Source organism: Miscanthus floridulus, chromosome 14, assembly GCF_019320115.1.
Source record: "Miscanthus floridulus cultivar M001 chromosome 14, ASM1932011v1, whole genome shotgun sequence".
NCBI classification, from domain to species: domain Eukaryota; kingdom Viridiplantae; phylum Streptophyta; class Magnoliopsida; order Poales; family Poaceae; genus Miscanthus; species Miscanthus floridulus.
The window spans coordinates 28,298,352-28,370,440 of NC_089593.1; the positions used below are offsets into that span (position 1 = coordinate 28,298,352).

Genomic DNA, 72,089 nt, shown 5'->3' on the forward strand with positions numbered 1-72,089 from the left:
GTACTCCACAGACTACCGGGTTTATATGGGCTCAAGTATGATAATGCGACCGCTTGCGGGCTGCCATTGTACTTGTGCTCTTATAAATTGGACAGTTCTGATACAGCATATTCATAACATGTTGCCTTCATCAAGCACACCCCTCGAGTGTGACTCGTTGGTTTGAGAGTGCTCATGGCATTGCATCTTGGTGTCGTTCGCCTAGGCAGGCATCACCAAGGACCTCTCATGTGCTTTTGGTCTCAGATGCGACTGATGCTAAAGTTCGATGGAGCATTGACCCCCTCTGCTTAAAACTAAGTTAGTTTGGAAACAATGATGGATAGCTTGGAGGACGCCTCATGCAGAAGCTGGTGCTGGCTTGTTGATGAGGACATGATACCTAGTTAATCCTTGTAGCAGTCATATGCTTGTCTCAATGATTAAATGACCACGCATGTGCAAGTATGAACTAATTCAAACCGTGAAAATGCGAATGGCTCATGAAATTAGTTATAGTTTGTTTAATGGTACATACTACATAGATAAACATAATAATTTTAAAGCTAACATGTGCAACAAAACCCGACTTCCGAGAGGAGCACATTTATTAGATAAATGGCTGACATGGGCTCTACTCGCTGATCCAATGATTCATGATAACTTGATGGAGCGCACGACCATCATGCCGGTGATGCATCATTCAAATTTATGCCCTATCATCTTTCGGTGGTAGGATAGGGGCCTACCATGGTGGTGTCGGGTGATGGAAAATTAGGGTTAGATTTCAGAGAGGGAGCCATGAAATGGCTAGCACATTCATGGAAGCCCATAGGCACGCAAATTACCCAATATTGACATGGGTAGGTAGTGACAATAATGAAAATACTGGGTGTTTTTGTGTGTCATAATTGGAATGAGTACACTCTAAATCCCTCAACACGGATCCATTGGAGGGAAAGTATGGTGCTAGCAACCAAGGTACTTTTAGCTGCAATAGCGTATATTTAAGTTGTTTCAGTTGAAAAGCTCATAGTTAGATGTTGGGCTAGGTCGGCTGGTCCATCTCACCACGTGAACCGACCTACTCAACCCTTCGATCTGCAATGCGCTCCTAGCCTTAATTGGTAGGGTTGTGCCTCTATTGTTGTTACATTGAAGAAGTTAGAGTGCTTAAAGCAAATCATCGCTCTGGATAGATTAGCATGTCGTACTATTTTATGAAAGAATTTGCCAAGGATGTTATCATTAATCAAGAATGAAAGCCGTTGGGGGCTCGAAGATGATTAGATATCGTCCTAGTATCAATCCAAAAAATGTTGACTAGGGATTGACAGATGTTGCTATAGGACTCCATCGACACCTTATGAGAAATCAAAGTATTTTTGTTCCTTGGGGAGTATGGATGCAAGGCTGAAACTTAAAGGAATTGATGGAAGGCCACGATAAGACATGTAACCTTTGGCTTAATTTGACTCAACATGGGGAAACTTATCACATCTAGACATAGCAAGGATTAAAGTGTTCTTTCTTGATACTATGGGTGGTGGTGCATGGTCGTTCTTATTTGGTGGAGCGATTTGATTGGTTAATTTCATTAACGAACGAGACCCTAGCCTGCTAACTAGCTATGTGGATCCATCCCTCCATAGTTAGCTTCTTAGAGGGACTATGACCATTTAGGCCATGGAAGTTTGAGGCTATAACAGGTCTGAGATGCCCATAGATGTTTTGGACCACATGCGTGCTACACTGATGTATTCAACAAGTATATAGTTTTGGCTGACATGCTCGATCAATCTTCAGAAACTTCATCATGATGGGGACAGATCACTATAATTATTGGTCGTTAATGAGGAATGCCTAGTAAGCATGAGGCATTAGCTCGTTGACTATGTCTCTACCCTATATACACATCGCCCGTCGCTCCTAATTGATGGTCTGGTGAAGTGTTCGGATCACGGCGATAGTGGTAGTTCGCCATCCCTGACATCGCGAAGTCCATTGAACCTTATTATTTAGAGGAATGAATTCGTAACAAGGTTTACATAGGTGAACCTGTGGAAGGATCGCAATTGCGATCCTTAACCAAATAGACCGCAAACACGTCCCCATGTCACTAGGCTGTGGCCCAACTAGCCCTGGATAACGAGCCGGCTCGGCTCGTTTGGGCTCGGCTCATTCTGGCTCGTTAAGATAACGAGCTAGCTCGGCTCGGCTCGTTATCCTAACGAGCCAGAAAGCCAGCTCGGCTCGGCTCGTTAAAAGCTCGAGCTGGCTCGTTAAGCTCGCGAGCCAGGTATAAAAAATACACAAAATATAATATTTGTATTTATCTAAAGTTTGAGAATAATAATAATACAAAAGAAATGCATCTAGACCAGTTACCAGTCAATTTATAGGGTCTAGACCAGTTACCACTCAATTGTAAAGTACAAGACATGAAGTAATACAAAAACTAATACAAGTTTTGATACTTTTTTTCCTGGAAGCTTGGCTCGTTTAGCTCGCGAGCGGCTCGCGAGCTGGCTCGAGTTGGCTCGTTATAGCTAACGAGCTAAAATCTTGGCTCGGCTCGGCTCGTTATCATAACGAGCCGAGCCGAGCCGAGTCGAGCCAGCCACGAGCCGAGCGAGCTAACGAGCTTCGAGTTTTTCATCCAGCCTTAGGCCCAACCAAGGCCCCTGAGCCCTATCTTAGGGTGGAGGGGCCACAACAGAACCGACGACACCTTGGGCATCAAGGAACACTTATATTGTCCTGCCATTGGAGCGGTTGACCTACCTTCTGCTCCCCACACAGAGATGCTATCCTAATCCACACGACTCTCGGGCAATAGATATCTTGGCTCTTACATCGATGAAGAACATAGAAAAATGTGATACCTTGTGTGAATTTAGAGTCCCATGAACTAGCGAGTAGTTGGATGCAAGTTGCACCTGAGGCTTCTAGCCGAGAGCATGTCTGCCTGGGCATCACGCCAAAAGACACTCCCAACCCACCCTTGGGGAGGGACATGGTGTCTGGCCACTCGCGCCGCATGGTGCGGTGGGCCAAAGTTGGGGTTGTGGCGAATCGTGTCGGGCACAACATGTGGTGGGCGACATTGGATTGTTCTTAGTGTAGCGTCCCAGCATGTGGTTGTTTCATCAGCCCTCGGCCCTAAGGACCCATCGAGCACCATAGTGCATCATGACACAAGAGCTAAATTGCAAGTATCTTGCAGTATGTGGAAACACTTTCATGTATTTTTAATGCAAAACCAAGTACTTATTTGTTACATGTAAATATAAATATAAATAAAACACAAGATATATTACTAACGTCATCAATCTGAAATATGTCTGGCTACTGATAAGATATAATGTACAACACTACTTGGAATCACCAATTAGACCTGGAAGATTAAACATTCAAAAATATAAGCAGCACACTCAATAAGACTATTTTTAAGTAGCGCAAATGATTTAAATGTTATCTTATTTTTTGACTGGCATGGTTACTACACCCCATGTCAACATATCAGTGCCTTTCTCAGAAAATAACCTGTGCATATTATCATTAGCTTTTGATGTCCATTTATATCCGCTGGGCATTGGCATTGGGTCCAAATAATCGATACATTGTCTATGATGGTTTACCATGACAAGGAAGAAATTGTTTTTGTGGTGTATGGGCACAAATATCCATCAAAAAATAATGTTACTATGTCATCCAAGAGGTCATCCTAGGATACAAATGAACATATGAAAATTATAAGATGAAAAAACACAAGCACATTGACGTCTTTTGCCTTCTCTTCAATAAGCTGAAGTGACCTATAATCATTTGTGCCTCTTTTCAAGTCATCATAGATACAAATTGGAAGAGAAAATTAACATGGAAAAAACTCATCATAACACTGTCGATGTTTCACCACCGATAGCCTGCCACGGGTTTACCCGGGGCAGTATGTTCGGGCTTCAGCATATGCAGAACTTGATGGTAAACGCAAGAGACAGTCGATTTATCTTGGTTCGGACCCTCGATCATTGATCGAGTAATAGCCCTACGTCCAGTTGGCCTTAGCCTTTGCGTTTGATTGATTGTAAAGTGTTGTTCTCTCAATTCTCTCTTCGCCTAAGGAGCCCTGCCCTCCTTTATATAGTCAGGAGGCCAGAGTCCTAGTCGGTTTACAATGAGGGTTCCTAGTAGGATTACTGAATAATACTACTACTAAGATTACATGGGAAGAATCCTAGTTAGACTAGATCTTCTCTCTTCCTTACGGGGTATCCTGTGGGTCCCGCATCGACAAGCCCCCGAGCACTTCATGGTTGAGCTCTGGAAGCCTTGTCTTGTTCCTTCAGGTCTTGTCGAGTAGGAACAAGCATCGTCTGAGTGCTTTCTTGAGTGAAACCATGTAGCGCTTCTTGGGATCTTTGAGTGGTGAGTGCTTTTTGAAGAAAAAGTACATCCATCTGGGTGTAGCCCCCGAGCCTCTTGCAATTTGGAACAAGGAGCTGTAGGGTCTTGTCTAGAAATTGCTCTGATTCTTCGTCGAAGCTTTATAAAAAAGAACTCGGATATGGCTCAGTCTGGGTTCTTTTTGTCGTAAGGTCTTGAAGTGGTCTGTCTTGAAGAAGTCTTTTGGGTGACGTGTGCTTTTTCGAAGAAAAAGTGCACTCACTGAGTGTAGCCCCCGAACCTCTTGCTTTTTGGTACAAAAAGTTGGAGGGTCTTGAATCTTTATGTTGTTTGAAAATCCCTGTTTGAGTGTAGCCCCCGAGCCTCTTGCTATTTGGAACAGAGAGTTGGAGGGTCTTGAATCTGAGTTGTGCAAAGAGATGAAAACTTTTTATGTTGCAGCCCCCGAGCATATATCCGTGTTCTTTTATTCGAAAAGAACTCGGATGTAGAGCCTTGGCATATTCTCCGGTAGTCTGCTGTTGTCAGATATAGTTGTATGGTGGTGGTTTGGTGTAAATGCTGTTTGTTCATGAGTTGTACAATTTTGGTATATTCTTCCGGATATGGTCGTACTTGAGTACTGTTTCTTCATGCCTGAGTCCTCCTTTATTGAGTTCTGTCTTTTTACTGTGTCCTTTGTTGGACTTGTTCCGTTGGTGCTCCTGGTCCATGTGCACCGCTTCTTTGGTCTATAAATACCCTCCTGGAGTGCTGTTTTGATTCATCGAGCATTTTGTTGCTTGTTCTGAAGTCTCTGTAGTCATGAATATGATAGTTTGTGAAGTAGAGCAGCCCCCGGGTGTATTTTGTAGTTCTTGTATATCTTGTCGTAGCTGGAGGAAGTCTTGTGATAGGGATTAGAGGTAGACTAATCCTGCAGCAGCATTGTACCAGGAAGTAGGTGGCGGTAGTTGGAGGAAGTCTTGTGATTTAGGATACGTTCCTTCATCCTGTAGCTCTGTGCTGATCTTCCTTGCCTGCCCTATGACTGTCCGGTGTAGATCAACACCTGATCCGACATCATATTGAACTTGGGTAGACAGATTCTTGCAGACCTTCCCTGGTCCATGTTGTCCCACCGTGCTGCTGATTTCCGTCTTGGATGCACTGCGTTCGTCCTTTGAAGAAAACAGTGTAGTCGAGTGCGGTTTGTTCTACCGAGTAGCAATTTGGAACACATAGTCATTCTAGAGCCTAGTTGTATCCGGGTTCCTTTTTGCTACCTTGCTCGCCATAGTACCGAGTTCGTTGGGTCTTGTAAGATGTGTAATCTTGTATTTTTTGATGCATTTATAATGGAAAGAATCTTGTCTTCTGAGCCATCACTCTTTTTTCTGTTGAATGAGATTCCCAAGTTCTTTTTATGAGAACTGAGTTCTTGGGTTCCTTGTGCGGTAACCCTTTGTTGCTTCATGGTTGTTGAGTTCTTTTTGTAGCAATAAGATAAATCTACCGTGGCGCTGGATGGATAAGTCCGAAATTTGCTCGTTGAACTATACCTTTGTGTAGAAGCGTGTCGTCCGTCATTTCAGCTGTGTCAGTTGTGTTGGGAAATGTATCATTGCATTCTGATGCAGTGTTTAAGCAGGCCTTGTGGGCTGCATTTTTACTACTGTAAAATCTATTTAAAGGCCTTTGTCCTTCTTTTTCTTTCCTGCCCTGCTTTTGCCTTGAAACCCTAGTCCTCAAAACTCCGCCGTCGCCTTTGTCGCCGTCATCTGAGCGCCGCCGTCTGAGCATCTTCGATTCTTAGTGCTTTATTGCTTTCACTAGTATATGGGTAGGAAGAAATCTGCAAGCAAGTCCTAGGCAACCTTTGTAGACGAGGAGTAGTCGCTCTCTATGATTGAAAATCAAGAATTCATGGCCATGAGGGCTACTTAGAAGATCTAGCCGGCTCCGACTACATTTGAGGATCAGTTGCGCGAGCTTGTCAGTGATGGTTTGCTCTAGAGCAAGGAGTTTTCTAATTAGAGAGCTCTAGGCCAGCATTAGGTCCCAACTCTAGGTTCTGATGAGATTGTCCTTTTTGTCTCCTTTATCCGTGCTAGGCTCTGCCTTCCTGCTTCTACTTTTCTTCATCGATTCCTCGATTATTTTGGGATTAGCTTGAATCATCTTACTCCCAATGCTGTCCTTCATCTTTCTGTTTTTGTTCATCTTTGTGAAACTTTTCTTGGAATTCCTCCTTCTCTTTCTCTCTTTCATTTCTTCTTCCGTTTGAAACCCCAACCCCGCCGCGATGACACCCATGTTCTTGGCGAGTGCGGGATTCAGTTTCGCCAGGGTCTTAAGAGTAAGTTCTTTGATTACGACTTGGTTGATTCTGTGAGGGATTGGTGTGCCGACTGGTTTTATGCTGCCAATTTGATTCCTCCTCTTGCTATTCATTCCAGATCTGGTCCCATGGTGAATGACCGATGGGAAAAGAACCCCCTGACAATGGATGAGGCCCAAGTGATCAAGCCACTTCTTGAGAGAATATGTACTCTGAAACAATAGGGCTTGACCGGCTTCGGTATCGTTTCTAGTTTTCTTCGCTGTCGTGTTCAGCCTCTGAAGGAGCGAGAAAATTATAGTTTTGAGTATTTAGGGGCGGTGGATCCTTCTCGTATGGTTCCTGCCCTCGAGTTGACTGATGAGGAGGTGCTCGAGTGCCTTAAGAAGATGTTGAAAGGAGTGAGCGTTGTCCCGCACACTGTCCTTGAGTATTGTGCTAACAACCCGCCTCCTGCTGTGAGTTGTTTTTTCTTATGCGTGTACTTTTTGTATTTACTTTGCTGTCTCCACTTTTGCTTATTCTTTCTTGTCTGGTTGTTTTACTCGTTCATAGGAATTGGGGCGTAACTTTGTTGACCCTATCTCCCTTGATGTTTGCTCTGCCATTACGGAGGCTGGGGAGAATCTTGCTGAGGCATCTCTAACCAGTAAGTTTGAAGCTACCACGGTGCTTCCTGGTGTTTCTTCCATAGTTTTTGACGTATATGAAGAGTATGTTCCTCATCCAGTTCCCCGAGCTCCTCATAGTGGCAGAAAGAGGGGATGGGCGGAATGATCTTCCTCTGGTTTGCCTGCTTCTAAGAAATCTCGCCAGTCGAGTACTCGTCCAGGTACTCCAGTTATAGGTAGCATGCTCTTAGGTGAGCATATTAATATGTTTTGTTTCTTTTGTTGTTTGTTTGTGCCTTTGACCGAGTACTTTTCTCCTTTTCAGATGGCGCTGTGGCTGCCTTGTTGGAGACTGAGGAAGGCGAGGCTGATGATGCGCCCCTTATCGTGCATCGGTGAGTTGTTTCCTTACTTTTCTGTTGTTGAATACCTGTTTTTGTTCTAACTTTGTACTTGTTGTCTTGCAGTAAGCGGTCATTGAGCTTAAGTTCTTCTAGGGCTCCAGTATCGACCACGCCACTCTCGTTGCAAGGTGGGGGTGATGTTTTTGCTGCTGTAGTTCCCCCTGCAAGGTCTTCTTTTGGTTTTATGAAGAAGATAGTTGAGTGAGTGAATTCTGGTTTTGTTTCTTTGCTTCTATTCTCCTTTTTTCTTGTTCTTATTGGCAAGTTTCGTTATCAACTTTCAGGCCTTCGTCTTCCCTGAACCCTCAGTCGACTCCTTGTCAGGCTTCTGGTGCGCCCTTGTGTACTGAGCCTCAGGACTCGAAGTGCACGGTTGGCGAGGTGGCTGTGAGGGGGATAGGGTACGCAGCCACAGATTTGCTGACTCCTGAGGTGACCGTGGCCATGGCGGCGGATCCATCTGAGGGGTTGGCCGGGGCTTCCCAGGAGATTGCCCTAGCCTTGCCTTCTTTGCATCGGCCAGCTTCTCCCTCTGCTCCTCAACTAGCGGTCCACATTTGGATGATGAAATGGTGCAGCAATTCGATGCCACTCATCGATTGTCGGAGCTGACCGCCGCCTGGGGGACCTTTGCGGCTTCTTTTGGCGAAAAACTCCAGGTAAGTTTTTCTGAAGTTCTTTCTCTGGATGTCCGTCTTTCTTCTATTCTTATGTCTTTTTTCTCTCTCTCTTTTTGTTCAGTCTTTCTCTCGGGATCATTTCGGCTTCTTTTTCTCGTCTAAAATTGAGAAAAAGTTGTCTTCCGAGGTTGTTGCCATAAAAACAGAGCTTGATCTCTGTCGGGCCGAGATGGAGACTGAGCGTCAAACGCATCAAAGGGAGGAGCAGGCTCTCCGTGTTAGGGTGGTTGAGGCAGAAAAGCAGAGGGATGCTGCCATCCAGGAGGCCTTGAAGGATGCGGAGGCCATGAAAAATTTGGAGGCCATGAAGAATGAGAATAAAGGTATTGCAGGTTCTTTTTTATTCCTTTTGTATTCAAGTTTCCCTTTCTGTTGACTTGTTTTTGTTTCCTTGTCTAGCTCTCCGAGTTAAAAAGCAAAAGCTTTCGGAGGGTATTGAGGAGATGAAGACACTTGTTCGCAGTAGTCAGAATAGGGCCGAAGAGGTAATTACTCATGCTGAAGAAGAACTCGTGATTGCCAAGTTGATTAGGCGTGGAGCTGATAGGGTTCTTGTGTAGGTCCAAAAAACTATTGAAGTCTTGACTAGCAAGTTGATGACGGCTACTGAGAACTAGAATGCTTTGTGGAAATCATTTCAGTCAGTAGCCGACCTTCTCTGGTCTCCAGCAGATGATGGCCAATCTTGTGCTCAGTTAATTCCTCAAATTCCAACTCGTTTCCAAGAGTTTGTGAAGAGGTGCGCCTAATTATGTACCAAGAATGTTCTTGCCCAGGTCCGGGTTCTTGCTCCGGAGGTGCCTTTGTCCAAGATTGCAGATGAGGCCGAGAGTCAAGAGTATATTGAAGTCATTGAAAAGGTGGAGCCTGAGGTCGAAGATTTAGCTAGGAGGATTGTAGATAATCTTAATATTGATATTTCTTCTCCTGATGATGATGCTTGATGTAATTGACCTTTATTCTCCCACCTTTGTAATATGACATTATACTTCTTTTTGAATGAAGATTCTTTATTTTTGTTGATGTCTTCTTTGTCTAGATGTCCTCGCCTTGTTTATTCTTCAAATGAGTTATCCAAGTGATAAGGATTTTTCCCAGGTAGTTGTGTCTTGGACGTGGTGTGCATCTAAAGCTTAGAGTGGTCGTGTTCTTTCATCTGTTGTAGGAGCTTTCTTGATGGGTCGCACGTTTGTATGGCTTTTATCTGAGCCTTGACTTGTCGAGTGCATGTTTGGCTTTTATCTGCGCCATGTAAACAACTCGGTGTATGTTGATTGTTGGCTTGACAAAGTTTCTTGATTTGTCGAGAGCTTGTCTGGCTTTCATCTGCGCCGTGTAAACAACTCGGTATATGTATATGATTGTGTTGAGAAGCTTTCTTGATCTTGTTATTACTAAAAAGACTTAGCACTGGCGGGTGTTAGCTTATTAGCTACCCTCATCGGTGGGCTCAAGCATCTTTTCAGCTCTTTTGCTCTCGGCCGGTATGCTCAGGTATATTATTAGCCATTTTGCCTTTTTGGTTCAGGTGTTAGCTTGTTAGGTACCCTCATCGGCGGGCTCAAGCATTTTTTCAGCTCTTTTGCTCTCGGCCGGTATGCTCAGGCATATTATTAGCCATTTTGCTTTTTGGTTCGGGTGTTAGCTTGTTAGCTACCCTCATCGGCGGGCTCAAGCATCTTTTTAGCTCTTTTGCTCTCGATCGGTATGCTCAGGCATATTACTAGCCATTTTGCTTTTTTGGTTCAGGTGTTAGCTTGTTCGCTACTCTCATTGGCGGGTTCAAGCATCTTTTTAGCTGTTTTACTCTCGGCCGGTATGCTCAGGCATATTATTAGTCATTTTGCTTTTTGGTTCGGGTGTTAGCTTGTTAGCTACCCTCATCGGCGGGCTCAAGCATATTTTCAGCTCTTTTGCTCTCGGCCGGTATGCTCAGGCATATTATTAGCCATTTTGCTTTTTATTGGAAACAACTCGAGGAAAGCCATAATAGGACATGTTGTCGAGGAACACCATCTTTATTGATCATGAATGAAAGTCATGATACATATATTGTCGAGGAACACCATCTTTGTTGATCATGGGCGTTGGTCCCTTGTGGCTTGTATATCTTCCTTGAGTTGATTTCACGCGTAGAATCTTCTTAGTTGGCTGATGTGCCATGTATTGTTGACTTCTTTTCCATCTTCAATTATCAACTTGTACATGCCTGGTCCAGTGACTTTTGTGATAATAAAAGGACCTTCCCAAGGACTGAGTAGTTTATGGTGTCCATCAGTTTTTTGTACTCTTCTGAGTACTAGGTCTCCGACTTGAAGTGATCAAGGCTAGGTGTTCTTGTTGTAGTGGCGTCTTAAACCTTGGAGGCATCTTGCTGATTGAAGTGTAACATTTACTCTGACTTCTTCTGTACTATCGAGTTCTAATCTTCGGGTATGTTCTGCTTCCCCTTCGTCATATTATTCTATCCTTGGTGACATCCAGATCAAGTCGGCAGGTAGTACGGCTCCTGATCCGTAAACTAGGAAGAAAGGTGAGTATCCGGTGGCTTTGCTTATCTAAGTTCGTAGCCCCCATACTACTTTGAGTAATTCTTCAATCCATTTGGATCCATAGTCCACTAGTTCTTCATACAATCTTGGTTTCAATCCGGCTAGTATGAGTCCATTAGCCCTTTCTACCTGTCCGTTGGCTTCTGGATGTGCGACTGATGCGTAATCTATGCTGAAGCCACAATCCTATGCCCAACTTTGGAATTCTGTAGATGTGAAGGGAGAACCCAAATCTGTGATGATTCGATTGGGCATGCCAAAACGGTGCATAATGTCTTGGATGAACTCGACTACTTTGGCCGCACTGTATTTTGTGAGTGGTTTGTATTCAATCCACTTGGTGAACTTGTCAATTGCTACAAAGATGTACTCAAAACCGCCCTTTGCTTTCTTGAGAGGTCCTACTTGATCCAGCCCCCAGCAGGAGAAAGGCCAAGCGGGTGGGATGCAGATGAGATTGTGAGCTGGTACATGAGCTTGTCTTGTGAACATTTGACAACCTTTGCATTTTTTGACTAGTTCTTTTGCGTCTTTCAAGGCGGTTGGCCAGTAGAATCCGGTGCGGAATGCTTTGCTGACTAGTGTTCTTGAGGCAGCACGATTTCCACATCAGCCTAAGTGTATTTCATCTAAGATCTCTTTGCCTTTTTCAAATGAGACATATTTTAGGAGTACTCCTAATGATGCGGCTCTTCTGTAGAGATTGTCCCCTACTAGGACGTAGTTCTTGCTTCTGCGAACAACTCGGGTAGCCTCCGCTTTATCTACGGGTTGCTTATTCTCTTTGATATATTCGATGAAAACCAGGGTCCATGATGTGGTGATCACCAAAATCTAGGTACCTTTAGCTGGTAGTTCAGGGGTTATCTCACCAGGTTGTTTGATAGAGGGTGCTGATAACTCCTCTATGAATACGCCGGGTGGGACCTTCGCCCTGTCCGATCCAAGCTTGGCAAGGACGTCTGCTGCAATATTAGAATCACACAGGACATGTATAATTTCCAACCCTTGAAAATGTTTTTCGAGCTTTCATACTTCAGCACAGTAAGCACCCATGTTTTCTTTGGTGTAGTCCCAATCTTTGTTGACTTGGTTGATGACTACTGCCGAATCGCCATATACGAGTAATCGCTTGATTCCAAGGGTAATTGCCACTTTGAGTCCGTGGATTAGAGCTTCATATTCTGCTTCATTGTTTGTCATTTGCCACAATATCTGAAGTACATACTTGATTTGTTTTCTGTCTGGAGAAATGAAGAGGACGCCTACGTCGGTGCCACCTAGCTTGAGTGATCCATCAAAGTACATCTTCCAATAGTCAAGGATGGTATTTGACATGGGTTGCTGAATTTCTGTCCACTCAGCAACAAAATCGACAAGGGCTTGAGATTTAATTGCCTTCCGTGGTGTGAAATTGATATTGAGAGCACCAAGTTCAACTGCCCACTTTGATATGCGCCCTATTGCGTCTCTATTGTGTAGGATGTCTCCGAGTGGGAAATCCGTCACCACGGTAATCTTGTGGCTTTCAAAATAGTGGCGAAGCTTGCGTGAATTGATCAGTAGGGCGTAGAGTAGTTTTTGCACATGTGGGTATCAGATTTTTGATTCTAATAGTACTTCGCTGATGTAGTATACGGGGCGTTGTACTTTATATACGTGCCCTTCTTCTTCTCTTTCTATGACTATTGCTGTGCTGATCATAGTAGAAGTAGCCGCAATATACAACATCATGTCTTTGTCTTTCTTTGGAGGTGTGAGAACGGGTGAGGAGGTGAGGTATTCCTTAAGTCTTTTGAAAGCTTCATCGGCTTCTTCTGTCCACTCGAACTTGTCTGTCTTCTTTAGTAGTTTGAAGAAAGGTAACCCTTTTTCGCCGAGGCTTGATATGAAACGATTGAGGGCCGCCATGCAGCCTGTTAGTTTCTGCACGTCTTTGATACTTTGAGGATGGCCCATCTCTATTATGGCTCGAATTTGCTTAGCACTGGCTTCGATTCCACGATGACTGACCAAGAATCCGAGTAGTTGTCCTGAAGGAACTCCGAATACGCACTTGTTTGGGTTCAATTTCCACCTCCACCTTTTTAGGTTCTCGAAGGTTTGCTTTAAGTCTTCGATTTGTGTATCCGGGTTCTTTGTTTTTACTACTATGTCATCCATGTATGCCTCTATGTTTTTGCCGATCTATTCACCAAGGCATGTTTGGATAGCTCTTTGGTAAGTGGCACCAGCATTCTTGAGTCCAAACGACATGGTCTTGTAGCAGTAGGCACCGAACAGAGTGATGAAAGATGTCTTGCTCTTTTAATGCGATCTGGTGATATCCTGAATAGTAATCAAGAAAAGATAATAGTGTAGATCCTGCTATTGAATCAACTATCTGATCAATGCGTGGTAGCCCGAAAGGATCTTTTGGGTAGTGTTTGTTGAGATCTGTGTAGTCGACGCACATGCGCCACTCGTTCGTATTCTTCTTCTGCACTAGAACCGGGTTTGCTAGCCAATCTGGATGAAGGATTTCTCTGATGAATCCGGCTGCCATTAGCTTTGTGATTTCTTTTTTAATTGCTGCCTTCTTATCGGGTGAGAATCGTCGTAGCCATTGCTTTATAGGCTTGGAGCCTTCGTTGACATCGATTCCATGCTCAGCCAACTCCCTTGGGACACCTGGCATGTCGGCCAGCTTCCAAGCGAAGATATCTTTGTTGTCCCAAAGAAAGTTGGTGAGCACGAGTTCCTATTTTGCCGAGAGGTGGGCACTGATGGTTGCCATTTTGGAGGGATCACCGGTACCCAGATCGATTTGCTTGACGTCGGCTTGTTTTGGTGGTGCTAGGATGCTGGGCTTTTTAGCCAATATCTCTAGCTCTTCTAGGCTCATTTCTGCGGCAATAGTGGCTATTTCTTTTCTGCCATTGGCGGCTTGTGCTTTGGCTGCAATTTGGATTGCTTGAACATCGCAGTCAAAAGCGCGCTTCAAGTCACTTCAAAGGGAAAGGACTCCATTAGGTCCTGGCATCTTAAGCAATAGGTACGGGTAATGTGGTATCACCATGAATTTTGCTAGTGCTGGTCGCCCGAGGATTGCGTGATATGATGATTCAAAGTCTGCAACTTCAAGCTTGATGAACTCTATACGGTAGTTTGAGGGAGTTCCGAAAGTAACCGGTAGAGTGATTTGTCCAAGTGGCATGGCAGCCTTGCCGGGTACTATCCCATAAAACGGGGTGCTTGTTGGTGTAATCATCCCAGCGAGTTGTAGTCCCATCTTCCTTAGTGTTTATGAGAATATGATGTTGAGTCTGGCTCCCCCATCGATTAGTACTTTTGTGACAGTCATACCAACGATAGTTGGATCTAGAACCAGTGGATAATGGCATGTGTTTCCTATGCTAGTCCATTGGTCTTCTCTTGAAAACTAGATTGGATACTATGACCAATTGAGATATCTTGGAGTAGCCGGTTCTGCTGCCATGATGTTTGCTTCTAGAATCCAGAGCCCCGGCGAAGATCACTACTACTATCCCCCTGGATTTTTGGAATCCTTTGTCTTCATGGTTGTCTTCATCTTTTTTCTGATTGTCTTCTTTAGTGTTCCCCTTACTATCTTTTCTTGTGTAACGATCTTTGAAGGTGTAGCACTCTCTGATGGTGTGATTCGCTTTAGGGTGCCAGATGCAGCGCATGTTTTTGATGTCGTCATAACTTCTGGGTTTGTAAAACTTCCTTGATTTGTCAGTTACCGCTATGGTGTTGTCTAGTCCACGTTTTCTTTCCCGATGTCTGTTGTTTCGGTGATTTTGCTTGTCCGGGTTGTCTCGGTTGTTTCTATCTGGGAACCTTTCTCGTGTCTTCTCTTCTGCAGTAATCATCCTTTCTACTGTGTGTCTGAATTCTTCATTGTTTCTCGGGTTTTCTTTGTAGAAATCCTAAAATTGCCACCTAGCCATGATTCAGTGAGAGAAAGCTTCGATTACTTCTCGTTTGGTGATGTCATGTACTTGAGCACGTAGTTTGCCAAATCATTGATAGTAATTTCTAAGACTCTCGCCCCCTTTCTGCTTGAGTCCCTTTAGTTCTGCATGGGTGATGGGGTGTGTAATGATACCCGTGAAAATTTCACATAAAGCTCTTTGCAAGTCCTCCCAATTTCTGATTGACCCTAGACTCAATTTGTCGAACCATTGTAGAGGCATGGTTTCTAGAGCCATTGGAAAAAACAAGGTCTTGATATCGTCGTCTCCTTCGGCTAGTTCAATTGATTGAGAGTAGATCCTGAGCCACTACCTTGGTTCGGTCTTGCCATCATATTTTGAGTGATTGGACGGCTTGAACTTGTGAGGTAGTCGTATTGAAGCGAGTCTGTTTGCAAAATAGGGGAATCTATCGTGCGTTCTGGCTTCTGCGTATTCTGATTCAGCACCCCCTTCTAGCCAACTATTGTTTTGGTGAGAGTAGTTCCTTGTGGCTGTCTGAATAGGTGCTTTACTTCTGGTCTTTCTTGGTTGTTCGACTCGGTAGTTTTGACTATGGTCCCTTCTACTTTCTCCGTTGTGACTTCCACTTGGTCCAAGTCTCTCAAAAGCGGACTTCCTTTGATTTTGATCTTCCTGCTCATGAGACGTTGACCTGGTAGGTAGTCTTGAGTGGGTCCTTCCGTCATGCGTCCTTAGTACCGTTGTCCGAAGAAAGTCCCAGAGCTGTTCTTGTTTTTCGCCTGGATGTGAGGTCGCTCTGAGTTCTTCTAGTGCTTCTCGAATTCTATCGTAGGGTGTATTCATTGCGCGTCTCTTTTCGACTTCTTGTTCTGATTTTCTTCTATTATACTCGGCCAAATCTGACTCATATCTGGCCCAAGCCTCCTTGCGCTGCTTAGCACGACGTTGGCGTCCTTGTTTCAATTTGTTTCTTCTTTCTCTGGCTTATTTCTGATTTTCGGTCTCACCATCGTGCCCTTGGACAAAGGGTGATATGTTGGACTCAGATTCATCCGATGACCTGATGTCGGGTGCTTCTGGGGGGACCAATGGTGATTGAGGATGGTGAACCATGAATACTTCTTGTGCGTGAATTGTTCTGTTATCGGTGTTGGTTTCCACACTATCGGAGTTGTTGATAACTTTAGTAGAGGCTTCAAGGTCGCAGATCGAGTCTCCCTCTTGGTAGGGTAGGGCTGTTGTTGTTGTTGTGTCAACTAGTTGGGTACTGCTATCCTTAGGAACATAACCTAGCCAGTGGACGATGCAGTCTTGAGATGTTACAGTTAGTACGAGACCTTCTTGAGCTCCTTTCAGTGGTATTCTAAAAACTGGATCGAAGGATCTTTCGAGCTATGTCTGATAAGATGTTGCCATGTTGTGGAGTCCGAATGGAAAAGGTCCTGACACCTTGAAAGAACTCTGAGTGTACTCTGGGTTGTATTCTTGACAGGCCGATGCCGTGCTCTGGAACCCTGCCGAAAAAGAACTCGGTTTCTCGAAAGAACTCGGGTAAGACTTCATCTCGGATGCGGAACCCGAATTTGAATCGGATGCGCAAAGCCGCGAAATCTGAGTTGAATCGGACATTACGAGCTGCGTGAATCTTTCGACGAGCTGATCTGTCGTAGTCGTTGAAGTAGAAAGTTCTTCATGGTGATCCAAATCTTCGAGGAGACAGCCTTGAAGCTTGCCATTGTCGTCCGCCTCGTAGATCCATGAACCAAAGATGAAGGTCAACCCCATTGAGAAGATCATGTTGTTGAGGTCCGTCTAGCTCTCGGATGCAAATTCGCCGAAAGCCCCTACATGGCGTGCCAGCTGTCGATGCTTCACCACCGATAGCCTGCCACAGGGGTACCCGGGACAGTATGTTCGGGCTTCAGTGTATGCAGAACTTGACGATAAACGCAAGAGACAGTCAATTTATCCTGGTTCGGACCCTGGATCGTTGATCGAGTAATAGCCCTACGTCCAGTCGGCCTTAGCCTTTGCATTTGATTGATTGTAAAGTGTTGTTCTCTCAATTCTCTCTTCGCCTAAGGAGCCTTGCCCTCCTTTATATAGTCAGGAGGCTAGAGTCCTAGTCGGTTTATAATGAGGGTTCCTAGTAGGATTACTGAATAATACTACTACTAAGATTACATGGGAAGAATCCTAGTTAGACTAGATCTTCTCTCTTCCTTGCGGGGTATCATGTGGGTCCCACATCGACAAACACTAAACAAATATTGGTTTCATGAAAGAGTATACTTACAACACACTCTTTCTTAAGAACTATTTTGTCATGACATTACTCAATCCATATCAAGCATTGGCCATGAAGGATGAAGGGATCCATCCATCCTGATGGTTGGAAGGCAGCAACAGATGTACTTTCATACACTATATGATTGTTGATGTCCAGCGCAACTTTGCAAACATAAGATGAACCAATCTTTTTTAGAACATGCTCCCTGTATAGACGATCCATTGCACTCGATGTGTCCAAGGCAGTTGAAATTTGTTTAGCAAGTGGTTTTGGCGCATACGACTTTGCCTTGATAAGCAGCTCTGTAGGTTGGAGCAAGCGTGCCACGACCATTATCCCCTCAGACTACACCACTCCTATTATTGCTTCACATTGGCACGAGTCCACAGTTCTGATATCCACTTAGCTTTGGAAGTCAATTGCAACACCATGTCTTTTGTGTACTGGTTTATTCTTGGATTGATGATATTTACACAAAAGATATGATGTTGCAATTGACTGCCAAAGCTAAGCGGGTATCAGAAATTTTTGACTCCCATCAATGTGAAGCAATATCAGCAGTGGTGCAAATGTTGCAAGAGTTGCTTATCAAGGTAAAGCATATGCACCAAAACCACTTGCTAAAGAGATTTCAACTGTCTTTGACACATCAAGTGCAGTGGATATCTGTACATGGAGCAAGCTCTTGACAAGATTGGTTCATCTAATGTTTCCAAAGTTGTGTTGGACATCAATAGTCACAAAGTGTATGAAAGTATGTTTGTTGCTGCCTTCCAACCGTCAGGATGGATGGATTCCATCATCCTTCATGGTCAATGCTTGATATGGAATGAGCAATGTCATTTTCATAATAGTTCTTAAGCAAGAGTGTGGTCTAAGTATACTCTTTCATGAAACCGATATTTGTTTAGTATTATGATCAGTTTTTTCCATGTTAATTGTCTCTTGTAATTTGTTATCTAGGTTGACTTGAAAAAAAGAACATCTGATTATCTGCCACTTCAGCTTACTGAAGAGAAGTTAAAAGACGTAAATTTGGTTTTGTTTTTTTGACTTATAATTTTCGTATGTTCAATTTTATCCTAGGATGACCTTTTGGATGACGTGGTGAAATTATTTTTTATGCACATATTTGTGCCCGTACACCATGAAAACCATTTCTTCCTTGTTTTGGTAAACCATCATAGACAATGTATTGATTATTTGGACTCATTGCCTATGCTCAGTGGATATAAATGGGCATCAAAAGTTGCTGATAATTTGTGCAGACTTTTTTTTGTGAGAAAGACATTGACATGTGTAACACCTAGTTTTAAGAACAAAACCTAGTGTAGAACCATGTGTGTTCCCAGGAATCCATCACACACATATGATGACAAATTACATAGTACCAAGCACAAGTGTTTATTACATCACGAATAATAATCCAGTACAATAATATCTGTGGCAGCTTAGTCATCCACTGCAGCAGAGAACCGAGGGACAGGAGTTGCCGAACTGGTGCCCGCCTTGCCCTGGATGGGTGAAGATTAACGTTGATGCAACGTTTCAAGCGGTCGGCAATGTGGGTGTGACGGCATGTATCATCCATGACCATCAGGGCAGATTCAAGGTAGCTCAAGCGCGCTAGTATGAAAGGACCCTTGATGCTTGTATGATGGAGGCCCTTGCATGCCTTGATGGGCTCAGGCTGGCTTGGCAACACGGTGAACAGCGAGTGAACCTGGAGATAGACTGCTTGGAACTAGTCAGTATGTGGAAGAAAAAGAGAAGTTCAACGCTCCATTGTCGATCTGGTTCTGAAGGAAATTCAGGACTTGCAGATTGCCTTTCAAGATTTTTCTTTTGTTTATGTTAATAGATGATGTAACAATATAGCTCATGCATTAGCTAAACAAGTCACCAACAGACATCGCTAGAGACGTGGCATGTAACTCCAGCATGTGTGGCGGATTTGGTGATGTCAGAGGCCTCGTCTGGTTATTTCTAATGAAAGGCAATCAATTCACAAAAAACTAGCAAAAACGTGGTAAATAAACTCCAAGAGAGACTCCAAACGACGACTGGTGAACCACAAGTCTAGTAATCTTTAGGAAACTCTGCTACACCATCATCATCTAGTATGCATCTAGGATTTTGACACCTAATTGAAATAAACAAGCGCAAGCAAACCACCACTTAACAAGCATAATATGAATGGATGTAGGCTCAAAAGGTATGACACGGTTGACCTGTGATTAGCACTTTTAGTTGGTCAAGTTTTAGTTTACTTTAGAGCTATGACGCTAAGTTATGCTTAAGCTTGCCAAGTATGGAAGTAATTAAAGATAGAGCAATATTAAAGTAACCAAACCAACCATTAACCCACTATTCAATAAGGATCCAGGCCTCTCATGACCGAGAGCATGACTGTTATAACATTTTTAAATAACTCTGCAGAGTTTGTACAACTTTTCACATGAATCATGATTCCTGTTTGCCTGGTTTAATGACTCCCAAATTACACTACCAAGGTGCATGGCGGGGTTTCACTGCGAAGCCTTTCAAAAGTCCCTCTAACAAGTTAGTAGCCACGAGGTTTCAATGGCAAGCAGATATAGAAAACCCTTCTACCTATGTGGCACATATGGTCACAACATTGTACACACTAGGCAGAAGCACCAACATTATACCCAACAAGGCACCCCCTCTTGCGCCTTTCAGTAACCACTAACAAGCTAGAAAAGCCTAGTTTTCTTAGCTACTAAAGCTAGAGCCATGTAGCCCGGTTGTACGATAAATCCTGGGTTGCCGCTTAAAGAGAAGTCCTTATGCAGAGAAACTGGAGCACCATAAGAAAACGACCCAATGCTTCAGCCCCTTGGTTCAATGTTGCTAAAAAGGCATATTTTAATATCATGTTGCATATATCTTTAATCAAATTCATGATTCAGTTATAGAAGCAAGCTAAGCATAATTTGCTTGTGTCTACGGCTAGGCATCCGGATAGATAGTGGTAGGTGGTAGGTGATGAAAGCCCTATCCATCCTTTGTATTCCACCATAATAGGTCTAGTTATTAAATCATAGGGCTCATTGTATTCCTGGTCTAATATATCCCTTTGGGGTGATTATTAGGGAGGGTTGCGCCCTGAAGTGCTATCGAATCCCTCTATTTCTTGGTTTAGCTAAATTGCTATGGCTTATAGCTGAGTTGTGCTTGGTAGTAGAAGTAACATAAGTGTCCTTTTACTCACTCTTCCTCTCCCATTAGCTACGCCATCGATCTACTCTTTTATGTAGCTACCTTTATCTTATCTTTATCTGTATCTGCTCAACCTTATAGCAACACATGCACCATAGTCGTTTACCTCTGACTATGGTCATGTAGTTGCTTAAGAACCAAGTCATAAGAAATCCTATTTATCAATTATCTTAGCCATATGCTTTCCCAGCGCAAATATAAATACAACCTCAGTATACTCCTGAGCGAGGTGTTACATCGATATCTTCTATGCACTTGCAGAAGTATTCAATAGACATAAGAAATATCAACAAGCATTTCTGGTGCCATTGCCGAGGAAAGCAATTGGCTCAACATATTGATCAATAGATTTCTGTGACTAAACGTATCAATCAATTGACTGTTCTTTAGCAGGCTTACATGTGCTCTGCTTCGCCCTTATGCAACATTGTAGTGCATGAATTGTTTTGACTTGCCTAACAACTTCCAAGAAGATCCTGAGGCTATCTTGGGAAGGGTTCGATCTCGTCTCATCTCTCCTCAACGAACTTTGTCGATAGTTCCTGCATTTATGCAAAGTCTACCACCACTCAAAGCTGTCATGGCCAACAAGACCATCCATGAGTTCTCTGCTCCCTCTAGCGCTAATGTTACCACAGGCCCAACCATTATCAATGGGATGCAAACTTTGAGCTCAATCGGTGTCGATCATGATGGTGTAAGCTACTCCCTTCTGCGGGAAAGCTCATGAGGATGCCAACGCATATCTCCAACACTTCCTGGAGATATGTGTCACCCAAGAGGCCATCTTTCTCCGACTATTCTCATTCTCTCTGTTGGGAAAAGTGAAGCAATAGTTCTACTCCAACCGTGAAGCCGTGAACACTTGGGAAAAGTGTTCCAATGAGTTCCTCATCAAGTTCTTCCCGATGGATAAAACTAATGCCCTTCGTAACAAAATTTCTAGTTTCCAAGAACTTGCAGATGAGTTGATTCCTGAGGCATGCAGGGGAACGACTGCAAGAGTATATCTTGGTGTGTCCACAACATGGGATGGAAGATTGACTTCTGATCCAGAACTCTATTGCATCAGCCTTTTTAGTTGGAAGTAATGTGGGCTGGTGCAATAGGTTAAAAATGGCATAGTGCCACTTGCGCATGGGAAAAGCCCATGGGTTCCACCGAGTTACCCAACCAGGGGAGCTTGGTCCTTGCAAGGGGCTCCAACGAGAACTAGGAGAAGTGTGAGCTTTCCGATACCTCGGAAAAAATACCAGTCAACGGGAGTTTGCATTCTCTACCTCTTTAAGCTTCCGCACTTAATTGCATTCCTTAGTGACTTTGCATTCTCTACCTCTTTAAGCTTCCGCACTTAATTGCATTCTTTAGTGAGTTTACATTCTCTACCTCTTCAAGCTTCTGCACCTAATTGTATTTCTTGGTTGTGTGCTTTACATTACTAGTCTAGCTTACTAGGTTAATTGATATTCTAGGATGCAAAAAAATTTATGGTAGAAATAGCAACATTTAGCAAAACCTAGTTGCATATTTATTAGTTAGATACCTTGCATAGGCAGTGGCAGACCCAGGGTCCGCGCGACCCTGGGTGCCTACCCGGACTCCGGTGCTAGCACGCAATGAGATTTTTGTTGTATCACCCCTTGTCCAAAACCTTAAAACATGTGATTTCATTGGCCGTCTTAAGCATCGCCCGGGCTCTATATGAGTGCTGGGTCTGCTACTGTGCATAGATTTTGATAAGTAGAAACTAAGAAGCCTAATTGAAATAGGGGAACTACTGGGAGAGAGAAATATTTAGAGGCGAAATTTTGTTAGGATGCCCCTTGTATAGTTGTATTATATGAGTATAGAGGAGAAATAAAGTTACGAAGACTCTTAGAAATGCTCTTGTGTTAAGCTAACTTGAACTCATGGCTTTAACTTGTTTCTGCCCCGCCCCGTTATGACAGCGATAGCTACAGCAATGTTAGTATATATTACTTTTGACATACCAGAAAATAGAAACATAAATACAGTTTTTCCAAAAGAAAACGAAAATTAAAGGTACACTGCATAAATGATGATGACCTTGTTGACTCCTCTATAGGTTTGGGCCGTTTGGATGTGATCTCGTGGACTCTTGATCTATGGATAGACCTCAATAAGTGAACGGGGCTCTAAGATCGGACTGATCTTGTATTTAGTAAACCCTGCATCCATAAACATTTTACTCCACTTTGCCTCGTCTCTCTCTTTGCCCGGCACTAGCACCATCATATTTAGGTCCATCAAAAGTTGAGCTTCTTCAAATATCCGTTTGGATGTCGAGCCTATGACGGTATCAACGATTATGACCTTCCCTTTTGGCTCCCGGGTAGAAATAGCTTGTTTGCATTGCTTCAGGATTCTGACAGTCTTCATCGCCCCAGTCATGGAAAATAAACTGCAACGTTGATATGCTGCTAATCACATTAGTGCATATAAGCAACATCATCTCATCCAAGCATAGTTATAATACATATTAACTATATATTAGTATGTATAGTTATAATACATATTAACGGCATGGACTGAGGCAGGGGGATCTACTGTCCCCTTATTTGTTTCTGCTGGTGGCTGAAGGCCTGTCTTCGACGTTGAAAGGAGCTGAAGAGCACGGGGGTTTGAAGGGTGTCTCGGTTTGTAGAGATGCACTCCAGATCTCCCACCTATTATTTGCGGATGATTCATTTCTACTTATGAAATCTAACCGCAAAAATGCAGAATGTGTGAAAGGGATCCTGGATCAGTACTGTGCCAACTTGGGACATATGCTAAGTGAGGCAAAATCTAGCATCTTTTTTTCCCCCAATAATACAAACATGGATATGAAGGCTAATGTGTGCGAAATTCTTAACATCATGACTAAGTCCTCGAATGATAAATATTTTGGGACTTCCGGCCTTAATTGGTGTGGATAGAAGTGACTGCTTTTGTCACTTAATTGATCGGGTGCGAGCAAGAATTTCCGGATGGAATGAGAAGCTTCTCAGTATGGGAGGGAAGGAAGTTTTAATCAAATCCATTGCTCAGGCTTATACCAGTATATGCGATGATCATGTTCAAAGTTCCTAAAAATATTTGTAAAGGAATCACTGATGCTATATCGCAAATTTTGGTGGGGCGATGACAATGAGAATAAAAGAATCCATTGGCAAGCGTGGTGGAAACTCTACAAAACAAAACACAAAGGCGGTCTGGGGTTCCAAGATAAGCATAACATTAACTTGGCAATGCTAGCAAAACAGGTGTGGCGTCTCCTTTCAGAGCTACAGTCTCTATGTGCTAGAGTGTTAAGGGCGAAGTATTACTCGGATGGATGCCTTCTCAAAGCAAAAGCCAAATCAGGGAGCTCGTTTACTTGGCAGAGTGCCCTTGCAAGCCTTGAGTGTTTGAAAAGGGCTATATTTGGAGAGAGGGTGACGGATCGCAAATTGATATCTGGAATGATAGTTGGATACCAGGTAGCCGGAATCTGAAAATACAAACTCCCAGACGGCACAATTTGGTTACTACTGTCGATGAATTGATCAATCCAATTGATGGCACGTGGGATGAAGATTTGTTTCAGACTATCTTTCTGCCTATTGATGTATAGAATATCCTACAAATTCCTTTGCCCCCAGGGAGAGAGGACCTAGTCGCTTGGCACTTTAACAGGTCAGGCTTGTTCTCGGTGAGATCGGCATATCACTGTGAGTGGACGTCGAAATTTGAAAATGAGCCTACTGCAGTAAACAAAAAGATATGGGAGAATTTATGGAAATTTTCTATCCCAGGGAAAATCAAATTTCTTGGTTGGCGGCTCCTTAATAAGTTCATTCCCTGCAAGGGGGTCATATTCAATCTCCACATTGGAGAAAATTCCGACTGTCCTATGTGCCTATATGGGGCGGAAGATATTAAGCACATGATGTTTATGTGTGATGGAGCAAAATCTGTTTGGAATTCCTTGGGTGTGTGGCAACAAATAGCAAAGCTATCTCAGGGAGACATATTAGGGCAACAAAGATACAAGAAGCAATCAAAGAAGGGAGGAAGGTGCCTGTCCTTAATAATGTTGGTCTGGCAGAATTAGTCTTGACTGGGAGTTGGTACATATGGTGAGAACGGAGGAGCTTTGTCCATGGAACTCCTACCCAAAACTCTAACTGTTCAGCTATGTCTATCGCCGCCCTGACTTGCAGTTATATGATATCTCAGAACCAAAATATCAAGGTTCGCAAAGGATGGAAGAAACCAGCCTGTTGAAGGAAAGTTGATGGTAAATATAGACGCCGGATTTGCTGCTGGATGTGGAAGTTCGGGAGTGGTTATTAGAGACTCAAGGAGAGACTTCATAGCTGCGTCAATGAATTTTTCGCCTTCAGTGTTGGATGCTCAGATGGCGGACGCCTATGCTCAAAAGGAAGGATTACACATGGTAGAACACATCGGCTGTAGAAACTTCATTCACTACGGGAATCAGGAGGTTTGCCGAGTGCCAAGGGCACTCGGCAAAGCCCAAAAAACCCTCGGCAAAGGGTTTGCCGAGTGTCGACACTCGACAAACGACACTCGGCGAATTTTAGTCGGCAAACAGACTTTGTCGAGTGTTTTTTGTCGGACACTCGACAAAGACTTCGCCGAGTGCCGGAAAAGCACTCGGCAAACATTTACACTCGGCAAAATAAAAATGCGAAAAAACCCAAAAATAATAGCAAAAAAACCCGATTTTTTTTCGGGACAGGCCACCACCGGCCACAGCGCGCCCGCATTACACATGGTAGAACACATCGGCTGTAGAAACTTCATTCACTACGGGAATCAGGAGGTTTGCCGAGTGCCAAGGGCACTCGGCAAAGCCCAAAAAACCATCGGCAAAGGGTTTGTCGAGTGTCGACACTCGGCAAACGACACTCGGCGAATTTTAGTCGGCAAACAGACTTTGTCGAGTGTTTTTTGTCGGACACTCGACAAAGACTTCGCCGAGTGCCGGAAAAGCACTCGGCAAAGATTTACACTCGGCCAAATAAAAATGCGAAAAAACCCAAAAATAATAGCAAAAAAACCCGAATTTTTTTTTCAGGACAGGCCACCACCGGCCAGCGCGCGCCCGCCTCCATCGAAGTCGCTGCACTTTTTGCGCAAAATCCGCAGCTAACGCGGCCGGCAGGATTCGAACTCACGACCTCTCCCTAGCGTCTCTGCTGCTCTACCACTACATTACACTGTCACTTGTGTCTAGATTCCGTTATCTATCATCATATATTATATTAAACCGAGAGTAAATTGCTTGTTTGAGGCCCTAAATGAATTTAAATGAAAAAGTGATCAACTACAAAGTTTCATAACTTTTCGAGATGTACAATTTTCATTTAGGAAGTTTTTCCATCTGAGGTCGTTTGAAAATTTCAAATTTTAAATTTAAGAGATTCAAACGTAGTTTTGCATGATAAGATGATTTCAAATAAAAAAGTTGTCAACTACATAGTTTCATAACTTTTGGAGATCTACAATTTTCATTTAGGAAGTTTTTCCATCCGAGGTCTTTTGAAAAATTCAAAATTTAAAATTTTCAAATTCAAACGTCGTTTTTGCATGACAAGATGATTTCAAATCAAAATATTGCCGACTACAAAATTTCATAACTTCTTAAGATCTACAAAGTTTATTTTGGTCATTTGTTCATCCAACATAGTGGTAGTAATATTGTTCACAAATCTTATATATCTGTCTTCTACTTTCATGAAACTAATATGAGAGATATGAGAGATGTAGATTTTATGAACAACGTTATTGTCGCTTTGTCAAATGAAGAAATGACCAAAATAAACTTTGTAGATCTTGAGAAGTTATACAACTTTGTAGTTGAAAAGTTTTTCATTTGAATTCATTTAGGGCCTCAAAAATTGATTCGAAAAACTGATTTGCCGAGGGCCCAAAAAAAATGCACACGGCAAAATGGATCTTTGCCGAGTGCCGAAACAAAGGCACTCGGCAAAATACAGCTTTGCCGAGTGCAAAAAAAGGCGCTCGGCAAACTGAGAGTAAATTGCTTTTTTGAGGCCCTAAATGAATTCAAATCAAAAAGTGGTCAATTACAAAGTTTCATAACTTTTTGAGATATACAATTTTCATTTAGGAAGTTTTTCCATTCGAGGTCGTTTGAAAAATTCGAATTTCAAATTTAAGAGATTCAAACGTAGTTTTGCATGATAAGATGATTTCAAATCAAAAAGTTGTCAACTACATAGTTTCATAACTTTTGGAGATCTATAATTTTCATTTAGGAAGTTTTTCCATCCGAGGTCTTTTGAAAAATTTAAATTTTAAAATTTTCAAATTCAAACGTCGTTTTTGCATGACAAGATGATTTCAAATCAAAATGTTGGCAACTACAAAATTTAATAACTTCTCAAGATCAACAAAGTTTATTTTGGTCATTTGTTCATCCGACATAGTGGTAGTAACATTGTTCACAAATCTTATATATCTGTCTTCTACTTTCATGAAACTAATATGAGAGATATGAGAGATGTAGATTTTATGAACAGCGTTATTGTCACTTTGTCAAATGAAGAAATGACCAAAATAAACTTTGTAGATCTTGAGAAGTTATACAACTTTGTAGTTGAAAAGTTTTTCATTCGAATTCATTTAGGGCCTCAAAAATTGCTTCGAAAAACTGATTTGCCGAGGGCAAAAAAAAATGCACACGGCAAAATACAGCTTTGCCGAGTGCCAGAAAAAAAACACTCGGCAAAGACGTATTTTGCCGTGTGCCGAAAAATAGCACTCGGCAAAATACATCTTTGCCGAGTGCCAGAAAAAAAAACACTCGGCAAAGACGTATTTTGCCGTGTGTTTTTGTTTGCCGAGTGTATTTTATTTGGCACTCGGCAAAGACGGTCTTTGCCGAGTGTCCGATAAAATACACTCGGCAAAGCCTCCGGCACTCGGCAAACCGCCGGTTTCCGGTAGTGATTATGCATTCATATTGTCTTGAGGTAGTGGAGATGATGAAGGATGGCGGAATCTCAGCATCGGCGGCAGTTCCACTCTTTGAAGATTGCTACAACATATGGATGGATTTCCCGACAACGCCTATGATGGAGCATTGTCATAGAGAAGCAAATCAAGTCGCTCACGAGCTAGCTCGGCAAGCTTTTGTTTCTAAAGTTTTTTGTATGTGGGTAGATTTACGCCCTAGTTTCATTTTTCCAATTTTATCAAACAATGTAACAATGTTGTCAGATGAATAAAAGCTGTCCGGAAGGCTGTTTAAAAAAAGATATGCTAAAATTGAGAATTTTTTGTTCATGTTAACCCCATGGTTGCATTGCATCTGCTATGGACCCGGTCTAGGTAAAGACTCATCACATCCTTTGTTAAGCCCCTTATTTTGTCTTAAAATCGATTGGATACTTTATATTTCAGGATAGTGAGTGAGAGTAACTTATTTAATGGAGTATCCAAAGTCTTTAGGCATGGTATTTCAATTATACTTGATTAAATTAGGCCTTATATCATTGACTCTCTCACTCATAAAGTATATATGGTTAGACTCTATGGCAAAGATTTTGACAAACTAACCAATAGCAAAATTTGTGGCAAATGGCAAAAACCTTACTAAATATAAATATACAAACAAAACAGTCCCTAATTAAATACTCCTAGCTATATACTCCCATGCAATAAATTTATTTTGAATCATCAACCATTAATTAATTACTACACACATACCTTGAGTAAGACAGCATCAGCTGGAGGGATGAAAACCATCATGTCACCTGCGATAAACTCAACCGTGCCTTCTCCTTCTCCTTCTCCTTCTCCCGGCATACCACACACGACACGACCTGGGGAAGCTCCAACACCGAGCACCGCACGTGCGGGAATGCCTTGGCAATGGCCTTGGCCATTGTTCCGTCCCCGCCGCCCACGTCCACCAGAGAATTTACGCCGGCGAACACCTCTCCGCACTCGCTAACGATGATTTACGCCACGAATCTGCTGTTAGCCCGCATCGCCGCGTAGAAATCTGCAGCGAACTCCGCGTCACTGTCAACCACGCCCCAGAAGTCGGCGCCGTGAGCCATCATGAACGGAGTCTCCGCAGCCGCACCACCATCGTCGTTCTCTAACCACTCAGTGAGGCGTAGAGGATGCTACGACATGGAACGGCGCAGCAAGGATGGCCACGAACGCAGATAAGCATGGATGGCCACCGTCCTTGTTGTCGACGAGGAGGCGAGAAACCGCAGTGCGGTGGTACGAGTACGGGCCTTCTTCTTCCCCACCCTGCGTCGTCGTCTCCTCTTCCTCTCTGAATATTCCTAACATGCCAGTAACCTCATGAGGCGAGACAAGCATGTCCTTTTGCTTGGGGCAACGGGAAGCGCAGCACACAGCTCGGAAAGAGAGGCGGCGCCGCCATGGCGGCTGATGATGTTGGGGATTCCTAGCTTGATGGCGCACTGCAGCGCCATGGATTTGAGGAAGCCGAACATGTGGCACCAAAGCTCTGACTGGGCCTGCAGGAGCTCTGCGCCGGGGGTGGTCGTCGACGTCGTTGTGAGGGCCGGCACTACTGGAAACGCGTGCTTTACCGAGGGCCAAATCTCGGACACTCGATAAAGACACTCTTTACGAGGGCCAGACACAGAAGCCCTCGGCAAAGAACGGCCCTCGACAAAGAGGCCTTTGCTGAGGGTCCGGCCCTCGGCAAAGACAGGCCCACGGCAAATCAAATCTTTGCCGAGGGCCGCGGCCCTCGGCAAAGATGCCCTCGGCAAATTAGGCCCGTTGGGTCACGACGGCCATTCCCATCAAGCTTTGCCGAGGGCTACCCGTTAGCCCCTCGGCAAAGGTTTTTTTTTTCTGTGAAACCAGTTTTTCGGCAAATTTTTTTTTTATTAAAAATTCTTTGCCGAGGGCCCTAGACCAGGCCCTCGGCAAAGATTTTTTTTGAACCAGTTTTTCGGCCAAATTTTTTTTTTATAAATCGTCTTTGCCGAGGGCCCGAGGCGAGGCCCTCGACAAAGAAGCCCTTTGCCGAGGGCCAGGCTAGGCCCTCGACAAATTTTTTTTTTGTTTTTTAGCCCAGTTTTTTTGTGGTGCTACAATACGTTGTTTAGAACTCAATTTTAAAATTTGGACAAATTTTGACTTTTTTTTTATATTTCCTTAATTTATTTCGTTTCTTTGATTTTTTTCGAATATGTCAAATTTGAACTGCAGGTGCATGGAATATTGCAATGTATTGTTTCGAAAAATATTATTTATGTTAATTGGTGCATGTTGAGTCCCTATCCACGAACTCACATCAAATTTCGCGCATCTTCTTCGCGTAACATGACGACTGACTTGCCGGAAAAGTGTTTTAAAATTATATAAAATCCATACGAAGTCCAAAAATCACGAAACTTGGCGAGATGTCATGTTATCGCATGTGTAGGCTGTGGTAAAAAATTAGAAGGTTTCGACCGAGTTGCGACGTCGGATGCCTAAAACCCAAAAAAAATTACAGAGGGCTCTTTGCCGAGGGCCTAGCCTGTGGCCCTCGGCAAAGATTTTTTTTAAAAAATAAAAAAAATTTGCCGAGGGCCCTGGATCTGGGCCCTCGGCAAAGGACCGAAACCTAAATCGGGCCGCAGCCTGTCAAAAAAAACCCGATCGAAACCCGCATCTCCCTCCCCACGTGCCCGCTCGCGGCCGGCGCCCGCGCATCCACCACCGCCGCCGCGCACCCCACCGCCGCGCGCCCGCCGCTGCGCGCTCGGCCGCTACGCGCGCCGGCTGCCCGCCGCCGCGCGCGCACCCCGGCCGCCCCGCGCCTCCACCACCGCCGCCGCGCGCCCGGCCGCCCCGAGCCGGCCGCCTCGTGCCTGGCCGCCCCGCGATCGGCCGCACCGCGCACCCCACCGCCGCACGCGCACCCCGGCCTCCTCGCGCCTCCACGCCAGCCGCCCGCGCGCCCGCCGTCGCGCGCCCCGCCGCCGCGCGTGCACCCGGTCCGCCCGCGCCTCCACCACCGTCGCTGCGCCCGCTGCTGCCCGCCCGCGCTCGGCCGCCCAGCGCGCCCCGCCGCCCCACCGCCCCGCGCTCGGCCGCCCAGCGCGCCCCGCCGCCCCACCAGCGCGCCGCCCCACCACGCCCAGTGGCGGCCGAGGTCGCGCCCTGCCTCCCTTCCCTGTCTCCATCGAGCAAGGGGAGGTCGGCCGCCCCGGCCGGCCCTCCGGTGGCCCCCACTCACCGGCCTTCCTGCCCCGACCCCAGTCCGCCCCCGTCGCCGGCTGCTGTTGGAGGGGAGGAGGCAGAGGGTGAAGTTGGAGGAAGAAGATAAGGAGAAGAGGAGAAGGAGGAAGGGGAAGAAAAGGAGAAGAAGAGGAGAACGAGGAAGGGGAAGATAAGGAGAAGAAGAGGAAAAGGAGAGAAGAAAGGGAAGAGGGGGAGAGGAGTACTCCAACGCCGCTCGACCTCGCCGGAGAAGAAAGTGACCCCCGCACCGCGACGCCCGACTCCACCGCAACCCTAGGTAAAACTCTCGTTGTCGGCCTTCGTGCCGTATGTGGTTGTGTGGGCCTTCGTCCCGTAAGTTGATATGAGGGCCTTCGTGCCGTAAGTTGATATGAGGGCCTTCGTGTCGTTGTGGTTATCGGCCTTCGTGCAGTTGTGAATGTCGGCCATCGTGTCGTTTTTTTGCAGGTTTTGGAAACCTCCCCGTGCAGGGGAGGTGCTGCCGAAATTTTGAACAAACAATAACCTATTGTCTTTTTATGCAGGAGAAGAGTACGTCGGAGGGGACCCGGAGGACCCCGATCGTCTTCGTTGACGTCGCGGTTCTGCCTGCACTGCGTCGCCTCGCCACTACGTTGATTCGCCACTGCCCTGCTAGACTTACTTCACCGACACCCTAGGTATAAATAACCTCTTTTTCCGCATGTCTGTCGTAGCCCGCGCGTAACCCAGTTAGGCATCTCCCGTCCGAAAGAGATACGATCATAGGTATGCGGATCTTTGCGTATCTGCGACCGTATCTATTTCGGATTGTCCACGTTTTTTAGACAGCCCGTGGATGCGTAGATGGGTTAGTTTCCATGGTCCGCTCCGGTCCGAGAAGGAGTTTCGGCAACACCTCCCTGTTGTTCTCCGGATACACACTCTCCCTTGCAGGACGTGTATCGGGAGAACAGCGGGGAGGTGCTGTCGAAATTCTATCTCGGAGAGGAGCGGAGCATGGAAACTGACCTCATCTACGCATCCACGGGTGGGATTAGGACCTATCCTCACCTATTAGACAGTAGGAACACCGTGTAGATGCAATTGATAGTCACAAGACTCTATGATGTAAATATTAAAGGATGGAGGACTGTCAGTGGATGTACATGGGCTAGAGAAGCAGGAGTGACTACGACTATGAATGGGTGAAGGGGACAGATGGTTTCTTGAAACATGCATTTGGCCCAGGAGCAGGAGGACATTCTCTAGTTTGGTGTCCCAGCAGCAAATGTGACAATAGGAGAAAAGTAGACGAGAAGACCATGGGTAGACATCTTGTGTTCAATGGTTATACGCCTAGCTACCAGCAGTGGATCTACCATGGTGAAGCAGATCGTATAAGAGCGAAGGTGGTGAGACCACGCCTCGAGGCTTTTGATGATGACGCCAGGGTAGCAGACATGCTAGATGACGCCCACCAAGCTCACTTCACTGAACGACGTGAGAAGGAGGAGATGGAGGAATCCGCAAAGGACTTCTACAAAATGTTGGACTCGGCACAGAAACCCCTTCACGAGCGTACAATGATTTCTTAGCTGGATGCGACTGGACGCGTAATGGGGTTGAAGGCCGAGTTAAACCTAAGTCGAGAAGGCTTCGATAAGATGTTGGCCGTGTTTGGCACCATGCTACCGGAGAAGCACACTTTGCCGACGAACTTGTACGAGGTGGAGAAACTCCTTCGTATGCTTAAGATGCCGTATGACAAGATACATGTTTGTCCGAAGGGGTGCGTCCTATTTAGGAAAGAACACAAGGATGCAAATTACTGTCCGAAGTGTAAATCCTCCAGGTACCTGGAGGTAGACTCTGGTGATGGTCAGAAGAAGCAGCTTCCGATCCCTGCGAGAGTGCTACGGCACCTTCCTTTCCTACCAAGGATCCAACGGCTATTTATGACTGAGGAATCCGCGAAACAGATGACATGGCACAAAGATGGCAAACGGTACAATCCTGGGAAGATGATACATCCGTTTGATGCTGAAGCATGGACGTATTTCAATGACAAACATCGTGACAAAGCAGCTGAGGCCCGTAATGTACATGTCGCGCTGGCAACAGATGGGTTCAATCCTTATGGAATGATGGCTGCCCCATACACATGCTGGCCCGTTTTTGTTATCCCCCTCAATCTCCCTCCCGGCATCTCCTTTCAACGACATAACGTATTCTTGTCGTTGATAATTCCTGGACACCTGGGGAGTAATATGAGTGTGTTCATGGAGCCCGTGATTGATGAATTGATCCACGCTTGGGAGAAGGGGGTATGGACATACGATCGAGCTACAAAGATAAGCTTCAAAATGCACGTTTGGTACCACTACTCCCTGCATGACTTCCTGGCATATGGGTTATTCACCACCTGGTGTGTTCACGGGAAGTTCCCATGCCCAGTATGCAAGGAAGCCGTGAGGTTCATTTGGTTGAAGAAGGGTGGCAAATATTCGTCGTTCGACTAGCATCGTCAGTTCCTCCCGCTAGACCATGAATTTAGAGAAGACATCAGGAGCTTTACGAAAGGTGTCAAAGTGATAGACCCTAAACTGCACTTGAGGACTGGTGCCGAGGTTCGTGTTCAGATAGATGCTCTCGTGCCCAATGAAGAAGGTGGTTTTGTGGGATATGGTGAGGAACATATGTGGACTCATAAATCCGGCTTGATGAGGCTCCCCTATTTCGATGACCTTCTTCTGCCACATAACATTGATGTAATGCACACTAAAAAGAATATCATCGAGGCACTTTGGGGAACTCTCATGGACACTGACAAGTCTAAGGACAACGTTAAGGCTAGAGTGGACCTAGCGACGTTGTGTGATAGACCGAATCAAGCGATGCAGCCTCCTAGTGGCCGAAACAAGAACTGGAAAAGGCCTAAGGTCAATTTCGTCTTGCAAATCGATCAAAGGAGGGAGGTACTAAAATGGATCCAGATGTTAATGTTTCCAGATGGATATGCAGCGAATCTTAGTAGGGGAGTGAACTTAGACACTCTGCGAGTCAACGGGATGAAGAGTCATGACTACCACATATGGATTGAGCGGCTTCTTCCGGTGATGGTCCGAGGCTATGTCCCTGAGCATGTCTGCCAAGTGCTGGTAGAGTTGAGCTTTTTCTTCCACCAGCTTTGTGCCAAGGAGATATCTTGGATCATCGCTTAGGACTTGGAAAAAGCGGCACCTGTGTTGCTCTGTAAGCTAGAGAAGATCTTTCCACCTGGCTTCTTGCCGATGCAACATCTGATTGTGCACCTCCCGTCCAAGGCACATTTGGGGGGGGGGGGCCCGTGCAGGCCAATTGGTGCTATCCAATCGAGAGATGTCTAAAGACTCTTCACAAAAAATGTACAAATAAAGCCAGAATTGAGGCTTCCATTGCAGAGGCATGCCTTCGGGACGAGGTGGCAAACTTCACAACGCTATACTACAAGCCGAACCTTCCTAGCAATCATAATCTACCCCCTCGTTACAATACTAGCGAAAATGAATCGACCCTGAGCCTTTTCCAAGGCCAACTCGGCAGTGCAAGTGGATCAACCCCAAAGCTATTGGGAAATGAAGAGTGGCGCAGTATCATGCTATATGTGTTGAATAACCTTACCGAGGTGCAGCCGTTCATCAAGTAAGTTCTCAACGAACTTATTTCAATATGCCGTCACTATTCTGCATCCAACCCCATTGATTCTCGTTCGGACAGGGAATTTGTTCGTGAATTTTGGTATCAATCAAGGGATCCTACCTCGCATGAACAAGACACCCTTATTTCGTAGGGTGCGGGAGCGGGGAGGCCTGCTTTCATTTCTTGGTTCAAACAAAAGGTAATGTCCAATTTAGCTCGTACGTTCGATCGTCCAAGGTGATCGTACGTTTGATTAATATAACGATCTATCATGCTTCACCTTGCAGGCCTAGACCGATTCGTCCGTGAGTGACGAGTTGAAACAGGTTGCAAACGGCTGTGATGTTAGGGTGAAGTCATTTACCGGCTATGACATGAACGGATATCGCTTCCACACAACAAGTTACGAGCAGATTCGGCCCAAACGAAAAACCACAAATAGCAGAGTTTGTACGCCCGGCACTGATGGCCTCGACTATCATGGTAGAGTTGAGGAAATCTATGAACTCTCATTTCATGGAGACGAACCTCTTAAACCTGTCATGTTCAAATGCCACTGGTTTAATCCTCGATCAACGAGATGAACCCCTCATCTTGGGCTAGTCGAGATTCGAGAAGATTCCATCTATCCTGGAAAAGATGTCTACAACTGGGACAGGTATGCGCTGGTCACGGATGACACTTACCGCAACAAGCAGGAGCGAGTATTGGTGGAGTTTTGGGTAAGTCTCTCTCGCACAACATTGCTTAATACATCGCATTCATTGGTTAAATCTTTTATTGAAATAATGAATTGATACATCAGTTTTGTATGCAGAAATATTTCAAGGCCGAAGAAGGACTTGAGGCCCAGGCGGATCGGGCGGCTGTCGCAGCTTGTAGGAAGTACGTCACCAAGATGCACCACTATGGGCGCATCCAGGCCCACATAGACTACTACAGGTCGGTACTTAGGTAGTCCCTCCCCAAGCCTCAAGCAAGATGGATTACGCTGACCCGGGACCAGTACCTTGAGGTAGGCGAATAACATTCATAATGATTTGTTTTGATATTAAGTAGGTTCAATTTCATCTTCTTATATGTCAAATACTCAATGACTTGTAGGTGATTCACTGGTGGTGCCGATCGTATCCCGAGTGCTAGGCCATGATCGTGGACAAGTGGTTATCACAGGACTTTGTTGACACGCACGAGAGGCAGCGGGAACAGCGTCTGATGATGCAAGGTCCAACTCACCATCAAGGCAGCCGGAGCCTCCCCGGATACAAACAAGCATACGTAAGTGATTTCTTTCATTTATTTTGACGCTCAATTCTGCTTGATTTCTCACCATCTTCCCATCTTTCTCGCAGGAGGCTGCGCACCCGGCGAGGAGGTCTCGGAGTTCTCTGCGTGGGCTATGTCCCACATGGGCAGGGCGTCGTCCTCTGTCTCCTTCGACCCGGCTGCCCCACCCCAGGCGTACTCTGACCCGAGCATGTACACTAAAGTCCAAGAGTACACGTCAACGATAAGGGAGATCTATGGGGAAGATTACAATGTGCGCACTGAGCCCATTGATGCAGAGGCGATCATGAGGCTCGGAGGAGGCAAGAAGCATGAGCGGCTGTGGATTGCAGATGGCGCCATCGACTCCACCACTGTTCCCTCCCTCGACGCTATCCGAGCACGGAGCACGAGCTCCAGCCAGCCCATACGTCCATGGCCTTCTCTAGCACTGCAGTAGGTCCAAGCACTCCAGGTAATTCCTATTTTACTCGTCGTACGTAGATATTTACACACCTAAATTAGATTTGCATTACTGATACATTGGAGTGAAATATTGCAGGCCGAGCTGCAAGAAACAAAAAGGCAAAGTAAAGAGCAGAACGCGGAGCTGACCGCACAGCTGCAGGCCCAGAAGGTCGCGTTCGAGGCCGTGCAGAAGTAGATGGCGGAGATGATGGTGATCATGCAAAGTCTTGGGCAAGCATCGGGTGTACCTGTCCAGTTTTCAGCTCCTCCACCTCCTACTCCTGCAGCTACCCCTGTAAGTATGAAAGTTCACTTTTCGCTTGTGCTTTGCATGTATGTCGGCCTTCGTGCCGTTGTGGATGTCGACGTTCGTGCCGTTGTGGATGTCAGCGTTCGTGCCGTTGTGAATGTCGGCGTTCGTGCCGTCGTTTCTTGCAGGTTTTGGAAACCTCCCCGTGCAGGGGAGGTGCTGCCGAAATTTTCAATTGAGTCTAATCTTTTTGTATTCCTAGAATACTAGATGCAATCTCTAAGTTCCAAAACTGTTTTTCCGGATTACTCACACATGCAATCTCTGCTCCTTTGTGCAGCTTCCGTCCGCGGGTTCCAATCAACCCGCTAGTGCATCACCGGGTGATCCTGCTTTTCCTTCACCATCGTCTCATAGGCTAGCTTGATGAGGACTCATGCTAGGTGATGTGGTTGGACTTTAGCGTGATTTGTGATTTATGGTTGTGACTTGTGCTTGGATTTCATTAACTTGTCGTAATAAACATGTGAATGATGATGAACATGTGACTTGTCGTTGTAATATATTGTGATTTGTGGTTCACAATTATGGTTGTGATATATTATGAGAAAATGGGTTCTGTGTGATATATATATGTATATATATGAAATGCTTGTGTCGATGGAATGCAAAAAACAAAAAAAAATTTAAATTTCTGCCTCTTTGCCGAGGGCAATGACCAAGGCCCTCGGCAAAGAAGGGTCCTTTGCCGAGGGCCCTAGCAATAGCCCTCGGCAAAGATTTTTTTTGGAAAAATCCTGAAAATTTCTTTGCCGAGGGCCAGGGAGCAGGCCCTCGGCAAAGAATTTTTTTTTTAAAAAAAAACCTTTGCCGAGGGCCCTGGCAATAGCCCTCGGCAAAGATTTTTTTGGGAAAAATCCTGAAAATTTCTTTGCCGAGAGCCAGGGAGGAGGCCATCGGCAAAGGTTTTTTTAAAAAAATAAAAAAATTTATTTGCCGAGGGCCGGCCCTCAGCAAAAAAATTCAAAAACAAACCATTTCTTTGCCGAGGGTCGGCCCTCGGCAAAGAAACCGCCAACGGCGCCTGCGCCTGACGTCTTCTTTTCTTCGCCGAGGGCCGTCCTGGCCCTCGGCAAAGGCTTTGCTGAGTGCCTGATAAAGGGCCCTCGGCAAAGACCCCTTCGCCGTCTAAAAATTCCCCGAGGGGTCTTTGCCGAGGGCAGCCCTTGGCAAAGCCTTTGCCGAGGGTTTCTGGGCGCCCTCGGCAAAGCATGCGCCTCCAGTAGTGCGGTGTGGATCTGTTTTGGGCCATGCTATTTGCTCGGACGAACTTGCATGCAGCGGTGGCGCTGTGAGCCGGTTTGCATCGAGTGAGCGTGCCTGCAGCAATTTATTTATATATATAACTTGAGATGATATGCTGGCATGACTTTCTTTTATTATTATTACATTATTCTTTTATAGGAATTACAGAAATATAACATTTCAATTAGATTTTTTTATTTCAAAACCACAAAAGCTGTGATACTAGTTAGAAACAAACAAAATGGATCATAATTGGTTAAGGATCATTTAATTTGTACTTACGGGATTTTTAAGAGTTCCTAAATCTTTTATTTTGGATTGACAAAAGTTGGAACCCTGTTTATAGTAATGGTCTTCCCACTATTGGATATCTAGTTTTATGTTCACGATTGAACGACATATCACTTTCGTTTCCATGATGGTAGGTGGGATCAACGGTGGAGAATCAATGTTGTGATAGTTATGTGGATCCAACAGCGGAAAAGAATCGTAACTAATGAGCCAGAACCAAAATTGGCAGTGCTATGCAAAATGTCACTATTGGGTTGTGCCTTTATCGGGCAGGGATATATCACTGCCGGGTCGTAACATAAACCGGCTTGTACCTTGAACCGACAGTGATATATCACTACCAGGTGGTGGGTTTAGCCAGCAGTGATAGGTGCCATCACTGTCGGGTGATTAGCTTCCCACCAATTTTCGATATCCTCGCCATACCACCCGGCAGTGATTAGTAGACACTATCGGCTCCAGCACATGCAGCACTGATCCTCTGGCAGTGATTGCGTGTTATGGTGCAGTGCTTACACTTACACGTGTAAATGTAAGTATTCTATCCAATAATTTTAGAAGAAAACTAAATCCCACTCCAGTCTATATATATATATATATATATATATATATATATATATATATATATATATATATATATATATATATATGATGTTAATTAGCTGAATGTAATTGTGGTAGTTATAATTCTCTTATTGATTGACTAAACCTAAACTACACAGGTGACCTTTGTTTACCGTTTTTTTAGATTACCTTTGTTTACCGTTGTAAGTGTTTAAATGGACTAAATGACCGTTAGATGAAGAGTCTGTTTCATTCTGAATCACGTTGAGACACTTCTCATTTTGACACTAGGAGAGATAATCACCCAAAATGGCATTTCGTGCTGATTCTAATTTATTTCAGAAAAAACCTTGATCGGTAGACAAACAAATTAAGTAAGTGATTCTATTTCAACATAGAGTCATTTTAAGGGGAATCTAGATCCCGAATGTTTATGGTAGAATCTGAATGTTTACCAAATATACAAAAAGACAAGGCAAAATGTGGGTTATAGCCCGATCCACGTTAGGAATTTTATTTTTATATTTTAGTCCTCTTTTTGCAAAAGATAATTAACCAGACAAAATTTGCATAAATGTACACCTATCACTAACTGAAATGGACAGACTTCAGTTTCATAATTTCGATTTGAGAAATTTCACCTACAACCTAAATTTGCATAAATATACGACTGACCAACTGAAATGGACAGACTTTAACCTCACTAATTCGATTGGAAATTTCACCTGCAGCCTGTTGAATCTAGACAAATTTCAATTTCACTAATTCGATTGGAAAAATTCACCTACAACCTGTAGTATAGGTGGTATTTCTTTTTTTTTAAAAAACACCCCATAACCTACCTAGATGCCGCGTACCTGCGTCCCCGCCGTGTGCCCAGACTCATTCAGTCATGTTTCTAGGCTGTAGCAGAGCGAACGCTGGACAGCAGGCCTGCGGCAAACATAGTCGGCTGCGGCCCAAGCCGGTGTGCGGCCAGCTGCCTGCTTGGCCAATGGATGACCGCATCCCTGCCCATCAGCCGCCGTGGACGGGTCTCCGCCCCCAACACCGATGGAGGCAAGAGATCCTCCCCCGGCAAGAGACGTGACCTGCGGCAGCCGTGGTTGAGCCTCGTCCAAAATAGCTCCTGCAGGCCCAGAGGATCCCCATAGAGCTTCGGGACAGATGTTTCAACTGTCTCTCCTCCCCGAGTAGCGACTTGTCGGTTGTCACGGTGTTACTTGCGCTGCCACGACTTCCGCCACCTTGCCAGGGATTGCAAGCGGCCTAGGTTAGCTGCGACGATGGCGGCAAAGGGTGCCCATCGTGGCGACAAGCCACCACCGTCCCAGCACGCGCCCCACAATGGTCCACCAAGCTTGGATGGGACCGTGCAGGGTGCCACGGGGGTCGCTGACAAAACCCAATGACGACGCTAGCTGCGCCAGAGTAAGCCGGTGAGGGACATCAACATGGGTGCGTCTACCAACTACGACAACGCCGCCACCTTTGCTGCTGCTTGCTACTTCCCCGAGCTAGATCCGCTAGTGTTGGAGTTGTGTGTGAGCGTGGGGCCTCCTGTGTGGGTCGACCCAATGATAAAGGAGCTTGCTGCCTTGCTCGTTGTGAGCCAGAAGTAGGAGCACTAGCATCTGTGTGCCTGCCTGCTTCGGTGGCTGCCTCTCAGGAAGTGGAGCATTGCCCATGGACACCCGTTCTCCAGCGAAGGCTGCCCAGTGGACGATGGACTCGCCTCCTTTGTTGCCTATGCAGGAGCAGCCACAAGTCACGCCGCCACAGGGGGATGGCCGGCGTCCTAGATGCTGAGGTGCGCCCAGGCACCAGCGCAATCCCCCAGGCCCGAACGCGGCCACCCCTCCCCGGTCCACAAGCCCAACGCTGGCCAATGGAGCAACCACCCTGGGAGACGTGACGATCGTGGCTGCGACGGACGCCGTCGACCGCACTCCATCACCTCAGATGACCTTGGCCGATAGACGCCTTAAACGCTTCACTGAGCGAATCACAAAGAGGAGCCGCCCGGATATGATATGGCCCACAATGGACGCGCACCGCCCACGTTCCCCACGTGAAGCAAGCGAATAGCGGTGCAGAGTATAGCTCATATCCTGGCATCCAAGCGAGGTGAGTACCTCATCATGAAGTGCCTGGGATTAACCAGCGGGATTTCGTCTCTGTCTACGTCGGCCAAGAAGGCGTGCGAAGAAATTTTCAATGGTGACCTCGCTCATATATAGGTGCTACGTGAGTTGTTCCCATGGATGGTGAGGTTGGCGATCGCAAGCAGCGCCGCCGTTGATCGGCATCCTGAGCGTAGGCCTCCTAGCCGGCGCCGCAATTTGAGTTGATCTCCAATGTAACAGCATTGCTTACAATGCACTATCGAGCATTCGAGCATCCAGACGGACCACCCCTCCCGCGCCGCTTGATCCCACCAGTCACGCGCCCCGCCCACGCCGCTTGCTCCTGCATGCGCGCTCTCTATCGCCAACGCGGATTCGCCCCGCCTGTCGTGCGCCCCAACCGTTGTGGCCGAGGCCGCCTCCATCTTGCCGCCTGCCTGCCCGGACTCGTTCTGTAGGGCCGCATCTCCACCGTGCTAGTTCGCCGCACGTGCACACCCATGTTGTGCTGAAAGTGTATGTTGCAAACATATGTTTAAGATGTTTCAGACGTATGTCATAAATGTTGCATAAGTAGATCTGGATGTTGCATATGTTGCAATGGCTATACACATATGTTGCAAGCGTCTATTCAAATAGAGTCTATGTCGGGGACAAACACGAACTGTCTCTGCCCATGTCTTGCACTTTGTGCTCCGGCCACCATAAAGCCGGCCGTCACGAGCCCTTTGTATCAGAAAGTCAGAATCACACGAATCAATCCCAATCTTGATGGTAAGAACTCTTGTATTCTCGGCATGTGTTTTCAGACTCACATTATGGAGTCTGCATATGTTGCTTTTGTTTCCGAATTCGATAATTATATGAAGCGGCGTCAGTCCGTCCAGACGGACCACCCCTCCCGCGCCGCTTGATCCCACCAGTCACGCGCCCCGCCCACGCCGCTTGCTCCCGCATGCGCGCTCTCTATCGCCAACGCGGATTCGCCCCGCCTGTCGTGCGCCCCAACCGTTGTGGCCGAGGCCGCCTCCATCTTGCCGCCTGCCTGCCCGGACTCGTTCTGTAGGGCCGCATCTCCACCGTGCTAGTTCGCCGCACGCGCACACCCATGTTGTGCTGAAAGTGTATGTTGCAAACATATGTTTAAGATGTTTCAGACGCATGTCATAGATGTTGCATAAGTAGATCTGGATGTTGCATATGTTGCAATGGCTATACACATATGTTGCAAGCGTCTATTCAAACTATCTCATCTACTTACGTATGTTGCAAGTGCTTTATCTAGATGTTACGTATGTTGCAGTAGCTATATGCATATGTTGTAGATGTATGTTCCAAATGTTTTATCTATTTTGAGATGTATGTTACAGTAAGTGTTTTATGTTGCAAGTGTTTCATAAGTAGGCGCGGGAAGCGGGCGCATGTGGTCCCCGCAAGCGGTCCACACGAGCGTACGCGTGGAATGGAGCGGCGTGGCACGGGTGGTCCCTGTCCGTGCGAGTGAATCCCATGTGCGTGTGGACGTGCAGCAGGCGTGGGTGTCCGTCCAGACGTACGGACACTGGCCACGACGTTCTGAAGTTCCTTGCGAGATATTTCTTTCTGTTTCGTAGGAGACAGTTGCGGCAGTGCAAAGGTTTAATTCAAAGGAGGCAGAGGAAGAGGCAAAGACGGCGGCACCTGCCAAAATGTTTACTGCTGGCCTGTCCGATGTTCGGACATCACAATGGAGGCACAAGATCCTAATGTAGTTGCTCCAACTCCTTAACAAATTACAGCTATCAAGGTACATGCATTTTCACGTAATATTATGAAGACAGCATGTTCATGTTCCCACAAGTTCAATCAGAATCCTGTTAGTTTAGTTTGGTTCCAATCCTTTTCCTACCTTGCACGGTATTCTTTTTGTGTTCCCATTGTATGTTTTAACCAATATCCCTGCTTGTTTTATTTATTGATAATTGTTGTATATTTGTAGGCTACTATTGTGAATGCTAACACTCTTGAGGAAGCTGCACGGCTAGAGCAGGTAATGTCCTATGACTTTGTTCTCATGCTTTTTGTAGCTTTGGCTACTAACCATGTACTAATAGCTTCTTTGTGGATCATCGTGTTCAGGTATTAAAGCACTGGTCAAGTTCCTGCTGAATTTGCAGTGCCCAAGCCTGATGCAAACATGGCTGAAGCTTCAGAGGGAGCTGAGGTCAGAACCAAGAGGGTGAGGCTGATGGGCAGAAATAAGACGACGAAAGGCCCCCAACAAGAAGAGGTATGTAATGATATTCTTTGTGATATTCTATTAGATGCACTGTGTACTTCTATGTCAATTTCTAGAGTACGTGCATGTAATGCTATCAATTCATGCCTACCAGTCGATGATGCTAAAGAGCGCAAGAGATAGGATAGAGCACGATGGCATGCAATGTCTCAGGAAAAAAGGAACGAAAAATAAGAGATGTCGTGAAGCATATATGATAAAGCAGAAGCAGCAACCAAATATAAAAAATATAAATGGTATCGTCTAACACATTGTCCGTTTCGATCAGGTCCCTTCTTTCTGCAGCTTCACGGAATGTCCGTAGGATTACACCATCAACAGTCCTTAGATCTTCGAAGGAGGTTGCACCAGCCATGTGGTCCAGAAGAACCCTAAGATAGTAACGCTCCCCCTCGGCTGGATTGGCAGAAATGATTCTTCCAATTTGTTTAAGAGATTTATCTCGTACCCTCCCCTACCATTTTTTGCACTGTGTGTGCCACGTATAGAACTCAGGAAAGCATGGGTACAAGATACATCGGGCTCTTTCATCTGTCATATTCATCTCGAACTACGCTGTAAGTATCAACCTTTCAACACCCAGACACGATTAAGCACTTGTTGAACCCCCTCGCAACAGTGAAATGACACCATGCGCATGTCTAGAAGATGGAGCTATAAAGACAACACCGAAGGGGACCTCTCGCTCAAATCAAAACCATATATCCTCCATAAGACTTCTAGCGAGGTTACATATCTAGCATCTCTGTACTGTTTGATGTCATCGACGTTCCCTTCATTGTCATCCTTGTCAGCCTGTCTCACAGCCACAGATGTCCTATCATGACCCTTGTAAATGTACTTAAAAAAATGAGAAATTTTGCTACAAGACATCCAACTTCATTGGATTTGGCTATTTCACACCGCCAACTCCAATATTTGCCAGGTACCATTATGAAATCGTGGTTGTTTGCTGAAACACACCGCACTCATTAAAATAATCATTTCTCAAATCTGGGAGAGAGAAAGGAGGGAGAATAGACAATTTTGCCCATGGCTCATCTAACTGCAGGTTTTCTTCCATTTCTGCCCCCTTCCTCAAGTCTGGCGACACCATTTCAAGAAGTTTGGTGAATGGCCGGCCGGCGAGCCTTGCCGTGCCTGCCCTCACCCACACCCATGCGTCTCCCCATCCTTCGCGCGACCCCGCAGTCTCCACCGCTAAGGTCGACGTCGTCTGCGTGCTCTTCTGCACCTACGTACGGCTTCACCGATGACCTGCGCCCACATGCCTCAACTTTTATATGGCAGTTGAAATTATTTAAAAAATTCCAAAAATATAAAGGTATCGCCAATTGAAATTGTGGTATTTAATTTTCACCAAACTAATTGGTGGGATTTCTCTTACAACTATTTAAATTGTAATTTATTTTATATAAATTTAATCTCCAGCAGTCCAGCTGAGCTCATATGAAAAGTCGTGATTTTTTTAGTGAAACAAATACCACCTAAACGACATGTTGTAGGTGAATTTTCCCAATCGAATTAGTGAAATTGAAGTTTGTCCAGATTCAACAGGCTGTAGGTGAAATTTCCCCATCGAATTAATGAGGTTGAAGTCTGTCCATTTCAGCTGGTCATAGTCGTATATTTATTGAAATTTAGGTAGTAGGTGAAATTTCCCAATCGAATTGACGATATTGAAATCTGTCCATTTCAGTTAGTGATAGGTGTACATTTATGCAATTTTTTTCTGGTTAATTACCTTTTGCAAAAAGCAGATTAAAAATATAAAAATAAAATTCCTAACATGGATCAGGCTATAACCCATATTTTGCCTTGTCTTTTAGTATATTTGGTCGAGATTCAGATTCTACCATAAACATTCTGGATCTAGATTCAGAATCGCTTCCTTAATTTATTTGCTACCGATCAAGATTTTTTCTGAAATAAATCAGAATAGGCATGAAACACCATTTTGGGTGATTATCTCTCCTAGTGTCAAAATGAGAAGTGTGTCAACATGATTCAGAATGAAACAGACCCTTCGTCTAAGGGTCATTTAGTCCATCTAATAAACACTTAAAATGGTAAACAATGGTCACCTGTGTAGTTTAGGTTTAGTCAATCAATAAGAGAATTATAACTACCGCAGTAACATTCAGCTAAGTAACATCGTAATAAATATATAGAGTGGAGTGAGATTTAGTTTTCTTCTAAAAATTATTTGATAGAATACTTATTTTTACATGTGTAAGCGCGAGCACTACGCCAGAACACGCAATCACTGTCGGACCATCAGTGCCGAGTGTGCTGGAATCAGCAGTGACTGCTAAGCACTGCCGAGTGGTATGGCGAAGATCCAGAAAATTTGCAGAAATAAACTAACCACCTGGCAGCGATGGTACCTATCACAGCATGCTAAACCCACCACTTAGTAGTGATGTATCACTGTCGGTTATTCAAGGTACAAGCCAACAGTGATATGTACCAATCATTGTCGACTTATATTACGACCTGGCAGTGAGTTGCACCAGCCACATGGTCCAGAAGAACCCTAAGATACTAACGCTCCCCCTCGGCTGGATTGACAGAAATGATTCTTTCAATTTGTTTAAGAGATTTATCTCGTACCCTCCTCTACCATTTTTTCGCACTGTGTGTGCCACGTATAGAACTCGGGAAAGCATGGGTACAAGATACAACGGGCTCTTTCATATGTCATATTCATCTCGAACTACGCTGTAAGCATCAACCTTTCAACACCCAGACACGATTAAGCACTCGTTGAACCCCCTCGCAGCAGTTAAATGACACAATGTGCATGTCTAGAAGATAGAGCTATGAAGACAACACAGAAGGGGACCTCTCGCTCAAATTAAAACTGTATATCCTCCATAAGGCTTCTAGCGGGGTTACCTATCTAGCATCTCTGTACTGTTTGATCTCATCGACGTTCCCTTCATTGTCATCCTTGTCAGCCTGTCTCACAGCCACAGATGTCCTATCATGACCCTTGTAAATGTACTTAAATAGATACTTGACTGCTTTGATGGTCCCACGTGCCTCAACTTTGATATGGCAGTTGAAATTATTTAAAAAATTCCAAAAATATAAAGGTATCGCCAATTGAAATTGTGGTATTTAATTTTCACCAAACTAATTGGTGGGATTTCTCTTACAACTATTTAAATTGTAATTTATTTTATATAAATTTAATCTCCAGCAGTCCAGCTGAGCTCATATGAAAAGTCGTGATTTTTTTAGTGAAACAAATACCACCTAAACGACATGTTGTAGGTGAATTTTCCCAATCGAATTAGTGAAATTGAAGTTTGTCCAGATTCAACAGGCTGTAGGTGAAATTTCCCCATCGAATTAATGAGGTTGAAGTCTGTCCATTTCAGCTGGTCATAGTCGTATATTTATTGAAATTTAGGTAGTAGGTGAAATTTCCCAATCGAATTGACGATATTGAAATCTGTCCATTTCAGTTAGTGATAGGTGTACATTTATGCAATTTTTTTCTGGTTAATTACCTTTTGCAAAAAGCAGATTAAAAATATAAAAATAAAATTCCTAACATGGATCAGGCTATAACCCATATTTTGCCGTGTCTTTTAGTATATTTGGTCGAGATTCAGATTCTACCATAAACATTCTGGATCTAGATTCAGAATCGCTTCCTTAATTTATTTGCTACCGATCAAGATTTTTTCTGAAATAAATCAGAATAGGCATGAAACACCATTTTGGGTGATTATCTCTCCTAGTGTCAAAATGAAAGTGTGTCAACGTGATTCAGAATGAAACAGACCCTTCGTCTAAGGGTCGTTTGGTCCATCTAATAAACACTTAAAATGGTAAACAATGGTCACCTGTGTAGTTTAGGTTTAGTCAGTCAATAAGAGAATTATAACTACCACAGTAACATTCAGCTAATTAACATCGTAATAAATATATAGAGTGGAGTGATATTTAGTTGTTTCTTCTAAAAATTATTTGATAGAATACTTATTTTTACACGTGTAAGCGCAAGCACTACGTCAGAACGCGCAATCACTGTCGGACCATCAGTGCCGAGTGTGCTGGAGTCAGCAGTGACTGCTAAGCACTGCCGAGTGGTATGGCGAAGATCCAGAAAATTTGCGGAAATAAGCTAATCACCTGGTAGCGATGGTACCATCACTGCATGCTAAACCCACCATTTAGTAGTGATATATCACTGTTGGTTATTCAAGGTACAAGCCAGCATTGATATGTACCAATCATTGTTGACTTATATGACGACCTGGCAGTGATATATTCACGCCCGATAAAGGCACAACCCAATAGTGACATTTTGCATAGCACTGCCGATTTTCGTTTTGAACCATCAGTTGAATCCACCTAGCTATCACAACAATGATTCTCCACCGTTGATTCCACCTACCACCATTGCTTCTGGTTATATAAGCGGTGTCCCGACCAAGGTTTTCATTATCGGAAATAAAAATTTATCAGAGGTCATGGATAAATAGGATAAGCAAGATATATCGGAAATATCGGACCAAATTCAAAAAAAATTCAAATTGTTTTGAAAAAATTCCGTAGAATTTGACTTGAAACTATTCCTAAGCTATTAAACATCACTTGTTCACGGATAAAAACAAGAATAAAACATTATAGTGTGGGATTGTCGCACGGCTGAATTTGGGTTATCTGTGTGGAAGCAGGAAAGAAGGAAAAATTTTAGCCGATATCAAATTTTATCGGACCCTGTGGATAGAAAGGAAATTTTAGAAATTTCCGTGAATTTCGGCCGATAAAAAAAACCTTGGTCCCGACACCTCCACGGCCAAAGATGAGGTCCCCTCGTCGGCCGATTCAGTAATATGCAAGATACCTCGTGGTAATGTTTTTGCCACTTATAGTATTCACATATATTGGCTCTTTTGTGTGAGAGTCCTACACATACACATTGCTTCTCGGGGCACCTGAAACTAGCGGCGTAGAGTTGCTCATTACGCTTGCGTTGAGATTGTGGCGTCCACTTGCTCATCACAGGGTCCAAACTCTTATGCACCTCGGTTCTCTCTCTCTCTCTCTCTCTCTCTCTCTCCATATTCCCATTCCTAGGCTGCTAAGCATTGAACTAGGCAAACAAATGGCCACAACGTCACATAAAAGCAGCTCCAACAGTAATACAAGTAGCTGGTAGTATATTTTATTCAGCAAGAACAAGAGAAACATAAAAAGTAACTAGCTAGCTCTTTATAATGAGTTAAGCTTACATGTTTTCCAATAATTTATATGTCTATGCTTCACAATCAGGCTACATTGAACTAAAATTCGTCTTCTCATGGAAAGGAAAGTGTTCAACCGTGAACACATAACTAGATATCCTATAGCGGGAAGACAACTACCGGAAGCGACATTCGAACTTTTGTCGATCCAAAATAAAAGATTTAGAGACTCTTAAAAATCCTGTATTTTTTTTGTACAAATGCCCAAAAATCAATTACGATCCATTTTGTTTGTTTCTACATAGTATCACAGTTTTTGTGGTTTAAAAAACTAATTGAAATTCTATATTTCTGTAATTCCTAAAAGAAGAATGTAATAAAAAATTAAAAAATCCATACCAGCATATCATGAGGATATATAAAGTACCGTAGGCACGATCAGCTCAATGCAAAGCAACTCACACTACAGCCACACTGTTGCATGCAAGTTTGTCCGAGCAAATAGCATGGCCCAAAACCAATCCACACCAGCTCTCACAACGACGGCGACCACCCCCGGCGCAGAGCTCCTGCAAGCCCAGGCAGAGCTTTGGTGCCACATGTTCGGCTACCTCAAACCCATGGCGCTGCAGTGCGCCATCAAGCTCGGAATCCCCAACATCATCAGCCGCCATGGCGGCGCCGCCTCTCTTTCGGAGCTATGTGCTGCTCTTCCCGTTGCCCCAAGCAAACGGACGTGCTTGTCTCGCCTCATGAGGTTACTGGCCACGTTGGGAATATTGAGAGAGGAAAAGGAGACGTCGCCGGGTGGGCAAGCAGAAGCCTCCTACTTGTACCACCTCACCGCGGTTTCTCGCCTCCTCGTCGACGAAGACGACGGTGGCCATCCATGCTTATCTGCGTTCATGGCCAATATTGCCGCGCCGTTCCATGTCGTAGCATCTCTATGCCTAGCTGAGTGGTTCAAGAACGACGGCGGCGCGGCGACGGCGGAGACTCCGTTCATGATGGCGCACGGTACCAGCTTCTGGGGCGTGGTCGTCCGCGACGCGCAGTTCGCCGCGGATTTCTACGCGTCGATGCGGGCTGACAGCAGATTCGTGGCACAGATCATCGTTAGCCAGTGCAGGGAGGTGTTCGCCGACGTAAATTCTCTGGTGGACGTGGGGGGCGGGGAAGGGACGATGGCAAAGGCCATTGCCAAGGCATTCCCGCATGTGCGGTGCTCGGTGTTGGACCTTCCCCAGGTCGTGCGTGGCAATGGCATGCCGGGAGAAGGAGAAGAAGGCACGGTTGAGTTCATCGAAGGTGACATGATGGTTTTCATCCCTCCAGCTGATGCTGTTTTACTCAAGGTATGAGTAGTAATTAATGGTTGATGATGCAAATAAATGTATATATTGCACAAGAGTACATAGGAGTTTTTAATTAGGGACTGTTTTATTTGTATATACTAATATAGTAAGGTTTTTGCCTTTTGCCACAGATTTTGCTATTGGTTAGTTTATCAAAATCGTTGCCATACTTTAGCAAGAAAAAAGAGAATCTCACCAAAATTTATACTTTATGAGTGAGAGAATCTTGACACACTTTTATGAGTAAAAGATAAGTACATACTCCCTCTGTTCCAAAATACATGACCTCGTCTAGATTCATAGCTGATCCCTTCATTCTTCTCAAAATACATGAACTTGTCCAGATTCATAGCTAAATAAAGGGTCATCTATTTTGGGATAGGGGGAGTAAAACCTAATTTAATTTACTGCAAATGGAATATTGTGCCTAAAGGCTTTATCGGAGAGACACTCCATTGAATATGTTACTCCCTCAGTTCTGAAATACAAGTTATTCAAGCGAATTTTGATGAAATAAGGAGCTTGACAAAAAATCACCTTATCTCCTTACTAATTAGGATGAAAGGAGTAATCCACTTGTTATTTTCCTTAATTACAGGCTGATTGTTTTAGATGACACTAAGTTTGAAAGGAATCTCAATATTTCTTGCCAAAAAAGACAGATGAGAAATGAGGTTAAGTCCAGAATACTATATATTTTGATACAAATTTAAACTCTGAATCCCTTATATTTTAGGACGGAGGCGGTATAAGTTTAGGGTGGTGTTCATATGTTTTTGACGTAAACTAGATGCCTCTCATTCTCTCATAGATATGCTCTCTACCTCTATAAATGATGTGTAATCGTGCATGCAAAAAAAGATTAACTCTTGCACCCTTCCATCTTGAAATATAGTGCATTATGACTCCTAAATTATGTATTTGAAATATCAAGTATTCTAGGTGGTGGCGCCTAGCTATAATCAAATTAACAAAGTTTGTTAAAAATAAAACCACAATATTTGAGGAGAAACTTTTTAATTGGGTTTAATTTATGAGCACATGTGTCATTTGAGTATTCCAATAAGTTGTATTAAACATTTAAAAAAAAATATATTACAGGATGGGGAGAGAGTACTCTCTAGTTGTTAATTGTGCGACCTTTCTATTATTGATCGATTGTGTCTAGCTAGGTTCTGTATCTCCATATTTGATAGAGAATTATAGATAATAAAACTAAAAAAATGCATTAACACAATTAGGATGTGATGACTACTCATTTTCTTTCGTGATTCATGTAAAGATGGCTCATTAAATACTCTATCCTCCCCCTCTTGTGTTATTTGTTTAACCATAATGAAGAGGGGATCGGACAATGAGCCTATATTTTGTTCATTTTTCATGGAAGTTGTTTCAAAACTTTGGCTCGTCTGGAGTTCTAATATAACCCAATGATCTTTGTCACGAATACTATAGAAAAAAAACTGAATTTTTCAACACCTTAGAGGAGAAATAAAGTTTTTTTTCAATGAAAACAAACTTTTTATGATATTATTTATGATTATAGATACAACTAGCAATATTTTCTAAACTCACGTTCTCTAGATTTTTTTCAATACCTAGAGCAACTAAATGGACCATAATAGACTTCTACGACTTCGCCCCCTTATGATCAAATCCTAGCTTTGCCCTTGTCTAAAGGCGTAGGCGTGTCTAGTTGCCATTGTGAAGCTGCACCATATATCCTGGATAAGTGGAAGTATATATGCTAATCGAATAGTAGTGATCTGAAAAGAAAAGTGTTTGGTTGGCTGCATTGGTCCTATGAAGATATATTTGCCTACATGGGCGGATGCAATGAGCCTTCACCAAGACCGGGTCCATAGCAGATGCAATGCAACCGTGGGGCCAACATGCACCAAAAAAAATCTAAATTTTAGCATATCCAATCATGCAGAAAGGTCATATATACATTTTTGCATGCACTTATGCAAGTTGCATCGCATGCACCCATGTAAACAGCCAAATGCTCCTCTATGATCTTGTATGCATCCAACTCATGTGAGCAACGAAACACACCTTAAGCTGCTCGATCAAACACAGCAAACCTTAAGGAAGTCAACTGTGTCACCTTGTGGCCATTTACCTGGCCGTATATATGGTCATTTTCTTTTGAGAAGGAAGTACAGTTTATTTTGTGGAAGTTAATATGTACTATATATGTAGCTTGGATGATGATGTTGCTTATATGCACTGATGTGATTAGCAACATATCAATGTTGCAGTCTATTTTCCATGACTGGGGCGATGAAGACTGTGTCAGAATCCTGAAGCAATGCAAAGAAGCTATTTCTACCCGGGAGCCAAAAGGGAAGGTGATAATCGTTGATACGGTCATAGGCTCGGCATCCAAACGGATATTTGAAGAAGCTCAACTTTTGATGGACCTAAATATGATGGTGCTAGTGCCGGGCAAAGAGAGAGACGAGGAAAAGTGGAGTAAGATGTTTATGGATGCAGGGTTTACTAAATACAAGATCAGTCCGATCTTAGAGCCCCGTTCACTCATTGAGGTCTATCCATAGACCAAGAGTCCACGAAACCACAACCAAACCTATAGAAGAGTCAAGGTCATCATCATTATTTATGCAGTGTACCTTTGATTTTTGTCTCCTTTTAGAAAAACTGTATTTAGGTATCTATTTTCTGGTATGTTAAAAGTAACAATACAATTAATTAGTTTATTTGCATGTACTATAGTTGTTGTGGTTATCACTATCATCACAGGGCGGAGCCAGAAAACAACTTAAGCCCTGGGTTGACGTTGGTGACTTCGTCGATCTCAAGATATGCCTGTTCAATCTTAGTCTTTTTGAGGTGGTCATAGCACTAGGATGGATGTACGTGCGTTCATATGGATGAGTGTACGTTTATAGGGGTGAGTGCGCGTGCATGTATGTATAAGTGTACGTGTTTAGGGAGCTTTAGAATGTATCTTTAAGGAGTTTTTTACATATTTGTTGGATGATTTTTTTTTCTTTTAGCTAAAAAAATGAATAGCGAGTTGGCCTTCCCTGGACGGTGAACAACCGATTCAGAACTGGTAGAGATAAGGAGAATGTTGTTCTAGGCCACGGCCTTCGAACACCGGTTGCCACTCAAGGGAAATCAGGCACGAGAAGTGAATAAAATAAGACTTGAGCAAAACAAGATGAACGATTTCATTGAACTTGTTTCTCTCTCTCTTACATTCCCTCAATAGGGGCTATTTATACATGCCCGTAGGCTTTTCATAGGACGTCAATGCCCTCTCAACTACTACAAATTCGGGGAATATTCCCCGTAGCTTTGGGCTTGTTCGCCATTCGGAGTACCCGCCTTCCTCGGGTAATGCCGAATCCGGATAGGCCAAACCGGCTCTGCCTTATGTCACATGTCCAACCGACCGGGTGGGGCCTCCAGTGACAGAAGCGGTCGGCCATGCAAAGACGGGCGGCTCCTCCTTTGGCGAAACCTGCGGAAACTATCAGCCAAACCTATTAACAGCTATTCGCCCGAGCGAATAGACGAGACCGTCTGCGCCCTCTTTTGGCGAAACGTGCAGAAACGATAGACCAAACCTGTTAACAGCTATTCACCCAAGAGAATAGCCGAGACCGATTGCACGCCCTCCTTTGGCGAAACCTATAGAAACGATCGACCAAACCTGTTAACAGCTATTTGCCAAAGCGAATAACCGATATTGTCAGTGAGCCTGTCATTAGGGCAAAAGGAAAAGAACTCGGCACGACCTGGTCCCGGCCGCAGAGTCCCCCCTTTTGCCATAGCAAAAAGGGAATTCTAAGAATGGGACAGCAAGCGCCGCCCTTACTTCGCTGCGACGAGAAGGGGGATCAACACATCCTTCTCTTCACACGTGGCCAGCCCTCTAGCCTTTTATCATAGCGAAGTGTTGAGTGCGCCAGGGCCCAACTCCTGTTATTTCGCTTCCGCAAGAAACCGGGGCGGCGATCGAGCGCATGGGTGCTCATTGGTGGGCCACACCGCCAACAATAGCCTGTAAAAAATGTGCGAGAAGGCCCTCGATCCGAGCGTGTTTGCCTCGCGAATTTGTGGGACTATATCGCAGTGGGGCTTGTACGCCGTCCCCCTACTCCGTTGAGTAGCAAAACATGATTTTCTGATTTTGAGCAACGGGACGGCTATGTCTTTCCGCGCCTTAACATAGTGACGTCAGATGCTTTTACCCCCAACTTTAGCGTCGTGAACCTGATTGAACACAAGGCTGAAGAAATCGTTGGGTTTTACGGCGATAGAGAGCACAAGTTCCGATGCCAATCGCTGGCTGGTAAACGACGATTAAACCGTGTCTTCGAGGCTATGGGTTTGTGCTATGCTGACCGGTCGGGCCCTTCGACCAGCCTTCCGGCTGACGACGCTGCCCCCCATGGTCGCGGCCAACGGACCCGTGGGCGAAGAGGCAGGGCGCGAAAGGTGACGGCTGGACGCGAACGAGCACGGCTGCCATGGAGTCCTGCAAGCGAAAGCTTGGCGGTCAAAGACGTGGCCCTGTGGAACCTGCTGACATGCGGATCGGAAGAGAGGTTGCTGGCATGGTGGGCAATAGCAAAAAGGTTGTGATCTGACAGACCCGCAGATTTGGGCAAGTCTGGACCAAAATGGTAGTGAACCACCAAGTGTTGGTCGACACAACGGGGACTAGCGTGCCGGCAAGCACGTGAATCTCGGGAGAAAAAGACTGGTTGTCTCTTGCTCTTTGGTATTCTCCCGGTGATTGAATTAGTATTCATCCTGTGATTGGTTCACTCCTCTACAGGGCGGTATAATCACCTTACTTACTCATTTACATTCCTGCAAACTAGTTGTAGCAAGCTCTTTAGTGTAGCTAGAATTGAGAGCTTGCTTTGTAGCTTAAGTTCATCTAGTGGAGCTCTTTAGTGTAGCAAATATGAGAGCTCTTAGTGAGTAGTGGCTTAGCAAATTGTGTGACTAGTGATCTGTAACACCCTCGGTGTTACACCGTAAATCGTTTACTAAAACACTACATGAGCATCATGTTTATGTGTTAATGCATGTAATATAGTGTGTAGATCAAATTCCGTAACTCGAAACGATCGACAGAAATATGAAACGAAAGTTTATTTGATAGTTATGTTATATCACTTTGGGTTAAAACCAATTTTTATTAAGAAAAAATGCTATAGAACATGCATGTGATACTTGAATAAAGTTTGAAGTACAAACTTTGTAGATGACGATGAAATACCTGCGGTCAAAAAATGATATCACTAGCTAACATTTCTAATAGCTTGGAAATCGAATTTGAAGCAAAAATCCAACCAAGACTTAGTCAAATTCTTAAGGTTGAAAATAGTTTGACAAAGCTATGTTTGGTAATTTTTGTAGAAAAATTAGGTTAAGGAGTGGTGTGGTTTTATGGCTTATTTTAGTAGCCTAATATGTCGTCTTAAATATAGCAAAGATGGTTTGGCAATGGGATCAATGGTTTAGTCATGGTTGACGCTTTAAAAAGCGTGCACGACACGTTTTGGGGCTGGTCAACCGAGAGCGTGTGGTCACCGTGCGCCTGGGCGCCGCTGGCCATCCTAACCAGGTGTCTGGAGCGCTGCACGCTACTGCTGGCACCACTGTCGGTGCCACTGTGGCTGCACGCCGCCCTGCTGCCCTGCCCTATTGGTCAGTGGTGTCGCTATCATCGTGTGACCGCTGCGGCGTGCGCCGCCCTCCACTAGCTTCGCCGTCGTCGTCGTTTCCACTCAGGTGCAGTGGCATCGCATGGCCGTAGCCTCTGTCGCCAACACGCGCACGTTCCCTCTGTGCCACGTCGTCACGTCGAGTGCACTGCGCACGCAGGGCCGCGACACCCCCACGTGCACCTGCTCCGCTTGGCATCCGCGTCCCGCCGAGGCGGCACAACGTCCCTCTGCTCACCGTGCCATTGCCGCCCTTTCTCTACCTGCGCATGTATCCATCCTCAGTCATGCCTTTGTCCTCTTCTATTAAGTGGCAAGCGCCATGTTGCGCTTCCCAACCACAGCCGCCTTGAATGGTGTCGCATCAGCCCGATCGAGCCGCGCCAAAGCAAACCACAGTGCTTGGTCACCTCTGGGGTAATTGCACTCGCCTAAGGCTCGATTAAGAACCTAGCTACGCGTCAAGCCTGCCCGCTGCCACAGCTGTGTGGTGCCGAGCTCCAATTTGGAGTTTCCCCATCGTCGGTCATCTTATGGCTGATTTCAAGCCACTCCAGAGCACCCCCTTCACAGAGCTTTAGCATCCAATTCTATGGCACTGTTGTCTTTGCCTTGATTCCCTCTACCCCTTGCGCACCCCACTTGTACCATCACTGCTTTCCCGGCGCTGCTGACGCGGCCGCGCCACCATAGTCCGTCGCTGGGCTTGTCGTGTGTGCTTGGCCAGACGCACCCGGTCCTTCCCCGGTCAAGCCACCACCACAGGTAGCTTCGGGGTGAGTTGTTGATGCCCACCCATTGGTTCTATCACCTCTATTGTGACTAGGCTCTCTGGAACATGGTTTTCACCGCCGTAGGTTTTTTCGCCGTCGTGGAGGGAGCTCCTAGACGTGTCCCCGCTCATCTCTTCATGGCCCATCGATTCACGTCTGCAACTAGGTAAGCATCGGTCCCTTAGGGAGGGGCCCGGATGGCCGGTGTGGCTGTCCAGTGCCATCGCCGCCGCGCTGGTGCGCACGGGGGTGGCCCGAGGACCTGGCCATTGTAAAGAGGAGTGTTCCGAGGGCTATTTTGCTTAAGTGCCGACTGTAGGAATAGGCCGCATAGTAGTCAGGTGAATAGCAGATAGAGTGGGGGTGTTTTCGCAAAAGTACCGGCATGCGCACCGGTGGGTCACGCGTGTGCGCGCGTTGCGCACGTGTGGGCCACGCGGTTGGGCCGCGCGGGAATCGGTTTTCTTTTTCCAGCGAATTAGCAAAAGTTTTTCTAATTTAGTTTTGAGCTGATCTTTGGAAAATTATAATAAATTATATAGGTATCCAAAAATAATGAAACAAAATTTGTTAGGTTCACAAAAATACGATCTATCTGCTAGTGTATTTAGTTCATATATATATATATATTTATTGATACTAGTGGCTATTAAATCAGTTGCGAGTGTTTAATATAATTAGATTAAAAGATGTAGCAATTTTTGTGGCAAATTGGTAATAGCTTTGACCTTGAAATTTTTACAGTAGCTTCATTGTATTATTATGTGCTCACTATAATTTTTATAGCCTTAGAATAGGTTGATAAATATGGTAGCTAGTACTCCTTGTTTTATTATATATTAAATCGGTAGTAAGAATAAGGATGCCTTTAGTTGCTAAGATAATACATGCAATGTTTCATACCTGTTTAGTGGTAATAATAGTTAACTTAGCGTCTTAGTCATTAGAGTTAGCTTAGTAGCTTGGTAGATGTATTCTTATTTTAAGAGTTGTTGTTGCCATATTATTAAGTGTTGCATCATCATTTCATACATATAGATAACGAGTTGGTAGAGTTCGTGACCATGGGCGAGCAGGAGTACGAGGAGGTAATTGAAGAGTACGAGGAAGAGATTCTCGTACAGGAGGGAGCCTCGGAGCCACCAGCGACTGACTTTGTTGACACCACGCCTGCCCAAGGCAAGCCCCAGTGCATAACCCTTATTTTGAATAATCACTGGATATATATATATATATATATATATATATATATATATATATATATATATATATATATATATATGTGTGTGTGTGTGTGTGTGTGTGTGTGTGTGTGTGTGTGTGTGTGTGTGTGTGATGTGCATTTACGTTACATGCATTTTATGGAAACTACGTGCATAGATATACCTACTTATGAGTCCTACTGAGTAGCTGCTATGCTTAGGATTTTCGGTAGTGTGAGTAACTTGCCGTTACTCACAATAGGTGATTATTATTATCACTCTCATAATAAAATGGTGAAAGGAAAATGGAGACCAGGCAGGATATGACATAGGTATTGGTGGGTGTAAGAGGTTGTGTCCTACGGCCAACGGGGCATAGCTTGGTTACAATGTTTTCCCTGTCCGTGTTGGTTAAGGACCGACCGTTGCATTGGGTTCTAGGCAAGTCACAGACTTATTATCCCGACCACATACTTGTTTATGGGAGCAGGGAAGGCTTGTTGTTCTCTTGTCGTGGGTTCTGGCTCTTTTCGAACCGGCTGATTGGAGGCGGAGATGGTAGAGGTCTAAGCACCGCACTGAGTCCGAGACTCATGTGTGGGGGCTAGGAGTCTAGGTTTGGACAGGGTCCTAGACCCCTTGACAGGAGAGTGGTGGGTTGGTCCTGCTTGTGCCTGGGGTACAAGCGAGGCGTGTGTTTCAGGGTACCCAGCTGGGCACATTGATTCGTGAATCGCCGGGTAATCCAGTATGGCTTGTCTATAGTCTAGCATCGTAGTAAGAACTGAAAGATGAAAGGTGATGAATTAGAACTATTTGCTCAACCCTTGCTTGAAAGTAGAACAGGTGCTTACATAAAATGGTTATATAATGAACTAATCATGACTGCTAATAATAAACATACATAAGGATTCACTATTAGAATTGCTTTCCGCAAAAAGGGAAACCCAGCAAACCATAAAGCTTATCATATCCCTTGGAGTTGGGAAATTATTCCCACTAGTCGGATAAGTCTTGAGAGCACATTGTGTACTCAGGGTTTATTTACCCCTGTTGCAGGTGCAGCTTTAGGAGTAGCTGTTGTGTGAAGGATTCTTCTGGTGGGCACAGATGGATCCTTGTATATTATCGCTAGATGCTTATTTTAATTCCGCTATTTAATTTCCGCACTCTGAACTTGGTACTGTAACAATGTATTTCTAAGAACCCTGGTTGTATGAAATGGACTGAGTACTGTAAACTCGTTCTCATTATTGGACCTTGGAGGAAAAATGTGGATTATTCGAGTTCTTCCTTGGGGTGTGCTCAACGGAATATGCTCGATGTAGCTTGCTTTTGGGGTACTTAGTGTCTGGTGGAAGACGAGCGTCTCCAAATGTGTGTTATTTTGGGCGGTTCTGCCACATGATCATAGTAACTAGAATTTTTAGATAGGTGGCTTGCAACCCTTGTAGAGTTAGAGCAAGTTTGTATTTTGCTATTTGTCATACTAATCAAATTGCTCTAGTTGGTTTGTAGATTTTTAAATAGGCTATTCACCCCCCTCTAGCCATATTAGGACCTTTTAGGGATGAACTTGAGACATTCATTTTACATGTGACAAGAGTTGATGATTACAGAGCTTGTCATGATTTTGCAAGTTTGGTCATAAAGTTGGTTGAAAATAAGCACACCTTCCTTTTCCATTAGTCTATTGCATCATTGAGCTAGCATTGATTCTTCCGGTGGCAACGGCATCAGTTGAAAGAGCTTTCTCAGCTATGAATATAATCAAGACTGATTTGCGAAACATAATGAATGATGAATGGCTTAAGGACTTGACTTTGTGCTATATTGAGAAGGAGCTTTTTAGAGAACTTGATCCTGAGAAAATTAAGGGGACATTTCAATCCACAAAAGATCGGAAGATGAGTTTACCTCCAAAGCGGCCTCGATGTTCTTAGAGTTTTAGGATCAGTATGTTTTCTTACATATTGCCTCATTTATCACTTACTCGTTAGTCATTACTAATTTTATTTTATTTGCAGGTTGCTTATGCTTTTTTATCATTTGATGTATGGACATGGTTAATTATCTTGACTATGGAACAAAAATTCTTCTGTACCATTTGTTTGTTGAATTACATATTAGAATATAATTGGTACATGATAAACCGACATATATATGGTATACATACATAGTTAGACCGATATATTGGTGAAGTTCTGTATATGTGGATAGCGGTCCGCCCTACCTCATTTCTTCAGCTGGCTCCGCCTAAGTAACCTCATGAGGCGAGACAAGCATGTCCTTTTGCTTGGGGCAACAGGAAGCACAGCACACAGCTCGAAAAGAGAGGCTGCGCCACCATGGCGGCTGATGTTGTTAGGAATTCCTAGCTTGTGGCACACTGCAGCGCCATGGATATGAGGAAGCCGAACATGTGGCACCAAAGCTCTGCCTGGGCCTGCAGGACTCTGTGCCGGGCGTTGTAGTCGTCGTCGTCGTCCCTATTATGCAGCATAGTTCAGTAGTACTTTTCAACGAACGAACAGTATTTTCCTCTCACAATAAATCAGCATAAGCATCAGTATAAGCCAAATTTCAGCGAAAAGAACGGGGCCATGCTATTTGCTCAAACAAACTAGCATGCAACGGTGGTGTTACGGTCTGAGTTGCTTTGCATTGAGCTGATCATGCCTACAGTACTTTATTATATAACCTGGAGATCTTTTACAATCAGCGTGTTCGGCTGGCTTAAAGCCAGCCGGCTGGCTTGTTTTTCCTCTCACAGAATCACTGTTCACGTCCTGCCAGAACAGTATTTTTCTCTCACAACAATCAGCCGGAACAGTATTTTTCAGTCCTGCCGAACAGGCCAAAATGATTGGAATCGTTTTTTGTCGTCTTGTATCGCCTCAGCAAAATAGCCATTTTTGTTGATTTTATTCATTGAAGAGCAATATGATCATTGCGCACACTCCCCGTCTCCCCCAATCGCACACACCTCGCTCTCTCCCTCGCCCTAGCCGCCGCCGCCGCCGCCGTCGCACGGCGTCGAGCCGGCACTCGGCGGGAGCTTCAGGGTACCGTCGAATTCCAGTCCACCCGCGTTCGTGCTCGACGAGGTCGTGAGGGCGGCCGGCGGGGTTCGGAGGAGGGCGTCCACGCGCGCGGCGAGTTGGGACTCGGAGAAGTCGCCGTACGAGACGCTTGGTACGATCCTGTGCTCTCTGTAGTTTGTGCGAGAGGTAGACTACGAGTCGGTAGCATCTGTTTTTTTCGTGTGTCAATCCTGATGATCTACTTACTCGTATGATGCTGATCAGTTTACTATGTATCAAAATCTTTGATCCGTTGTGGCTTCGCATGATTCTGATCATTTGCTGTTGCCATGCTTCTATGATTCAGTTCTATTGTCTAAAAAAACCAATTCAGTTCTAAATTGGGCTACCTTAGTAATAGTAACGATCTGTTGTGCCCCTACTTTGTAGTTTCAGATGTGCTGTGTGTTCCGGACTTGGAATTGAAGGTGAAGCTAATGTGTGTTCTTTGTGTCTCATGCGCTTCAAAGAGCTGGGTAGGGATGCAGACGAGGAGACCATAAAGACTGCCTACAGAAGATTGGCCAAGTTCTATCACCCTGATGGTTGGTTTATTCACCTTTCTGAATTTTCCTAATATTCAGCAATTCTCCCTACTGTGTTCGAGGCACTATTTGATTTTGCTTGTGTTTCCAGACATACAATTCACACGCTCCTGTGAACATGATTAATAACTCTCAGTTGCTTCATGTTTTTCTTATCACTGAGTTTTTCATTTGTCGCAAGCCCACAACACAATTGGAAGACAATGCATCAGTGGCAATGGTACAAACTAGTGCACGATGACTATTTGACCCTCATTTTCATGTTACTCATCCTCCTGTAGATTCAGTGATAAAACATCAAATTCATTTAGAATGGCAGGTCCACAAATCAATATCGACTTTATAATTGCGAAGTTGTGTCCGATAGCAATTTCTCCTTGTATAGATATGTCATTAATTGGCTCATTGCAGTGGATGTTTCTGTATCTGGAGCTGTGCTGTTAGGGTATTAGAGTTCTAGACTTTATGGTGGAATAATTTGCAGATTTCTCCATTCATAATTATTGAGTTTAGGTAATTATCTTTATGTATCGTCTTAAGTCCTCATGGCTGGTTCTTTGTTTGGGTTAGAAAACTGTGGTTGGGTTTTTGGGATCTTGCTTAACCAGCGTGCTCAGGTTGGGGCCTCTAAACTTCCTTGTTTCTTGCTGTTACTTGTAGGTCAAACCGAATCAGAATATATGCACCACCTGTTTTCTACTTTTGCTTTTTGGACAGTCTAGTGATTGTATTCCTACAAAATCACTACGGGATACTGATTAATTACCGAGTGTGATAAACACTCGGCAAATATGGATAAACACTCGGTAAATCTTTTACCGAGTGCCACACTCGGTAAACATGACTCGGTAAACAACGACTCGGTAAAGTTAGTTTACCGAGTGTCAACTAACGGGGCACTCGGAGAATAAATCTTACCGAGTGCTACGCCGGCACTCTGTAAACAACTACGACGTGACGGTCGTCAGTCCCCAAGCTTGCCGTTAACGGCGTCGTTTACCGAGTGTTAGATATAGCGCTCGGTAAACAGATAACCATTTTCATGATTAAAACAATTCCGCAAATATTTTTTTCCTAATATAGTTTACCGAGTGTACCGGTAACACTCGGTAAACATGTAACTCATTTACCGAGTGTTCCACTCGGTAAAAAATGGCACATATATCCGAGTGGGGTCGCAGGCACTCGGTAAAAAATGGCACATATATCCGAGTGGGGTCGTGGCACTCGGTAAAAAATGGCACACTCGGCAAAATTAACAGAATCAGAACCAATTTGGTTCTGTTCTCTGTTTTACCGAGTGTAACACTCGGTAAACATCACCATTACCGAGTGTTACACTCGGTAAAACTTGTCCACAGTATTTTTTTTGTTTGTTTCAGTGCATATCCAGCCACAATTAACAACAATTATAACAGAATATCACAGTTACCAACAGATAGACAATATATATCACATATATGTCCACAAATGTCACATCCACTCATTATAACCAACATATAGCTACAACAAATGTCACAAGCACAATGCAAAGTCCACAAACACCATCAACATGTCCAAAGTCCACAAAGTTCAACCCACTTCTAAGTTCAACATACAAACAAGTGAAACATGGTCCTGTCACATGGTCGGAGCCCTACCGAGAAACAGAGACAAGTCCAAGTCTTGATCGTTGTTCGATCCAGCTGTAGAAGGTCCCTGGAATGAGGGAGCAAAAGAAAATAAACATATTTGTCAATTAATCATAAGGTAGTATGCCAAATTCAAATATTCCTTCGAAAGACCAGTTAACAGTGACATCAATATATAGGCATATAATAGATAACACATATCAAGTTAGTTGCTGTTTAGTTCTCCTCTATGTGCAAGATATCGTCACACATGGTCGAGTAGACTGAACATGAATTGGGCAAACACCTATGTACTCATGTAGAACCTAACATGATGCCTTTCAAGGTCTGAACAATATTACTAATAATCTAACTTATACATGTATGTATCCTACTCTCTTCTAGGTTCTAACATGATAGTGTTGACTGTAGCACAATCTGAACTGAAAAAGCCTTTCAAGATGAAGAGTGACTCACAGGAGTGCCATCGCGCGGAGGTGGAGGCACCAACGGTATCATCGGCGGCGGCGGAGGCGGTGGAGGCTGGCCCATGCTCTGAGAAAAGCTGGCCATGTACTCGTACCAGGCCTTCTGCGACTGCTGGAAGGCCTCAAGCTGGGCCTGCACTCGCGCCCTCTCCTGTGCCAACTCAGCCTGGTGCGATAGCTGGAGGGCCTGAAACTGGCTCTGTGAGGCCTGCTGTGACTCCTGCAGGGCTTCAATCTGGGCCTACAATTATTTATCACATAGTTAGAATGCAAATAAAGAACGGGTAGAAAATGAATGGACAACGAATGCAACAGAACTAACCTGGAGTGCTACCACCTGGGGCTGTGAGCGTGGGCGTATGGCCGGGCTCGAACTCGTGCTCCGGGCTCTAATCTGGGCGAGTGTCTGAGTGTTGGCCGTGTCTATGGTGCTGTTGCCCATATAGTACCTCCCGTGTGGCTTACCTGGTCCCAACCTCATGACGATGTCACCCTCGAGGTCAGCGGTGCTCGGATCAAATTCTGGCCCATGGATCTCTCTCGCCATCGCCGTGTACTCGCTGAGGCGACTGTGCACGCTCAGGTTACTGTATGCCTCGGGCGGGTCCTCCGGGTTGTAGACGAGGTCGGGGTCCTTTGCCTTGCCCTTGTGTGCCAAGGCATATGCCTTGAACGAGGCGCACTCCTGGCCGGGGTGGAACCGCGTCTGCAGGAAGAAGCACAACAATAAGATATTATGCATTCAGAAGTTAGCGTAGCAACAACGAAATGAAATCCGCGTACATATCTGGCTGCATATTCCTTGAGGGTAGTGGGCCCTTGTTTGTGCGAGGAACCCTGCATCATCGCACGGCAACGTGAGCATACGGCGTGATATTGCTCGTACTCCTCACTCAACCACGTGTCCATAATGGCCTCCCAGCAGTTGTCCATCCCCGCACACCAAGCAGGAGGCACCTGCACGTACATGAGCACATGACAAATCATAAATCAATTTCAGTGCAATTAATCACAGACGATGTAATCTCATGTTTACCGTCAAGTATTGCTCCTTAGTTAGGGGCAGGTGCACTGCCTGCGCTCTAGTGACTCTGTTTCCTCTGCGGGCATAGTAAATTCTTCTGCACAGGAGCTTTGTCTCGTAGAAGAGGTCCTGCACTCGGTGAACACAGACTCTGTTCACCACGTCATCCGCGTCCTCCCTACGTACTCCCTCCGCCAAGGTGTAGTAATCCTACAAGCAAATATAGTCAGTAATATACAATTAATGTGATGTTATTATCAGCATAGTGCGATGAACACGTACCCACAGCTCTTTCATCACCCGGTCGGCCTTGCTGTTATAACACCTACCAGCTCGATCAGTCTGATCGCTGGCGGCGTGCCAGTGGGACCACTTCATGGCGGGCTGCACAACACCATCGATCCTCACCATCTCGGGGTAGTTTGCCCTGCACAGAAGACCCAGGATCCCGTTTACTCGGCGAGAGTGACTCCCTGGGATCACCATTTCCCAATCCCTGCACAAAGTTATTGAGATTGAATATTAGTTTCTGTTATAACTTAAAAACCTGTGAATTAGTGTTAACATGCAAAAATTACTTACTTAGTTCCGGATGGTCGAATCACTGGCCGTCTCTGTATGGGTAAGTCTGGGAGGCGCGACGACCCTCGTAGCCAAACCGTAGGCACCCCATTTTCCTCTGCCACCAAGTCGGCATCCTCCTCGCGCTCAACCCGCTCGGAAGCATCCTCCCTCCGTGCCTCCTCCACCACCTCCGCTATCTCCTCCCTGGTCTCCTCCTCCTCCGTGGCCGCTACGAACTCGTGGTCATTGTCCTGTGGAGGAGGTGTCGGCTCTCGACGCCCTCGTCGTCGCCGTCCTCCTCCTCCACCCTAGGCTCCTCCTTCATCCTGGGCTCCACCTCCCTAGGCACGCCCTCGTCGTCGTCCTCCTCCTCCTCCCTGGGCATGCCCTCCACCCTCAGTCTGTGCACGCCCTCCTCCTCCACCCTGGCTGGACCCCTCGCCACCAGCCAGTAAGGTCATAACCGACCTAAGCTTCCTGATTCCACCGCCCACCATCAATCACCTGCAACAAAAGGAATAAACTATCAGTACGCATATACAAAAGTAAATGTATCATACATGTATAAAAGAGATGCAAAATAAGTAAATGTATCATACATGTATAAAAGAGATGCAAAATAAGTAAATATATCATACATGTATAAAAGAGATGCAAAATAAGTAAATGTATCATACATGTATAAAATTGCCATAAGTACTACAGATCTTACATGTACTAGAAATAATCATCAAGATCATCGATAGGTGGGCCAAAAATCTCATCATCGCTATTGTCGACGTAATTATGATCGTCTCTCAAAGTCTCATCACTAGCGACACTGTCTGAATGGTGTTGCTCAAGTAATAACAAGTCCTTCGCGTTGTGAACCTCCTCTCCATCATCCCCGTCAACAATGATCGTATCATTGTCTACTTCCATTGCGAGATCTACATCTAAGACAATCTCAAAACTCCCTTCTAATCCTTCTTCTTGAAAGAACTCTCCGTCATATGTGTTTGCATCGATGTTATAATCATCATCGTTTGGGACGGGTACTTTACCATGCGGCGATACCTTGTACACAACATCATACGCCTTAAGACGGTCTTTGGTTTGGCACGGGTATGAGAGATAATAAACTTGCGTGGCCTGTTGGGCCACAATGTACACGTCGTCTCCTAACAAGACGGATGACTTTAGAACTTCGACTAACCCAAGCTCAGGGGTCTTTATCACTTCTTTGGGATCAAACCAATGGCATTTGAATATGACAGGATGAAGAGGTACACAACCAGGAAACTTGAGTTTGTATATTTCTTCAATTATTCCATAGTAGTCCAACCCATCTGTGCCTGGCGTGAAAACACCAGTATTTGTGGTTCTTCGATTCGGCCAACTCTGCTCATGCCGAGTTGTGTGAAAGCGATATCCATTGACATCGTACACAGAGAATGACTTGACCCTAAATTCAAATCCATTGGCAACTTGCCTCAACTCGGCACTCATAGACATGTCAGTTTTGGCCTGCTAGTTCAAGTAGGATGATTCGTTATATATTTGTCAAGTTGAGAGTTAAGTACAAACAACAAATGAAATTGAACAGTACCTCCTCCTTGAACCAACAAATAAAAGTGGGATTTCGTTCTCCCGCGCCATGTCTTAGAAGGGTTTCAACTTCCGCTTCGGTGGGTTCCCTCCGTGATGGACGATGGTAGAGGAGAACAAATTTGCTGTAACGGACGTTAACAAGAGGGTTGGATGGGTGCATGCGAAATACTGACAAGAAAAGAAACAAGTTTGTGTAAAACTTATGCAATGTACGGGCCAACCTCTTCAAGGTTCCGCAACACATACAGCTGGATAGAGCGCCACTCTTCTAGGCTCAACATCTTCAAGGTAGGTTCACTTGCACTTCCGAGTTGCCCTCGGAAAAGGCTGAGGGTCGATTGATTGTCGGCAGCATTGTAACGAGGGGGTGGATTATGCACGTTAGGAAGGTTGTCAGCATAGTATCTTGTTGTGAAGTATGACACCTCCTCCACAATGGATGCCTCTGCACAGGAAGCTTCAATTTTGCATTTATTTTTGCATTTTGTTCTAAGAACCTTTAGGCATCGCTCAATTGGATAGCACCAACGGGCATGCACAGGGCCCCCCATTTTTGCCTCATATGGTAGGTGCAAGAGCAAATGTTGCATCGGATTGAAGAAGCCGGGGGGAAAGATCTTCTCCAACTTGCAGAGCAACACCGGGGCCATTCTTTCCATTTCTTCAATCTCGGTCCGAGATATCTCCTTAGCACATAGCTTGCGGAAGAACATGCTCAACTCTGCCATCACTCGCCAGATGAGATCAGGGAAATAGCCACGAACCATCACCGGAAGAAGGCGCTCAATCCATATGTGGTAATCATGACTCTTCAGCCCTGTGATTCGCATGGTACTTAAGTTCACACCCCTCCTCCAATTCGCTGCATACCCGTCAGGGAACATCAACGATTGGAACCATTGAAGAACTTCTTTCTTTTGGGCCCTCGTTAGGACGAAGTCGGCCTTAGGCTTCTTCCATGACTTCCCGCGTAAGGGAGGCAACATGTTTAGCTTTGGTCTATCGCACAGCGTTGCTTGATCCAATCTAGCCTTGACATTGTCCTTTGACTTTTCCCAGTCCATGATTGTGTGAAGGACCGCCTCGGCGAAATTCTTTTCAGTGTGCATTACATCAATGTTATGTGGAAGAAGGAGGTCCTTAAAGTAAGGAAGCTTCCACAAGCACGACTTGTGTGTCCAGGCATGCTCTTTTCCATATCCCACGAAGCCCCCCTTTTCATTGTCGACCACAAGACCATCTAACATCTCAAGAACCTGGGCACCTGTCATCATTTCCGGTGCAGAGTCTTCCACTGTGACACCTTTTCGAAAGTTCTTCTTGTCTCTCCTGAATGGGTGGTCAAGAGGGAGGAATTGTCGATGTTTGTCAAACGAAGAAAACTTGCCCCCCTTCTCCAACTGAAAGAACTCCACAGCTGACTTGCATATCGGGCATGGCATCTTCGTGTGAACACACCAGCCACAAAATAACCCATAAGCCAGGAAGTCATGCATGGAATAATGGTACCAAATATGCATTCTGAAGTTTGTCTTTGTGAATCGGTCATATGTCACTACCCCTTCGTCCCATGCATGGACCAAATCGTCTATCAAAGGCTCCATGTACACACTCATATTAGCCCCCGGGTGTCCTGGAATTATAAGTGACAAGAAAATATTTTGCCGTTGAAAGGCGACGCCAGGTGGGAGGTTGAGAGGGATGACGAATACGGGCCAACATGTGTATGGTGAAGAACCCATTCCATAAGGATTGAACCCATCAGTTGCCAGTGCAATGCGTACATTACGAGCCTCATTAGCTTTGTCGGTATGCTTCCGATCGAAGCTTTTCCATGATTCACCATCGGACGGATGTATCATCTTGTCAGTGTATCGGCGTCCAGTTTTGTGCCACATCATCTGTTTTGCGGATTCCTCGCTCATGAAAAGCTGTTGGATCCTTGGTATGAAAGGAAGGTACCTCAGGATCTTTGCGCCGACTTTTGTTTGCGTCTTCCGACCATCACCAGATTCTAACTCAATGTACCTAGATGCCTTACACTTCGGACAGTACTTATCGTCAGCATGTTCTCCCCTGAATAAGATGCATCCGTTCGGACAAGCATGTATCTGCTCGTACGACATCTTGAGTGCACGAAGGATTTTATTTGACTCATACGTGTTCTTTGGCAGAACGTGATCATCTGGAAGTAGGGTGCCAACTACTGTCAACAGTTGATCGAAGGATTCTCTACTCCAGCTAAACTGGGACTTCACAGCCATTAGATGTGCAATGGCATCCAGTTTAGAAACATTGGTGCGCCCGTGAAGGGGTTGTTGTGCCGCATGCAACATGGCGTAAAACGCCTTTGCAGTTTGCTCTGGCTCCTGCTCTGCACTTCCTTCATCGAAAGCCATGTCATGGTCATTTAACATTTCTGCCACCCCGGCTTCAGAATCAAACTCCTCGATCCGTTGTCTCACGACCTCTTCTCTCGCACGATGGCGTTCACCATGCATGGTCCACCGGGTATAGTTCTCTACAAATCCATTGTTGACAAGATCTTTACTCATCTCCTCATATGTTTTCATTGCCTTGTTCTTACACTTCCTACAGGGACACCAGACATGTCACCGTCCGTTTGCAAATGCCTTCGTCATGAAATCATTGGCCTTCTCAATCCATTCATTTGTGTATTGACCCCTCTTCTGATAGCCCGTGTACATCCACTGACGGTCATCCATCCTAACATATAGACGATATTGCAGTTTAGAGCAATAGAGTAGTAGTGCTAGAGAAAAACCATATGAGATGATAAAGAGACATTCATGTGCCAGCAGAGGAGTGTCGCTGCTCCTGCAGGCCCCGTTGTGCCGTTGCCTAATAACAACTTAGCCAAGGATAACAGGAATAGCCTTACTAAGGTATGCATGCATCTCTCTCTCTCTCTCTCTCTCTCTCTCTCTCTCTCTCTCTCTCTCTCTCTCTCTCTCTCTCTCTCTCTCTCTCTCTCTCTCTCTCTCTCTCTCTCTCTCTCTCTCTCTCTCTCCCCTCTCTCTCCCCCCCCCCTGAACAAAACAAGGTGCCAAATTAATTTGCAGAAGGAAGAAAATAGCGGTGGAAAGGGTGCAGCATCTGGTGGTGCTCAGGAGAGAGTGAAAGACCCTAAGGTGAGAGAGTCAGTGACTCCTAATTAAGATTCTTGCCACAGTTCAAAGTGATCTTGGAGGATGAAAAGTCACTTCATACATACTGCAGTGCATCAGTTATATATATATTTATGTATATCCTGCAGACACTGAGGAGGCTTGCACAGAATAGAGAGGCAGCAAGGAAGAGCAGGCTTAGGAAGAAGGTGAGTCACTCAACTAAGACACTTACATGCACTACATTGAGAAACCATACTGTACAATTATGTAAAGTTCAAGGAACAACCAAAACATTTATATGGTATCCTCCCAGTCATATATATACAAATATATATCCCTTAAACATGTAAATGTATTTTTTGTTCTTGCAGTACACCAATTTTAAACTGATTGCTGTTTTCCTTATTGAAGTCTCAAGTGTCAGCATGCAGGTTGATTAAATGAATTTTGTGATGTAACAGTTTTTTGGTTCTGTCCTTTTGGCCTTACATGTGCTTTAGGATAAGTGTACTTGATTTTCCTTTCTCTTGAATTTGACAATGCACCTAAAGAATAATATCACTTTCCAATGCAAAAAAATGATGCACCTAAGGAACGTTCCTCGTGATTTCATTTTTATATATATGTAGACTTAAATTTCAGTGACCCATGTAAATACTATTTGATATACTATTCATTAATTGCTTCATTTCTTAATCTGGGATATTATATAAAAGACTGTTTTACATCTCAAGGTGTGGCATTTAGCAGAGGGCCTCTCTAACAGCTAATGGTGAAGTTAAATGAGGCCATACCGTGCTATCAACTATATAATCGTAGATTTAAAACCTTGATTCAGAAATTGGATTAACTTTACAAGTTAGTTCAAAAGCTTTTGTCCTTCTAAAATATCTCCTTAGCACTCAATAAGTACGCTAAAAATGCCTTTAATCTATCTAGCCAACCTTTTAAGGAATGTTTAGAGTACACCCACAAAGTTACCATATGGATTGATGCATCCACTCTTGTTTTACTCTTCAGGCTTATATCCAACAGTTGGAGACAAGTAGGATCAGGCTCAGCCAGCTTGAACAACAAGTTCAAGTGGCAAGAGTACAGGTATTAATTCTTCTACCAGCAGTATCTTGGAGGAGCTGCTTTTGCCACACAGTAGTACTTATATTAATCATCATGTACATGGCTAATTAACAAGTCACTACTACTATGTTCAGGGTGTCTTCTTGGGCACTGGTGATCAGCCAGGTTTTCCTTCTGCCCCTTCACCAGGTAACAATAATGGGACACTCCATTTCATCTCTACATACTGTTAATTCCATAAGTTACTTAATTTTGTGTATGTAACATGCATGCATGATGAATGTACAGCTGCAGTATTTGACGTGGAGTATGGAAGGTGGGTTGAAGAGCACAGCAATCTGATGTTCCAGCTGAGGGCGGCGCTGAGCGAGCACCTGGCGGATGAGCAGCTGCAGAGCTTCGTGAATGGTGGCATGGCGCAGCACGAGGAGCTGCTGCACCTGAAAGGCGCCATGGCCAGGGCCGATGTCTTCCACCTCTTGTCTGGGGTGTGGGTATCCCCTGCTGAGCGTTGCTTCCTTTGGTTGGGAGGCTTTCGCCCCTCGGAGGTTATAAAGGTAGTATACTATTATTAATTATTTACTATGCATGGTGTAGAAATTCTAACAATCAGATATATAGTTGATTAATGCACTCGTTATCTAGTTGGTGCCTGGAAATGAGGATGCCCAGAATAATATAAATAGATCATGCATGATTGCAGGTTAATTTGAGTGGTTCTCATGTCCGATCCCGTTTGCATTATAGAGCTAGCACACATCATCTTGTACTACGTTAGTCATTGTTTATGGAAGCCTAGCTAACCCAGTGCACAACCACATCATCCCGCTGTGCTATTCTTGCAAAGCTGGCCGTGCCCAAAAACCAAGAACAGTATATATTTGGACTAATGAACCAGGGGAGGAATAAAGGGCCACACCATAAGAATCAGCATCTTTATCCCTAGCAAAATCTTCACATTTGGAAACTAAAAAAGGGAGCTTCATTCATTCTCTGGCGACTACAAGATCTGCACGAGCACTCCTCGTTTCATTCACAGTGTTGCAATCGACTGAACTTATTAAGGCACTACTTTGATTCGAACCAGCTTACTGGTGGACAGGAAAGGACAAAGAAGCAAACTAACGTTCTTTGAACCAGGGAAACAAGCCTAGCTGACATCGAGCAATCGAAGGGGCAGAAAATTCAATTTCTTTCGCGCACCTGGAGAAGGCGGCGGCCCTGGCCGTACAGGTACAGCGGACAAGTCGCGGAATCAGTCGAGCTCGTCGTCGCGCTCCCTTCCGTGGTCTTCGTCTCGGGCGCCAGATCGAGGCCAGGGAAGCCGCAAGGACGGGAGCAGGTGGCACGGTCGTCGCCGGCCGGCGAGATGCAATCTTCCGGACGGTGAGTGTGAATGGGCAGTTCGGCACGGGAGCGAGCGAGAGAGGAACGGGAACGACAGGCGGCGGTGGTGGAGGGGAGGAGGCGGCCGCGGCGGTGGGGAGGCGCTAGCGACGGCGTGGAGGGGAGGAGGCGGCCGCGGCGGTGGGGAGGCGCCGGTGACGGCGGGGAGGCGCCGGCAACGGCGTGGAGCGCGTGGGCGCGGGGAGGCGCGGGCGCAAGTGCGGGGGACGGCGGGGAGGCGCCGGCGCGGGGGACGACGGTGGTGCGGCGGGGATGCGCGGGCGTGTGCGGTGTGTGTGTGTGTGTCTGTGCATGATTTGAGGGAGAAACGACGAAGTGTTGAATGCTTCTGTTTACCGAGTGCCCAGATTTACGGCACTCGATAAACAGAAGCACCGCACCCAATGACATGTGGGCCTGGTACATGTTTACCGAGTGCCTAGATCTATGGCACTCGGTAAACAGAAGC

General features: G+C 45.0%; 2 protein-coding genes and 1 pseudogene across 2 annotated transcripts; 2 read left to right on the top strand and 1 right to left on the bottom strand.

Annotated features, from left to right (window-relative positions):
• Nucleotides 1-22,383: 22,383 nt before the first annotated feature.
• Nucleotides 22,384-30,629, bottom strand: LOC136503261 (trans-resveratrol di-O-methyltransferase-like; annotated as a pseudogene).
• A 17,879-nt stretch (nucleotides 30,630-48,508) lies between these two features.
• LOC136504201 (trans-resveratrol di-O-methyltransferase-like) lies at nucleotides 48,509-52,169 on the top strand. The gene is made up of 2 exons (XM_066499051.1): nucleotides 48,509-49,433; nucleotides 51,698-52,169. The coding sequence occupies exons 1-2, from the start codon at nucleotides 48,525-48,527 to the stop codon at nucleotides 51,995-51,997; spliced, it is 1,209 nt and encodes a 402-aa protein (XP_066355148.1). The 5' UTR covers nucleotides 48,509-48,524; the 3' UTR covers nucleotides 51,998-52,169.
• Nucleotides 52,170-68,836: 16,667 nt separating this feature from the next.
• LOC136503262 (transcription factor TGAL7-like) lies at nucleotides 68,837-70,809 on the top strand. The gene is made up of 6 exons (XM_066498396.1): nucleotides 68,837-68,932; nucleotides 69,110-69,178; nucleotides 69,304-69,363; nucleotides 70,178-70,255; nucleotides 70,369-70,423; nucleotides 70,523-70,809. Exons 1-6 carry the CDS (start codon nucleotides 68,837-68,839, stop codon nucleotides 70,807-70,809), a joined length of 645 nt encoding a protein of 214 aa, XP_066354493.1.
• The last annotated feature ends 1,280 nt before the right edge of the window (nucleotides 70,810-72,089 follow it).

Bases quoted from the DNA above. Each gene is read 5' to 3' on its own strand.
- LOC136504201 (XM_066499051.1), top strand. From the start codon at position 48,525: ATGCAAAGCAACTCACACTACAGCCACACTGTTGCATGCAAGTTTGTC. The intron at 49,434-51,697 runs GTATGAGTAGTA...TCAATGTTGCAG, and splicing joins CTGATGCTGTTTTACTCAAG to TCTATTTTCCATGACTGGGG.
- LOC136503262 (XM_066498396.1), top strand. From the start codon at position 68,837: ATGTGCCAGCAGAGGAGTGTCGCTGCTCCTGCAGGCCCCGTTGTGCCG. The intron at 69,179-69,303 runs GTGAGAGAGTCA...TATATCCTGCAG, and splicing joins AGAGAGTGAAAGACCCTAAG to ACACTGAGGAGGCTTGCACA. The intron at 70,256-70,368 runs GTATTAATTCTT...TACTATGTTCAG, and splicing joins TTCAAGTGGCAAGAGTACAG to GGTGTCTTCTTGGGCACTGG.